At 60.3% G+C, this 66,395-nt stretch overlaps 4 protein-coding genes across 16 annotated transcripts in view; 1 reads left to right on the top strand and 3 right to left on the bottom strand.

Moving 5' to 3' along the window:
• The window catches only part of CD40 (CD40 molecule), a 5,987-nt gene extending 822 nt beyond the window's left edge, over positions 1–5,165 (bottom strand). Inside the window, exons 1-10 of one of the 2 annotated variants that reach the window (XM_054218875.1) lie at positions 5,042–5,165; positions 3,892–3,973; positions 3,578–3,745; positions 3,167–3,292; positions 2,912–3,055; positions 2,591–2,690; positions 1,547–1,608; positions 1,180–1,278; positions 728–753; positions 1–404 (exon numbers count right to left, since the gene is read on the bottom strand). The exon at positions 1–404 is cut by the window's left edge and continues 822 nt beyond it. In XM_054218875.1, the coding sequence (XP_054074850.1) occupies positions 258–404; positions 728–753; positions 1,180–1,278; positions 1,547–1,608; positions 2,591–2,690; positions 2,912–3,055; positions 3,167–3,292; positions 3,578–3,745; positions 3,892–3,973; positions 5,042–5,089 (1,002 nt within the window). In that variant the 5' untranslated portion in view covers positions 5,090–5,165 and the 3' untranslated portion in view covers positions 1–257. The remainder of the gene's footprint in view (positions 405–727; positions 754–1,179; positions 1,279–1,546; positions 1,609–2,590; positions 2,691–2,911; positions 3,056–3,166; positions 3,293–3,577; positions 3,746–3,891; positions 3,974–5,041) is intronic. The other variant, XM_054218876.1, reaches the window with a different exon arrangement.
• A 1,954-nt stretch (positions 5,166–7,119) lies between these two features.
• On the top strand, positions 7,120–28,115 carry NCOA5 (nuclear receptor coactivator 5). Of its 11 annotated transcripts, XM_054218205.1 has the most exons (11): positions 7,120–7,299; positions 11,042–11,228; positions 11,758–11,865; positions 15,815–15,881; positions 19,384–19,743; positions 20,012–20,127; positions 20,326–20,452; positions 22,258–22,457; positions 24,408–24,731; positions 24,919–25,037; positions 25,123–25,483. In XM_054218205.1, exons 2-11 carry the CDS (start codon positions 11,066–11,068, stop codon positions 25,330–25,332), a joined length of 1,794 nt encoding a protein of 597 aa, XP_054074180.1. In that variant the 5' UTR covers positions 7,120–7,299; positions 11,042–11,065; the 3' UTR covers positions 25,333–25,483. The 11 variants fall into 11 exon arrangements, with proteins under 11 accessions (XP_054074180.1, XP_054074172.1, XP_054074174.1 ...); XM_054218197.1 differs by lacking the exon at positions 24,919–25,037 and having other exon boundaries at positions 7,122–7,299; positions 25,123–28,115; XM_054218198.1 differs by lacking the exons at positions 7,120–7,299; positions 24,919–25,037 and adding an exon at positions 7,705–7,813 and having other exon boundaries at positions 25,123–27,277.
• Positions 28,116–32,201: 4,086 nt separating this feature from the next.
• Positions 32,202–60,667, bottom strand: SLC12A5 (solute carrier family 12 member 5). 2 transcript variants are annotated; one of them, XM_054218311.1, is made up of 27 exons: positions 60,537–60,667; positions 47,041–47,135; positions 46,658–46,789; positions 46,342–46,488; positions 45,679–45,733; positions 44,498–44,628; positions 44,089–44,330; positions 43,801–44,012; positions 41,305–41,472; positions 40,310–40,408; positions 40,084–40,141; positions 39,108–39,282; positions 38,250–38,368; positions 37,814–37,912; positions 37,565–37,684; positions 37,269–37,373; positions 37,012–37,180; positions 35,921–36,116; positions 35,669–35,838; positions 35,458–35,589; positions 35,132–35,239; positions 34,851–34,973; positions 34,586–34,773; positions 34,249–34,263; positions 33,522–33,655; positions 32,864–32,974; positions 32,202–32,724 (listed from the first exon to the last, which is right to left on the bottom strand). In XM_054218311.1, the coding sequence occupies exons 1-26, from the start codon at positions 60,643–60,645 to the stop codon at positions 32,883–32,885; spliced, it is 3,393 nt and encodes a 1,130-aa protein (XP_054074286.1). In that variant the 5' UTR covers positions 60,646–60,667; the 3' UTR covers positions 32,202–32,724; positions 32,864–32,882. The 2 variants fall into 2 exon arrangements, with proteins under 2 accessions (XP_054074286.1, XP_054074285.1); XM_054218310.1 differs by having other exon boundaries at positions 32,202–32,974.
• Positions 60,668–61,611: 944 nt separating this feature from the next.
• MMP9 (matrix metallopeptidase 9) lies at positions 61,612–66,187 on the bottom strand. The gene is made up of 13 exons (XM_054218821.1): positions 65,975–66,187; positions 65,514–65,752; positions 64,990–65,138; positions 64,595–64,723; positions 64,339–64,512; positions 64,089–64,262; positions 63,770–63,943; positions 63,497–63,652; positions 63,179–63,407; positions 62,934–63,073; positions 62,670–62,820; positions 62,460–62,563; positions 61,612–62,191 (listed from the first exon to the last, which is right to left on the bottom strand). Exons 1-13 carry the CDS (start codon positions 66,116–66,118, stop codon positions 62,082–62,084), a joined length of 2,073 nt encoding a protein of 690 aa, XP_054074796.1. The 5' UTR covers positions 66,119–66,187; the 3' UTR covers positions 61,612–62,081.
• Between the last annotated feature and the right edge of the window lie 208 nt (positions 66,188–66,395).

Here is a 66,395-nt window from a genome sequence, read left to right as displayed (position 1 = left end):
GCCCCCCAGGTGGGCGGTGGGACCGGCCTCTGCTCTTGCATCCCGGTGCAGGCAGCTGAGTTTTGCTCCACCGTGGCAGCCCTGGGCAGGCAGCCAGACCTATAGTATCCCCAGGGGGGTGGTCGTGCCGTGGTCCACTGCACGGTCCATCATGTTCATTTGCAGCCAGGCCAGATGCTAGATTTTCTCCCCAGTTGGAGAGGGGACGGAGGAGATGGTGCTGGCCCCAGTCTGTGCTCCTGTTGGAGGCAGTGCCCTCACAGCCTCTCCTGCTCCGAGATGCGGCTCTCCTTGCCATCCTCCTGGGCCACAGGCTGGCCCTTGAGCAGGGTCTCCTGCATATGGGGCATGTCCTCCCCATCCTCCGTGGGCTGCTGGTTCTCTACAGGCTTCCCAGCCTCTATCTGCAGAGGGACAGGGGTCAGGGGCAGGCAGCAATGTCCCCCACCTCTGCAGCACGCCTTTCCACAGCTCCTGCTACGCTCCCATGCAGGGCTGGGCCTCACCCTGTGCGGGTCCCCTCCTGGCTCAGCATTTGCCAGCAGCATCCCAGGGTTGCCCCAGCCCTTGCTGTGTCCCAGCCAGGCAGTCCTAGGACAGCCCCCACCCCTCCTGCCCTGCAGAGCCGCAGCCCCCTGCTCTGCGACTCCCTGGTGCTGGCATAGCCCAGGCTGCGCCCAGGAGGGACCCCAACCCACTGCTGGAGGAGGGCTCTGGGCAGACTCACCTGCTTCTGCACCCGTCGCCTGGGATCTGGATGGAAAGAGGGACAGAGAAGACAACAGTCAGGGGAATGCTCCTGCCCTGCCCGCAGTGAGCTCTCAGGGCTCAGAGCTGGGGCAGGTGCTCCTGCGCCGCAGGTCCTGCAGCTCCCGTTGTGCCTGCTGCTGTTTCCAGGCTGGGGGCCAAGGCGGGGGAGCCGGGCCGGACCCACAGGGCACCGGTGCTTTCCTCCAAGAGCTGGCCCAGCTTGGGCTGCGGCAGTGCAAACGTGCCTGCTCCCAGGGACAGAGCCCACTGACCCGGCAGGGCGATGGGCTCGGGGAGCCATGCCCTGGCAGTGTCCCCAGAAGGGCTGCCCCAGTCTCAGCAGAGCTGCCGCCGTCCCCCCTGCTCAGCTCCTCAGCCTTATATGGCCCCTGTGGCCAAAGCATCGCTTCTCGTGTCCCAGCCCCTTACCTGTGTGGACCAGGCAGTAGATGCAGATGCCCACGAGGCATGTGACAATCGCAGCCGTGATGGGGATCAGCACTGACAGCGAGGAGCGCCTGCCCGACTCTGCAGGGAGACAGATGGGGTCACTGAGGCACGCGCATGACACTCCCACTGCGCCGCCAAGGTCCCCGATCTGCCTCTGCTCCAGACCTGGTCTCTTAGGGATCCCTCATGGGGACAGAGAGGAGCGGGAAGGCATCATGCCAGCAGGGCAGTAGTCCTCTCTCTAAAACACCCAGGGACCAGGCCAGCTCCCCCGAGTGCTGCGAGAGCCGGAGCACCAGGAGATCTCTGCTCTGCACCAAACCAGCCCTGGACACCAGGCACTTACCACAGATCACATCCGAGGTGTTCGTCCCTTTCACCTTCACCACCAGCCCCTTTTCCTCACAGCTGCAGGAAAGAAGGAAACCATGTAACCACAGCCTGAGCACACGGAAAGCCCCCGAGGAGGAACGGCCCGGGCTGGGCAGCCATCAGAGCTGCACGAGAAAGCGACCTGTGCTGAGCTAGCCGGGCTCGGGGCGGGGGACGAGTGGCTGGGAACCCAGGGACCCAGGCTGGGGATGCAGGGACAACGGGTACCTAGCAGGGCCCCACCCTGGGGTCCTGGTCTGGAGTTGCTGAAACTGCTGAAGACAGGGGACAAGCCTGGGGACAAGGCACAGGAGGGAGCAGATATATGAGACCTGCCCAGTCAGGGAGACCCTGGGGCTTGGGCACCGCAGCTATTGCGGAACAGCTCAGAGATGATTCGATGACAGGCTACAAGTGGCTCCGTGGGGAGGTAATTTCTGGGCACAGATAAAAGCAAAGTGAAATCCAATGGCTGGCAGCTGAAGCGAGACTAATTCAACCTGGAAATAAGGCTCACGTTTCTACCAGGGAGTGCAATTAACCCTCAAGCAGCTTTCTAAAGACAAGGATGGCCTGCCAGCCCATGGCATTCTCAAAGCCAGACTCCCCATGGAGAGGGCTGGTGCCTTGACTAATGACTACATCCAAGGAGCGTGCTGGGAAGGAGAGCCTGGACAGGGCATTGAGGGGTCCCCATAGCTCTTCATCCCTTCCTCCCCAGTGCAGACAACAGCGTGAACGTCCCTGGAGGGGCCAGCACTCTGTGCACATGCTGAGGGACAGTCACAAGGGCCGGAATGTCTGCCTCTTGCTCAGCCACACCACCCTGGACCTCACCAGCCTCACAGCTCTGCTCCTCTTGCTCCTGCCCTACGCTAGCCTGATGCTCTGTCCCTCAGAGACCATCCCAGCCGCCTGGTCCCCAAGGTCCCTAAGGAAGCTGGCAGCAGAGGATGTGCTCACAGCACTGGGCACAGCTGGGGATGGGTGAAGGATGTGGTCGGCCCTCAGACAATACCTTGTCCAAGGATAGCACGGCTCGGTTTTAGAAGAGACATTGGAGAAAGTGCCTTCTGCACAGGGCTCGCAGGGGGATGACATCCGGGCCATGGCCTTGGCTGGAGAGAAGCAGAGGTTGCAGGAAGGTTGATACGGGCTGTGAGGGTCAGGTGGGCAGCCCTCCCCATGGCAATGCTGCCAGGGCACAGCGGCAGGCACAGCTCACCCGAAGCCCTGCTAGGGGCACCTTGCTGGGGGAGTCCCCCTTTCCCTGGAGGACCTGAGGTTGATGCTGCCAGGGCATCGGTCCTGCTGAGAGGGAGGAGCTGGATGGACTCACCTGCCACGAAGCCAAAGCCGCGCTGGCAGGGCTGGTTCTCCACGCAGGTCTGGCAGCTGGTGTCAGAGCAGTGCATGCCGGCCCGGCACTGGCACACCGTGTTGTGTGTTGCGTTTCCTGGCGTCTTCACGATGAGGCCAGCATCTGGGCAAAGGGAGCATGGGCGAGGTGTGGCACCAGGCAACTGAGGCTGGGGGGGACACCAGCCCCTCCAGCCCCCGCAGGCTGGGTCTGGTGGGCACAGAGAGCACTTACTGTCTTCACAGATATCGTGGGGGGTACAGTGCCTCTCCTTTGTCCAGCCCTGCTGATAGTGTCTGCTCTCACAGCGGGCGCAGACAGAGTCTTCTGTGACACTGCATTCGGAGACCAGCTTTTCCCCTGCAATAGAGGCTGGTGAGGAAGGGGCGAGGGGGCCTTCCCCCTCTCCAGGCAGCAGCTCTGTCAGCAGAACAGGGGAGCATTGTCAGCTGTGGGTGCCAAGGCCACCATCAAGCAGCATCTTGGTAGCCTGATGCCACTCAGGTGGCTACACATGCTGCATGGGGATGGGTGGGGAGGGCTGCTGGGTGCTGAGGCAGGACAGCAGGGGGGTGCGTTCACTGTCTCCAGCACTCCCAAGGACTGGGAAATGATCTGGGAGTGACAGCGGGAGCTAGCAAATACCATCACGATCCGGCAGTGCCAGTTGCAGCACTCTCCCCACAAGCTGCCCATGCCATGGGGGTCCTGAGGCTACAGGTGCACAGACAGCACCAAGAGAACTGTGGCAGATTTGGTGAGGTCCAGGGGGTCTCTCCCAGGGCACCCATGAGGTCTCCAGTTGCTCTAGCACTGAGGTGACACAGGGAAGTGAAGCTATCAGCCCTACTGGCAACGGGGCGGAGTATGGCTCAGTCACACCGAGCTGGGCTTTCTCCACTGTGGGCCCTGGCATAGCCAGGCCCTGGGACCCCAGGAAGGGGAAGGGGTCTCCGTACCTGGCTGACACCGGTTGCAGCACCTGCCCTTGTGTTCATACTGTTTATCAAAGCATCTTACGGCATCACCAGGCTCCCAGCACTGGAAGAAACAAGACCTTGTGAATTCATGCCATTCCCCAGCACTCCGCCATCACCTCACTTCTGCAAGCACGCGTGTGCTAACCTGCACGCTAACCTACGTCCCAAGGCAAGGGCTTCCTTGCACCACTTCTCCCATGCCTGCGCTAACCACAGACCACACCAGAGCCGCCTGCGCTGCCTGATGCCATCAGTGCTCACTTTGAAGTGGGGTGGCAGTGATTCTGGCAGGGTAGCCCCACATTTCCTAACAGATTATAATCTCACATCACCCCATGCCCCTGCCAACAGTGCTGCAGTCCTGGGCAGGGGGAGCCTGAGCCTCCTGTGCCCACCCAGAGCACTGCCAGCCCATCCCAAGGCTGATCCACTGGTCCTGTGGGGCAGGAAAGCCCCTGGCAAGTATATCAAGTTGCAGACCCCCGCAGGCCCCCTGGCTTGACGGGGCAGCCACGGGGCTGTAAGGCACCCCACGGTCCGACCTGGTGACTTCTGACCCAGCAGAAGGGAACTGTCCCCGCCGTCATGCACGTCTGACACAGGGCTGAAAGGGAAGTGTAAGGGCCTGTCCCTGCACCCCAACAGCCTCCCAGCACGCAAGCCGTGGCCCGGAGCGGGGGGACCCCAGCCGAGGGCCCAGGCTGCGCCCAGGGCTGCAGAGCCCCGGGGCTCAACGGTGCCCGTCCGTGCCCGCGGGGACCCGTGCCCCCCGTCCCCGGGCTGGGCTGGGCTGCGGACCCCGCCGCGCCCCGCTCCCCCGGGTGGAAAGTGAAAGCGCGATGTGGGGCTGAGGGGCCGCGGGCAGAGACCTCCCCGTCCTCTCTGCCTCCCCGCACCCACGGTCCGGGGCGCCGGGGGGAGCGGGTTGTGCCGGACCCGGCTGGCTCGGGCTGTACGGGGCGGCGGCGCTATCGGGGTTTCCGCCGCCGCCCGGCACCGCGCCGAGGGGACAGGCCAGAGCGGCCGGACCGTGCCCTTTCCCGGAAAGCCCGGCGGCTCTGTCCCGAGGGAGAGAAAGAAGGAAGGAAAGAGGAAGGGAAGGGAAGGGAAGAGCCCCAGCCCCACTCACGCCCAGCAGCACCGCGCCGAGGAGCCCCAACAGCCTGAGCCTCTTCATGTCGCCGCACCCCGCCACCGGGGCCGCCCGCCCTATAACGCCTGTGCCCGTTCCCGCCCAGGAAGGGGGCGTTGGGCCGCCCGCCACCGGCCGCCACCGCCCCCGGGACTTCCCCGAGCGGGGCCGGGCCCGGGGGGGCGAGAGCGGGCCGAGGCGGGGACGGACCGACGCCGCCGGCCATCCCTGCTGGGACACCCGCCCCCCCGGGGGTCTCGGCGCGGCCGCTGGGGCGGGGGGACCGTGCGCGGTGGCTCGGTGTGGATGTCTTGCTGCAGCTGGAGGTGGGATGGCGGCTCCTGCCCCCTCCCCGCCAGCCCCACCGAGCCACTGCCCCGTCTGCACCTTCCCGGGGTGAAGGGGGTGCAGGCAGCGGCGGGAGTCAGCTGTGGGCCACGGCGAGGAAAACGTTTGTGCCGTCCCCTGCCAGGTCATTCCTAAAGCAGAAGTTTGAGGTTTTGCGTCGTTTGCTCAACGATAACTCACGGCTGTGGCCCTGGAGAGCCCCTCACGGCTGCCCGCAGGCCCTGGCCTTGCCACGGATTCCCCACAAATGTGTTAGCCCAGAAACAGAAAGGGGGCAAATGCGCCAGAGGCCTGGCTGCGCCTCTGGTCGGCCACCCGCCTCTGCCTCGGTTCCCTCGGAGGAATCCCCCAGCAGTGCCCAGGGAAGTTCCAGGCCCCCCTGCCTGCTCTGGAGACTTTCCCCGGTTTCTCCTTTCCAGCCGGGTGTGTGGCGAGGCGGGGAGCAGCTGCTCCCTGGATGCTGAGAGGTCCCTTCTCAGCATCCCAGTCACACGCCGTGCTGCCACCATGGTGATGCCTGCGTGGCCGCGCTCCATGACAGCTGTCCCAGCCTCGGTCATGGCCTCGGTCACAGCCTCAGCCCTGGCTTGGAGGCTGCCGGCTGCACGCTGCCCGTGGCCTTGGCCCGGTGGTGGCGGCGGGAGGCGGGGGATAGCGTGCTTCCCCGAGGACTATGGCAGGGCTGGCAGCGGCGGGAGCCACGTGCTCTGGATTCCCCGTCCTGCCGTCACTTCCCAAAACTGACTTGCTTGAGAGCACGAAGTGTCCCGGGGGAGACTTGAGGGCAGAGACGGGGAGGGAAAGGTGGGGTGGGGATTTCTAGGCCCCGCTCCCATGGGACCGGCCCGGCAAGTCCCCACAGTCCCCGGGCACCGGCTGTTTGCGGCTCTGGGCTGTGAGGGCTCCCCGTTCCTGGCCCTGAGCAGCAGGGGGTTCGGTGGGACCCGGTGCTTCCCGCCTGGCGGGAGTCCCCGGCCGGACCCGGTGCCGGTGCCCACCCAGCGGGGCTGGCCAGCACTGGTGCGGCTGCTCGGGGCCGCCGCAGAGCCGGGCCCTTGCGCTGGGTGGGGGTGCCACGGCAACGGCAGGGGCCCGGACCGGGCCCGGCCGCCTCGCCCCGGTCCCGGACCCAATCCCGGTCCTGGTCCCGGTTCCGGTGTAGTCCCGGCCACGTCGCGCTGCCCCGCCCCGGTTCTCGTTCCGGTCCCGGTCCTGGGCACCTCGCCCTGCCCCGCCCCGGTCCCGGTCTCGGTCCCGGTCCCGGTCCTGGCCACCTCGCCCCGGTCCCAGTTCCGGTCCTGGTCCCGGTTACGGTGTAGTCTCGGCCACCTCGCCCTGCCCCAGTCCTGGTGCCGTTCCTGGTTCCAGACACCTCGCCCTGCCCTCCCCTGCCCCGGTCCCGGTCCCGGTCCCGGTCCCGGTCTGGTCCCGGCCACCTCGCCCTGCCCCGCCCCTCCCTGTCCCTGTCTGGTCCCGGCCACCTCGCCCTGCCCCGCCCCGGTCCTGGTCCCGGTCCCGGTCCTGGCCACCTCGCCCAGCCCCGCCCTGGTCCCGGTCCCCATCCCGGTCCCGGTCGCGGTCGCCCCGCCCCGCCTCGCCTCGCGCGGGGTCCGGTGGCGCCACCCAGCGGCTTCACTCGCCGCCCCGGGGGACTACAAGTCCCAGCGTGCCTTGCGGCGGCGGCGGCTCGCGGGTCATGCCGGGAGCCAGGCAAGTCGCTCCGCCCTGCACGCCTCGGCAGGCATGGCGGCCGGCCGTACGTCAGCGCGCCGCGCCGTAAAGCGCCGAGGCGTCGCCGTCCCGGCTGCGCTTCTCTCTCTGCTTTGCGACGGCGCCGTGCGGCAGCGGCGGTTGGCGCCTTTGTCCTGGCGGGCGGCGGCCTGAGGCGGACCGGGCCCGGCGCGGCGGTAAGTCTGCGGGCGGGTGGCCCCGCGGCGGCTTTACCGGGAGAGCGCTCGAATAAAAGATATGTCATAGCACACCTCATGGAGGGCTGAGTCCTCCCTGGCCGCTGCGCCGGGCTGGGGCCGGGCCGGGCGGGCCCCGCGGCCTGCGGGCGGGCCCCGCCTTCGTCTCAGCGCCACCGGGAAGCGGCAGCGGGCAGCGCGGGCTTGTTGGAGCTCGTTCGCTGCCCTGGTGGCCTGGGTCCGGGCGGTGCGTGGGGTTAACGCAGCTGAAAAGCGCCTTTTCCGCAGGAAAAGGATGTGCAACGGGTGATGTTGTCGCGGGGAGCACAGCCCCGGCAGTACCCGGCCTGCTGTGAGGGCTCCCGTTTTTTTCCTCACTGCTGCTTGAGAAAGCCGCGAGTAGCCACAAAGGCAAAGGTGCGGGGCGGAGCAGGTGAAGAAGGCCCTGGGCAGCTGTGCTTTGAGAATCCTGACCGGCGTTCTCCCAGCAGCAGCAGGATCCGGGGGAAGGAAGGTGAAAGCGTTCTCCATGTCAGCGTTTTACCTTGTGGGCAACTCTGTGTCTGCGTGCTGTCCTGGGTGCAGAGGACCAAGGCGGGTGGGTGCTAGTGCTGCCCCAGAACAGCCCTCCTGGCCCCAGGCCTGGCTGTTGGGGAGGCTGCCTGGTTGGGCTTGGCTCCGAGGTGCTGAGAGCCGCTAGCCGGTGCTGGGTGGGAAGCTCGCCGCTCCTCAGCAGTGTTGCTTTCTGTGGTGGCTGGCATTATTATTTCTGCCTTGCCCAGGAACTTCTTGCAGACTTCCGTGTCATGTTTCACTTGTGTCGAATTAGTTTCAACATCCCACTTCAGCTCTGTCATGCTTTGTGAAGCTGTATCCCTGCTAATAAATAACTTTGGTTTTAAATATAAGATTTTTAGGAAAGTGTGGCTTTAATTAACCTCCAGAGGATTTACTGGCACATGAGCTGGTGTGGGCTGTCCTGTTGTAGTAACCTTTCTGCATTGGGGGGGTCGGCACCTTTAAGCAGCCCAGGTGTGTAGTTAGCCTCTCCAGCTGCATTTGTAGAAAAAGACTTAATATGAAAATTAGTTGTTCACCTGGTGTAGCTTGCCTAAAGCTGGGACACTAATGAATACTGGCTTGTGATTACTAAATGGCCCGTAACTATGTAATCTACCAAGCGGAAAATGGTAAAAGACAGTAAATTCTCTTATATGAAAGTTCTGTCAGTAATTCAACCTGTCTGAGTACTTGGGATTTACTATTTTGCTTTGAAAGTGACCTGCAAGTGGAAAAATAGCTCCTTGTTTTTCTTCATACGGAAAGCTCTTGCACAGTCTTTTCTAGCCACTCCCTACTATCCACACCTTTAAGAAAAGGAAAGTTCTTACTGCTTTTTATACTGAAAGTGAAATGTCCTGCCAGCAGCAGCTGTGGGTCTTGTTGACCCATTTGCTGTGTGTATGAGTGACATCCCGTCAGCACAGGTCGTGCTACCTGAGCAGGTGCTCACAGGGGCTCTGAGTCCCCATCCCTGGTAGTGCTCAGAGCCTGGCTGGAGAAAGCTGTGACAATGGGATCCAACTTGGATGTCAGCCTGCTCCAAATGGGAACTTGGACTAGATGGGTCTTTTCATGTTTTGTAGCCACTTAATCATTTTGGGAGAATTTTGAAAACTCCTTTCCCCTCGACTGCTGAGAACTTGAGCTGCAATAGTAGAATAGAAGAGAAATCTGCTGCTTCCATACAGATAAATGGGATAAGATTTGGTACTTCTGATGGGGAAGGTAAAACTGTGCGTGTGTGGACAAACTTACAGGAGGATTGAGGCAAATATGGTAGAATAAATGACTCTTTTGTTTGATTTTTGGTTTGAGTATTGGGGTTTTTTTTCTTCCTCCCTGTTCTGGCAGTTCAGTTCATTTTAAAAAGCTTATTAGATGACTAGAAGGCATTCTCTGCCTCCTGTCCCTGCAGGGTTTCCTAAAAGAATGAGAAAAGTGACATGAGTGTAAAGTTGATTGGTCTTAAAAAAACCACCAAAATTTCATGTCTCATATCTGGAGTAGATGTATTTTTCATGCCAGTTAAGTGTTGTAGAAATATTTATGTAAATCCATTTTATATTTTTTGACATTTGACTTGTTTATTTAGAGGCTACTTTTAAATTGTAACAACTATAGGTTACTGGTACAGAGCATGTTGTTTTTAGGCATCTCATGATTAACAGTAGAAGCTTCTGTTGATATACTCAATTTCATCAGCTTGCTTTTTCCGGGTTTCTTGCATGTTATAAACAGAAAATCCCATCCTGCATTCCTGTAGATGTTTAGGAAGTATGACAACTTTATTAAATAGCTCTCAAACTTTCAAGTTCATCCTGAAAGTTTCAGTGTTTTTCACTTTTTTTTTTTTAAGCTTTATGTAATGGTGACTTTTAAACCAGAAAGTATGAATCCTGGGTGGGGTTTAGTGGGGGGTTTTTTGTGAGCTTGGTAGAGTTTGTTAGGTTATTTTTTTGTTTGGTGGGGTTTTTTGCTGTAATTCTTTGGGTAAGTTTGTGCAGTGAATGTTGCTGACTGCTTCAGCTTTGTCTGGAATAGTGTGGGTTAATGAAGTGGTGGTGGTTTAACCCCAGCCAGCAACGCAGCCGCTTGCTCGCTAGCACCACCTTCACCAGAGGGGCAGGGAGAAGAAGGAGAAAAGGAGTGTGGGGAAAAACCTTGTGGCTTGAGATAAAGGCAGTTTAATAGAACGGTAAGGAAAGAGGAAAATAATAATAATGGTAAAAGAATATACAAAATAAAGTGGTACAAACCAAGTTGCTCTCACCACCTGATGACTGATGGCCCAGCCTGTCCTGAGCAGTGATTGCAGATTCCTGCCCCCCAGCCAACCTCCATCTGTATACTGAGCATCATGTCCAACAAATAAAACAACATGTGTTATCAACATTATTCTCATACTAAATCCAAAACCCAGCAGCTACTAGGAAGAAAGTTAACTCTATCCCAGCTGAAACCAGGACAGAAGTATACTTTTGCCTTACTGGGGGAGATGAGGTAGCAGTACAGCATTCATGTGGGGGTGGTTAAATTCCCAGCTGTGGACCCGCCTTCTGTGGGAGCTGACATCTCTATGGGAACAAGGGTATGTTTAGTAGGGGTATGAATGAGAAACTGTGTTTTCTGGCATTGGAAAGCTAAGATTTCACATTTAGTGAAGTGATCCAAGCCTGGTCACTTAAGAGCGTTTAAACAGTACTTCCTGATGTCTCATTCAAAGCCTGTATTGAAATATTTGGGACCTGTTATGCAATGTTGCGATGAGTGTTTCCTTTCCGCTTATTAAAATATTGCATAAATTTCAACACTTCTTACCAGTGGACTGAAGAAATAGATATGACAACAATGGGTGTATTAAAGCTTAAAGTTAAGAGGTTTTAGTACAAAGTGAGTTCTATTTGTATCTTAGTTTAGAGTTAAACCATTAAAACTTATCTGCAAAATAATTAGGCTTACTACCTTTCAGTATTACAGAAAAGCTCGACCAAAATGCTGCGGTATACGTTTTTGCCAGACCTCTGTATCCCCTTGTTAAGATTTCTCTGGAGTGAAGTTTGCGTCAAGCAGACCCAGTTGGCTTTTAGTCTGCAAAGCTGTTAAGTTTAATCTTGTTCCAGTTTAATTTTAATGTCATGGATTGAAATTATATGCATGGCCGTTTTTCTTTTTTGCGAAGAGTTGGATTTGGAACGAAAGCAAAATGGCTCGAGGACGCAAGAGCAATAGCATCAATCAGAGCGACTTCACTAACAGCACCAATCCTCAGGATTTAGAGAGAAGACTTTTTATCGGCAATTTGCCCACAGACCACATGACTCGTGAAGAAATGCAAGAGATATTTTCAAAATATGGCAAAATCAGGGGTTAGTATATTATCTTATGCCTTTTCGTGGCTGGGAATTCAGTGAGAAATATAACTTTCATGCTTGTCAAATGCTATTTGATGATGATGAGAGGAGTGACTGATGTTCCTAAAAAGTGACCTTTTAATGATAACTTCCTCTGTCTGCATTTTCTCTGAAAAAGTGATTCCTTCAGTACAGCTGAAACGTAATGAATATATCAGCTATGTTTTAGCTTGTGGGGTTGCAGTGTGATGTTACAGTACTCTTTCAAGTGACTTCATAGTCTCTTAATCAAATCTTGGTCACTTCCTGGGCTGTATTTTGGTCACTGCCTTGTCAGAAGGAAGTTGATTTACGAAATATATTTCAGAGTCTTTGACTCTGCATTTTGATCCTGGTAGACTTGGTTTTCCCAGGAAACTTCCATAGTGGTTTCTGGGTAGAGCCCCTTTGCTCGTTCATCTGGTGGGGTTACGTTATGGCCTGGGCGTGGGTTAGTACTGTCCCTTAGTTGTAACTGGTCTTGCCCTGCTGTTAACTTTTCCAGCCCTCAGCATGTACCATGGCTATGGGTTCGTGCAGTATGACCGTCTAGAAGATGTCCAGGCCGCTCTGGACGGTGAGAAGGGTCGCCTTTATAAAGGGTATAGATTAGGTAAGGAAAACTGATCCGTGCTCTCCTCCTGACCCCAGCATGCATTCTGGTAGAAAGAGCGCTTTTGTTTTAAAGCTCTCTGGAAAGATCACTATGTGAAACTTGCCTGGCGTTAGTCTAAAATCACTTTACTAGGTATGTATTTGCTTTCTGAGTTATTTGCTGTAAGTGCTGTGTGGTTCATCTGCAGTGTTTTCTCTTGCTACCCAGGTCTCACTCTGAATTTATTTTCATGTGTTAGTATTTCAAAAGCTCTCTTACCCTGTGTAAGTAACTGTTCAACGTGTAAGCCCTGGAAAGTGGTCGTTGAAACCTCATGCACATAGTTTCAAAACATTTCTAAACTGATATTGGGCTTCATCTTGACAGGTTCAGAGGAATTGGCCACAGCACTTAGTGGCTTGTTAGATAAGGAATCTTAATTTGGGGTTTTTTTTGCACATGTGAAATCAATCTGTAAGTAGTGCTATAAATACTAGGTGCTTAAAAAAGCTGTTTTCATAAAGATGATAATTATTCTAAATATGCTGGGAGCAAACTTAAACAGAAATGAATGGTTAGAAATCTAAGAGTAATCTATTAAATGCAAGCAAAAAGTTACTTTTGAAGTAAGCCTATGCTAATTTGAAGAAAAACAGTTTGACTTAGAAAGGAATGAAAGGAGCAATAAATAATAACTTGTGGGAAATACAGTAGCAAATATGACCCTGAGGATGGAAATGGAAGCAAATAGACAAGGAGGGTAGAAGGATGCAAGAAATTAGGCCAGCATTGTTGAAATCTGGAAGCTTAAATAGGAACAAGTGTGGCTGTTTTGGAAACTAAGGTGTGCCTGTCTGGAAATGATAAAACTTCTAACTGGAAAGGACCACCTAGTTAGCGTTTCTACTGTCTATTTTTGAAAAGGCAGAAGGTATTTTTAATATAATTTCCATTTCAATAGCAAACTAAAGGTAAAAGAGCACCACAACTACACCTCTCAAAAAAAATGAAGTCTAATGTCTGTGAGGCTCAGTGAAATGACCTACCTAGGCTATTAATGTTGGTCTTCCACAGGCCTTGGAAAATTAGGGAGTTTCCAGGGATGTAGCAGAGTGTTGCAGATGTGCCAGTAGGCAGCACAAATGGGATGAGTCTGGCATCAGCCCCTGATAACAAAGGGATTCTTTCACCTGACTTTCAATGAGAAGTGAATTAATTAACGCCAATCAAAATAATCCTGTCAAACTAACTTATTACGCTGCAAGTTTTATGGCTGAAAGTAGCGGTGTTGATGTAAAAGGCTTCTGTAAGATGTTTGATTTGACTAGGAAAGTAGAACAATTAGAAACAACAGAGGGTTAAATGGATTTCAAATGAATCTCAGTGTAACATAGATGGAATTGCTCAGTGCTTTGAGTGGTGTTCTGGAAAAATTGATTCCTGGCCATACAGTGCTTTTATAAGTGACTTGGAGAGAAAACACACAATCATGTTTTAAAAAGAAAATGAAATAACGAAGACGGAGTTGCTGATGGTGAAATGACTTGGACTTCTTCCTAAGCTGGAGATGCAGGCAGACTTGAGCTTTCAGTAAAGCCAAAAGGGAAGATCTGCACCCAGCAAGAGTGGTTTTTGTCATTCTTAGCTCTACAAAATACAGACTTATAAGTAGGGAGGTTTTGGTATGCGTGGGGTTTTGCTGCTGGAATACTGTGTTCAGTTCTAGTATGCCTGGTTCAAAAAGGATAATGCTAAATTGGGGAAGCCTCAGAAAAATCTGAAGAAGGCTTAAAGAGGTGAAGAACAAGCCCTAGCAAAAGCCTAAAGATATAGGAGTGATGTGATATGTGTTACAGACAGACCTGGAGATAAAAGTGAGTTTTAATCTAGTAGGCATAGGCATGACAAGTCCATAAATGGAAATAAATAGTTTTCTTCAACAGCAAAGTAATTTGCTTCTGGGATAACTTATTGGAGCTTTGGTGGTTTCTGTGCTCTGGAGACTTTTAAATTGGAATTGGATGTTTTGCTAAAAGATAAGCTCTAATACAACGCCACTGCTGCACTTGAGATAGGAATGTGATTCAAGAAACTCCTGTCACCTGTGTTTATTCAGAAGGTTACACTGTATGATTACAGTGGCCCTGTCATCTCAAAATCCTACAGGACAGAAGACTTTTTTTCCTTGAAAGTTTTGTCAATGTTCAAATTCTTAACCTGTAAATGCTGTTGGCATTAAATAAAATGTTATTAAATCTGTTGGTTTTGCACGAGAGAAGGGTCCCTGTCAAAGGTGTTTTTTTCTTCTAGTAAAATATTTTTGTTCAGATTTAAATACAATATTTTTTTATTTGAAAGAAATGTATGGTATTGAGTGTAAAAATAATAGGTTTCTGCAATGGCATCTTAAAACAGAAAATAAAAATAATCTTAAACCAAAGAAAGCAGACAGTGTCTTGCTTAAAGATATCACTTGACTTTAAGGGGGGAAAAATTTCTCAACTGAAAAATAAATGCAAGGAGAACAGTTGCTTCAGTTATGCAATCTGAGTATTAAATATAATTGCTAATAATACAATAAGGTAAAAGGCTTTGGGAGAGTTTAGCCTCCAGCGTTGCATTAAACTAATACTTCCACAAATGCATAGAAGTGTTTTCGTATCTTTTAATGAATAAAACTGTGTAGGGAATAAATGTCCATCAAATTTACTCTGTGACAGTAGGCAATGCAGGTGTATTTGATGCTGGAAAGACTGCTTCTGTGATTAATGTTCAGATTGTGCTTGCCTTTCCCCCACCCCTCCGAAAGAGAACGTGCTGCTTCTTAATTGACAACAAGAGCAAAAATTAGAACTACTCCCTTAATTCTAATCTTAATCTTGAAAGTAATGAAGGATAGCTTGGGAAGTTTACAGAAGATGTTAAGACAGAGTTTCCTAAAGATGTTGTGGCATGTTCATTCACTTGCAAGAGCTTTGAAAGTAGTTAATGTAAATAACTAATAAGACATTTTAGTTGTCAATACATTCTCAGGGGAGCATATAGGCCCTTAGTTTGTTTTGTTCTTTTCGTTAAAAGGTTATCGGAGTAAAACATCTGAAATCATTTCTGTTTGTTCTTGCCCCCCTCCAGTACACTGTTCCATCTTCAATCAGTTGTTACGGAAGGCTTTATTTCTTCACAGTAGAACAATATGAGTCCCTGCCAGTTCTGGGCAACTTCACTTTTTCTGGTTGAGGACAAGACTCTGTTTCTTCAGCTCTTACTTCTTTGTATTTCACTTCGTGGTGTTTTTCCTGGAGATACTCAGAAGCCAACCAGTTTTCAAATTTCTGATCTGTTGCATCAGTTTGCATCATGTTAACGGTGGTGTCTTGAATGCACCACGTTGACTTCATAGGGAGCTTGTGCTTCAGGCTTCTTGGATCCCATTTCCTCACTGGTGAAGGCTGTACAACTTAACGCTGCAGCAGTCCCTTGGAAGGCAGTTGCACGTGCCACTTGAGAACCCTTGGATTACTTTCAACAAGGGTAGCGGCATACTCCATTGAACAGGACTGGCTGTGAACTTAAGACTGTGCTGGCCATCAGCTTCCTTTCTTGGAGGTTTTCAGACTCTGCTTTTTCTCCTACAGTCCATGAGTTGCTTTCTGCTCGCTCATAGACTGCAGAAGAAAGAGGTTCTGTTATGGAATGAAGAGTCTAGATGTAGGCCTGCATGTAAAGGGTTAAAACTTCACCTAAGCTGTCCACCCTATTTTCAAGTCAGAGAAATCCATGAAAATTTAATTATGTTGTACTACCTAAACTTAATAAAAAATTGTCAAAGTGACAATGTCTCTCTGCTGAATGGATTTTCTTGCACCATCTGGATGTTGTTGAGCTTAAGTTGCTTTCATTTGAATTGTGCTGATGATCTTTTTTTTGTTCCATAGCATTGAACAGATGGGTTGATTATTCTTTACAGATATTAAAAAAGCAGTGGAAAGAAGAAATATGAATAAGGCTTCATCAAGGTCCAGTCCGGCACGAAGGTAAAGTACCTGGAAGCAGTGAGTTATACTAGGAAGGTCAGGCTTTTAGGGCATGAGCCCAGTGGCCTGTGCTAAATGTCTGTGTCTCTTCCTTACCACCACCTCCCAGTCAAACGGAAATGCTCAAGCGAGACAGTTGGGACATGGCCGCTCCACCTCTAAGAGCCCTTCTGGCGCTGACACCTCAGGAGGCACGAGGGAAACCTCGTGTCTGCTGCTGTTACTACAGCTAAGTGTTATGTTTTGCAGCACAGGCTGTAAAAAAAAAAAAAAAAAAAAAAAAAAAAAAAAAACTTGTGAGGAAGAATACACTTGATGTTTTCTCCTGCCTCAAGTATCAGAGAAGCAGAGGCATACCTAGAGAACGCCGAGGGGCTGTAGCATTCCCAGTGCCATGCTGTAGAGGACTTTGGGATCTTGCTGCTTCCAGTGCTGAAATGAGACTGGAAAAGAGTGCGAGTGAAGCACAAGACAGATCAAATGTCTCTGCACTCTCCTGTCTGCATGCATGCTTGCGTTGTCAATACCTGGAACCAGTTCCCTTCCATGCAGTTAGAGTGATGTGTACCTATCAGCTTCTCCTGGTTTCCCACCTCTCGGTAGGCACAGTATGTGCAGCTCCTGCCCATCCTCTGTTTGTGAAATCACTGGCAATCGGAGAAGACACGGGCTGTCCTGTTGCAGGAAGACGACTTCAGTTTCCTTTCCATGGCATTACTAGGGAGCACACGAAGACGTGCTGCGGTTACAGTTTGGTATAAAAGGCGTGCATCTTCTATGCCTACACTGTAAAGCTATCAACACAAAGGAGTGTTGCGTTTTGGACTTGAAGGTAATCAAGCTCTCACGTGTCTGGTGTGCTCTACTAACTTGACCTGTTGAATTACCAAAAAGCGCAAATAGCAAGACACCTACCACCAAAAACCAGAGAATGAGTAGCTGCAATCCCTGGTATCACCTAGGTCTCTTGTCTGTGCTGCATTTAACCTGCACAGGGCCAAATGCGCTTGCAGAGACCAGCGTGTGGGCATCACCCAGGAAGTGCTTTGGCACAGAGCTGAGGGTTCCCGTTATGGATGCAGCAAGCCTTGGGCCTGGGCAGAGTCAGGTGTGCTCAGTGCTGCCTTGAGGACCCCAAGAATACTGCAAGTACCTGAGCAGCAGGCACTGATGGCTCATCCTTGGCCATCAGGTGTGTAACGCTGAAGGTGCTGGGCAGCACTGCGGGTGTGAGAGGCAGACGCCTGTGCCATGAGCGTTAATCCTCGGACAACATTGCAGAGGGACAAGCAGCAGGCACTGATGCCAAGGGCATCGAGACCTGTGTCATCCTGCATGTATGCAAGAGCAGATGCCCATGCAATGGGCCCTAAGGAGCACTGGAGGTGTGTGAGCCATGGGCGGTGGTGCCCTGGGCACTGGGCTGTGGACTGGACTACTGCCATGGCTGCCAAAGGCTTTGGTGCCTCTGTGATAGGCACTGGATTCCGGCTGGCGCTGCAGACAATGTGGCCAGCCCATGTCACTAGCAGCATGTCTCAAGCAGCCCATGGGCACGGGTGGCGATAAGGTCACGGGCATCGAATCCTGGGCATGGCTGCGGATGGTGGACTCTGGACCATGCTGCAGGTGTGTGAACGGCAGCGGCTGATGCTGGTGTGTGGAGTCCCACGCTGCGCCCGAGCAGATGTGACCAGCAGTGCTGACGTTGCAGGAGTTGGACCGAGGCGACAGAAGCGTGGAAGCAGAAGGTGCTCTGCCTTCATGCTGCTGCCTCTCCGCAAGCAGCAGGGCAGCGATGCAGGTGCAAGAACAGAGGGGACCCGCGTCACGTCTGTACTTCTGTTGCAGTTGTGCATTGTTCATTCTGGATCTTTTTGTCTCTGCAGATACTGAATATGGCCTGTTCTGGTCACCCCCACGCCAGCTGGAATAAATGTCGTATGCCAAACAATTACACTGCATCTGCCTCTTTTGCTATATAGTCTTACAACTACAGAAAGATCAGTTAATCAATATCCACTAGAGCAAATCAGAAGTTTCCCCTGAGCTTCTGTCATTGTTCATTGTAGGTTGGGGGGGAAGTGGGCGATGACGTGTATCTCTCATGGGATGTGGTTTCAATACAGATCACAAACAAGAAGTGGATTTGTGTGTCCAAGAGGCTGAGAGTGTTTACACTTGTGTGCAAATACAGTGTTTCTTTTACAGGAGGAGACTATATATTTTCTTAGTGGCAACACTAGTTTTTCCCAAGATCTGTTTTGTATCTGACGTAAAAATAGAGAATGCCAGCACGCCTGTGTATCCCCAGCACAGCTGTGTGTCTGTGCTCAGACTCTGCACATCCGTCTTGTACTGTCTGCTCTACCTGACACAACTTGGGCACGTCTGACTCGCTGCTCCTGCCCTTCTCTCCAGGTGACTACTACGTGAATGCACTAGAGTGGAAACAGACTTAAGTTCTGCTTACCTTTCATAAACTAGATTAGGCTGGTAGAGGACTCTAGTCTTTCAAGTTTTGGAAATAAAAAGATTCAAAAAACTGGGGTTTTTTTTCTGATGGTTGTCAGTATCTTGGGGAAAGAACATTCCAAACACGTGAAGCTCAGTAGTTACTCTGCAAGATTTTTTCATGTTTGGCTTAGACTACATTGAAGTTATGGTTTTTTTCTGGAAAACAAAATTTGACCTGGAAAAAACCCTGCTGTTTTGGGAAAAGATGAAGACTGAACGTTATTCTTCTTTGCCTCCAAAGACAACGCAGTACGAGGTCTGAATGAGATGGATCATTCAGATGGGACAGAGAAGCCTGATGCTGCTGAGGATGCCATTCTGGTTGGGCTTAGTATCCTCTTAACACGGGGCATCATAAACATAAAACTGGCTTTCTACAGACACTGTCCCTTCAAATCCAGGACACGGCGGCAGCTATCATTGCTTTCTGCTAGCAGCACAAACCCAGCCACACCATGGAACCTGCAGTGTCTTTGGTCACAACAAGCTCCTTTTTTAATCGTATGCCAATAACAAATTATTTCAGGTATTCTGCTGTCATTGACTAGCGAATTTAATGGATCCCTTGAATGCTCCTGGCAATTGCATATCTGTGGGTATTAGGCTCCAGCACCTTGAATTCTCTCAAAGAATTTGCAAAAATATGTTTGGTAGGTGATCTGTGACTGATGTTAGAGGCCGGAGGCCTTGAAACGGTGGTTTCCGAGGTCCTGTTCACTTCTTCCACAGGTGCTCTACGTTTTTAGTGATGCTTCATTAAGGAGCTTTCTGGGTCTTGTTTGGCTATGATAAACATTAGAATTAAGAAGCTTCCCTAGGCTACTTCAACAAATAGGTTTTTTGGCAATTCTTGCTGTTGTGGGATAGGAGGGAGGATTCAGCTGCTGAGAGAAAGGGTTGCTTTGGCATCTCAGGTAAGAAATATAGGGGTAACAGCACTCGTGTTGTTAGCAGTCTAATGGAATTTCCCCACTATTTTCCACAGAGACCCATATGCCTACGGGGATGGCCGAGATGCCAGACGTGACCGCTCCCCTCTTCGGGGGAGCCCACGGAGAGACCCCAGAGATGGCAGGGATGGTAGAAACGGGCGAGATTCCAGAGACGCTCGAGACATTCGAGCTAGAGACATGCGTGATGCCAGAGACCACAGGGACCGACGGGACCTGCGAGACCCACGGGATATCAGGGATCCAAGAGACTTGCGGGACCCTCGCGATGTTAGAGATCTTCGTGACCCACGGGAGCCGCTGTATGATCGATACAGGGATCCACGGGATATGAGGGACCCACGGGATATGAGAGATCCACGGGATATGAGAGACCCTCGGGACCCTTTGCACAGGTAATTGCTAAGGGATTGTATTCGCCAACATGTTTTTATGGCAATCCTTCCTCAACGGCTACACTGGTTTGAGTGGCGTCAGGCATTTAAGATAAGGAAATTGCTCTGATTGTTGGCAGTTGGGTGCCTGCTTCGTGTCTTGTGGGGAGCAGGCGGGTACTTCAGAAATTAAACTTGAGGAAGGTCTGTGTGCGATGCATTGGCCAAAGTTACTGCCTGAGATTGTGCTGGAGCATGGAAACCCTTGCTTCTTCTATAAATCTTGCAGACGAGATGACACTTATGACCGTTACCTTCACATTGAAGACTACTGTCGGCGGAAGGATGACTCTTACTATGACCGTTACAAAGAGCATTTTGATAGAGCTCCAGGGAATTCAGAAGGTGAGTACCTGTAACATTATAATAGGCAGATTCACATTCTCCCTCTGTGAGGATGTGGGAGATGCCTGCAGTGCTGAGTGCGTTGCGTGCTGTGATGCTGGGTGGTTCAGAGGTTTAGATGGACTGGCCGTGTGCACCTCATTTCTCCAAGCAGGTCCAAAGAGCATTATTTGTTCTGTACCTGTGGCTTGCTTTCAGACCGTCTGAAGCGTGAGGAGCGGCGCCGAGAGGAGCTATACCGTCAGTACTACGAGGAAATCAAGAGACGTTTTGATGCAGAGAGACCTGTGGATTGTTCTGTGATCGTGGTGAATAAACAGACAAAGTAAGAAAATAGTTACGGCCAATTTTATTATTGCATGGTAGAAGAAAACGGAATTAGACTTAGTTGTGCCTTGAGGCTGTTTGTCTTACAGGTTGCTTTTGAGGAACGTGGGTTTAGAGCCCTCAGAAAGCGAAGCTTTCTGGTGATACATGGGAATATATGTTGATATGGGAATATATGTTGATGAGATAGAGAAATGTTGTAGCTTGTGCTTTTTTTGTTTCCTTCACTATACCTTCTCCTGATACTCTTCATATCAGGCTACTGTCACGACAGGTTATAGTGGCCTGTACTTGTTATTCGTGGGTTGTGTGTCTTTTTATGGTGCTAAATGCAAGATTGTTTATCTAGAAACAAAAATGCAGGCAATCCCTCTAGAACGGTGTGCTTTCTCTTGGATTGTAAGGTCTTAAAACAATTTTACGAGTGAAAGGGACTTGTGTCAAAAATGTTAGAACGTCCTTAGTTTGGAGAGCAGGTGCTGTGTTGGGAACAGAGGGGTACACCTATGCCTGGCACAGTGGGAAGGGGGCTGTTATGATGGCACCAGTCTGATGCCTGTATCTTTACAAACAAACGCAGTGAAACTAGAAATAAAATTCTGTTATTTGCTTTTAATTGAGTTGATTGATCACCTATTGGAACAAATCTTGAAAGGAAATTTTAGATTCTTTATCCTTGGTGACTAGAAGTCTTTGGAAGATATTCTAATAGGCCACAGGTTATTGTACTTGATACAGGGAGAATTTTTTTGTGCAGTAGGATCAGCTTAATATCCTAAGAATTGTTTTGGTCTGTGACAGTTACAAACCTTAAGAGCTGGGGCACGTTAATAAATCTTGGGTACTGAAGCATTGATGTCACCTACTATAGACCTGTTGAAAGATGACTCCGGAAAAACTTAGATACACAATCAGTGTAACTTAGAAATCCTTAAAAAGACAGTTGGCGGGGGAGAACAATTTTGGTCCCCATTGCGATGTTCGCAAAGATGATAATTTGAAACTCTTTCAAAAGGTGTGGGTTGCATGCAGACTAAATTTCTCACAATGCACCTGCAGTCAGTATTGCAGTTTTGGTACTGATTAAAGTAAGCTTAAAAAAAGACTTGCAAACTTTAAGCTCAGCCGCGTGAGCTGTAGTTTGTGTTTGGAATGGGAAGCCTGCAGGACCATGGATACGGGAACAGTGGATCCATAGATGCTGCGTTGATATGGGCTAGAGCAGAAAGCAGCTAGCAGAGCAAAAGAGCAAGAGAAAATGTATTTGGAACTCAAGTGAATGTTCATGGATGGGTAGTTTTCCTCTGAAAATGAATCTTCAAGTCCAGAAGTTGGGCTGTGCTATGGTGAATTAGGATAAGGTGTATTTGAACAGTTAAGATACTGAATGTAGCACAAGCAACTGACTTCAGCAGGTTAGCTGCTCTGCTGTGTACCCCTTGGATCTCTGCAGACATAAATTACCTCACTTAATGAGTTCAGTTTAAACACATTTTTATGTAAACAAATTCATAATAGTGTAATAAATCCCTTTGCAAACACTGTTTCTCAGATAAGCTGAGGCTTGATTTGTAATCTGTTTCGGTTGCACTGAAATGACTGATTCAGATCAAAATAAGGGTAGGATATGGTCTTTTGTATTGTTGTAATGAGATTGCTTTGCTGCTGGTCTGTTAAACGTTATGAAGTTTGGCAAGCCATCAGAAAAGCAAACCTGAGATGACAGAGAGGGTGAATGTGCCAGGGTTTCTGTTTCTGTATGTGACTGACTTGTTAAATTCTGCCGGCTTTGCTTTGTGGTAGGGAGTACGCGGAGTCAGTGGGGCGGAAGGTGCGGGATCTGGGCATGGTAGTGGACCTGATCTTCCTCAACACAGAGATGTCACTGACGCAAGCCCTGGACGATGTGAGCAGAGGAGGGTCTCCTTTTGCCATTGTCATCACCCAGCAGCATCAAGTTCACCGCTCTTGCACTGTTAACATCATGTTTGGCACCCCACAAGGTACTGAGGTCTCATAGGCTGTGTAGCGTTGTGGTCACCTGAACCAAAGTGCTGCTTTAGTGGCAGCAGAATCACACAGGACAAAGTTCATCCTGGCTGTGACATAAGTAGTTATTAATGACTTGACACCATGTCATAAATGTGAATATCATTATTTGCGAGTTTCCATAATACTTTATTTGTCCCTTGTCAAAGGGATTGTCTAATTTCTGCCAAGAGAGAATCTCGGCTGTGATCTTAGTACGTAACATCACCAGCCTTTGCATCTTAGGGCAAGTCGTGAACCCCGGCTCTAGAAATGACTTGATACATTTCTGAGTAATACCAGTCCAACCTCAGTTTATCACTTGTTGCCGTCAAAGAGAGCATGTTTGGAATGTGAGAAATTACAGGGCAGATTTTAAAAGCAAATGTGATTTAAGGAAAACAGAATAAGGATAGTATATTTGGTGAAGGTAACGATCTGATTGTGAAACTGGGAAGAGTTATAAAAAGATACAACTACAAAGTGATTTGGGGTACGTGCTCCACCTTTTTAGCATTTTAGCACCATTTACACTTGTCACATCACTTTCCATGTCAGGCTGTGACTTGGTTGTTGTAAGTGTGAGGGTGGGTGTAGGCATTAAAAAACTGTCAGAATGTGATCTCAGAAAGCAGCCTTTTGCTCTGATCAGGTTATTTCTCCCTTACTGTGTTCTCAAGTAATGTTTTGTGAGGTTCGTCTGGGAGAGTAAACTTCTGAATGCACAGTCCCTGTTTTTTGTGTGCTTACGGACTGAAGAAGCCAGGTGTCCTTTAACATCTGGTGCAGATGTGAAAGGAGGGTTCTCTCATGTCCTGCACAAATACAGCTCGTGCACGCTTTCACTGGGCTTTCCACTGCCCTTGGTTTTAATTCTGACTCCTTTGATTTAACACCCATCCTCCCACCGAAGCTTCTCCTCTTCTTTATTGGACCTAATGGTGTATCAGATCTGATAAGAACCCCAGTCGTTAGCTCATCCACAGCTCTTTCTAGAGATTAAATAAGCTCACCTGAACTGCACGTGGCCACCTTTCCATTCACATTAGTTTCAGGGAATTCTTTCATAATTTGTGCAATGTTAATTATGAATGTTAAAGTGAACCCCTGTTTCCTGTTACGAGGCAAAACGTGGCGGGATTTGATTATCTGCAGGTGTGAAAAGTGCCTAGAGCTTTGGGCACTTTTTGGAAGGTAAAGGCCTTCTCTTTTCATCTTCCTGCCTAAATCTGTGTTCAGGGGAATATTTGGTGTGTGCTTTTTGAGGTGGAAATAATGACCTCAAAAATTTTAGAAGGCACAAGTGCAAAAAAAAATAATAACTTGGAATAGACTGTTACTCGTTGTATTACAGAAGAACTTGATCGCTGCTTATTGCCCCAGAGTAGTAAACATAAGCAGCAATGTGACGTTGAGCCAGTACTTCGTTCCTCCCCCTCTCCTGCGTGCGCACACACTATATTAAGGCATTGGCAATACAGAACCAAAAAGTATTCCCATCACTGTCCTGCTCTGGGAAGCTTTAGCAGCCTTCAGAAGGCAAGTTTTGGATCCGTACACGGCTTTAGCAGTAGAATGGGTAGAACTGTCTCCTCTGGGAGCATGGAGAATTTATATGAGAGGTAGAGGGAGCTACTTTCCCGTTTAATTGTGCGAGGGGCAGGAAGGACATTTCTTGGACTGATAGGAAATGATCTCGGAGCCCTCAGCTATGGAAGAAGAGGATGGCCTTGCTGGGTGATAGACTTGAGCCTTCTGTTTGCTTAGGAAATTGAACTGGGAAGCCTAGGATGCTTCCCAAATCTACACTTGCAATCCCAAAGTGGTGCCTGCCTGCTGAATGAGATGTGCTGGTACGCGTGAGGCAAGACACCTCCTCTTAACACCACTTTGGTTTACTTAAAACGTTTCTTTTCCTCGTGCAGAGCACCGCAACATGCCCCAAGCTGATGCCATGGTGCTGGTGGCAAGGAATTACGAGCGCTACAAAACAGAGTCACGGGAGAAGGAGCGCGAGGAAATCGCCCGGCAGGCTGCCAAGATGGCAGATGAAGCTGTTCTGCAGGAGCGGGAGCGCCCACCCCCCATGGAGGAGGGTGTCAGAGGAGGTCACCCTCCAGGGATTCAGACTCTCTTGAACCTGCTGGCAGACAATCGCTATCTAACTGCGGAGGAGACTGATAAAGTAATTAATTACTTGAGAGACCGGAAGGAACGGTTACTAAGGGGAAGCACTGATTCTCTGCAGGGTAAGTTTCTCAGCCCCAGACAAGGCTGTTGATCATGTGGTTTGTGGACCTCTGGGCTGGGGCCTGAAAACACTCCTGGGACCGCGGAGGAGCAGCGCCTCATTATGTTGGGATGGACGTGTCCTTGGGAGTCCTGAGACGATTCAGATCTTTCATGTGAAAGAACTTTTATATTGGATTCTCTCAGGGAAACTGCAGGACTGCCATAACTGGTTTGGCTGCTACACGAAGGGCAAGAGTTCTGCTGAATGGTTTGGGTTTCCCAGAGCTGTGCAGCTCTCCTGTTCAGAGCGTGGGTATTCATTGGTGCTTGTGTCTTTGGTGGCTGTTTCACTAGTTTTCTTTAGGTGCCCCTCTGCAGAGCTTTAACCCTCTTTCCTTTCTTTCCCAGCATCCATGTCAAGACAGTCTTTGGGGGCACCTTCAGGATCATCTCTGGGTAGTCAGTCCAGCCTTCCAAGCTCTCAGGCTCATCAGGGTTCACAGCCTCTGGTCTCTGCTCCTTCTGTTCCAGCGTCCTCTTCTAATCCCCAGCAGGAGCTTCAAGCAAAAATCCTCAGTCTCTTCAACAGTGGGGCAGCAGCAGCAGCAGCTGCTGTAGCAAACAGCAGTTCTGCAGCCTCTGCGGGCACTTCAGGTGGCACTCCGAACCAGAACTTTGCTAACATGGCCAGCGGTCAGGCCCGGTCAGCACCAATCAGCGCTGGAAATTTAAACCAGGCTCAGCAGAGATTGCAGACTCCAAGCACGCAGCTTCCTGCTCTCCAAGGCCCTTCAAGAAATGCAGGTCCAAGACCTGGAGCTCCTCCACAAGCTCAGTCGCTCTATGGTCAGCACCAGAATCGCCTCCCTGCACCTGCCAATGTACCTGCTCAAAGGCCAGTATCTTCTGGTATCAACTTTGACAACCCTAGTGTACAGAAAGCCTTGGACACCCTTATCCAGAGTGGTCCTGCACTCTCCCACCTAGTGAGCCAAACCGTGGCCCAGGGGCGAGCAGGGTCCTCAGCCCAGCAACCTATGGGTTCTTACCAGCGACACTATTAAAGCTGAGCTGTCAGGCCCTTTCCCCTTCCCTTTGCCATTCCATACTTATAGCTGTTTAAAGAGTCTCTTGTCCTTGACACGGGACAAATGCCCCTGGATATGCATGTCCTCTCCACTTTGGCGAGAGTGTACCCCCAGTGGCATTGCTGGTGACTGTTGCTAGCGCTGCCCTTCCTCACCTTGGTCTGGTTAGCAGTGTTTGGGGAAGTATGCTCTATTTTCTCAGCGGCACGATGTGCTAAGAGCCGCTTTGGATAATCGGTTGTTTTGTCCGGTCCCGGAAGCTGCTGCAATGACAGTCCTCAATTTTCCTCACTCCCAGTAGCTGGTGCATCTTCACATTGTGGTGCAGTCTGGTCTCGCCAAATGGTCTTAGTATAGTTTTGGGTCAGTGGTTTTGAGGAAATAGGGAACTGAACAGAGCGGTCCGCTGATGGGCCTTCTCGAAGACCCACCTTTTTGGAATGGGCACTATTTTTCTTTGGATTTTTTTTTTTTCTTTTAATGGCATGTAAGCCAGTTGGGAAGTAACAGTGGTAGCACTAGCAGCTGAACTCATGAAGTACATGCCTGACCACTACTCAGCAACCCAGGACCGTGCCGTTTGGTCCTTCCGTAGCTGGACTGTCGTGTCCTGGCAGAGTGAGGCAGAGAAACGCTCCTCACCTCGCCCAGCTCACGGATCCCGGCAGCTTTGGTCAGAGTCCTGTGGCAGATCTGAAACACGAGAGCTTCCAGCCAAGGCAGAGATTTCAACTGGTCTGTCAGTTTTCCTACACCAAGTAGTCACTGTTAAGATCAATCTGTTAAATTTGGTGGATAAATTTCCTTTTCTTATAATCTTGCTTTGGGACGGTTGGTTACTGTAGCCCAGCAGCTCAGCCGCCGTGATGCTGATGTGGTGCCGGCCCTCCCTTGGGAATACCTGCAGCCAGTTACCAGGTGGGGGATTTCTGCTCTCTGAAACTTCACCTCACTGTCCGTGGGTGTTTTGTCCATCTAAGGTGGAGAGGCAGTGCCAAGATGCAATACCATAATTTTATACTTTTTTTTTTTTCAACACTTTGGTAGCTGCAGCAGACAGTTGAGCGGAAAATCGGGCAGTGATTCTTCACCGTGTTTTTAACCAGTAACATACTTTGATACCAGAACACAAAACGTCTCTCAACTCTGTGGTCCTCCCCGTCACGGCCTTCTTAGAGTCTGTAGGCTTCCTGCAGAAAACCTAAAGAAACTGAGAAAGCAGTGTTCTTGGAGCAGAGGATTTTCATTGTCCCAGGTGGTTTGTGTTGTAGCATATTTTTTTTTTCTCTTTGTGCTGTTAACAAGAGGACATTACTTTTTAATAAAAAGGCAGGAAAAACGTTTTGTTGCATTTTTGACACTTGACAGCTTGAGTGCTACGGGAATACATTATTCCACTGCGTTTGCCATTACTCTCTTCTTCCCGTGTCAGACAGTGCCCTGCACTGGATGCTAAGCAGAAAGCGTGCGAACCTTACTGTGACCGCTGTGAGAATACTGCAGTCTGTCTCGGTGTGTAACACTTGGGTTTTGAAGTACCTCACAGATACTTATTCTCGCACAGTGGATTTGGACAATCTCGGGCAGAGCAGCCCACGTGCTCGTTGAGGGATGCGTGTGCTGGAGCAGCGTGTGGCGGAGGCTGGTGTGAGAGGTCCGAAGCGTCTCCGGCTGCTGGTGGTGGGAGAGGAGGGTGTGCGCTCGGGCCAGCAACGAGCTGGTCCCGGTTTCCCTGCCGCAGTTGCTGCTAATTGTACCACTGCTGCATGAAATTAGGGCTACAAGTCCCTGTGCATTGAGCACTGGCCTGCCTTGGCTTCGTGCTGCTGTTACTACACAATATGGATGGAAGTATGTCTGTCTGCCGTCTTTCCTCCTCCAGTCTCTTTTTATTAGATCCCTTTTTCCGTCTCCACAGCCCTGCAGACAGGTAAAGCATCTTTGCAGGGGTGATCAGAAATTTGCGTGAGTTTAAACATGGGAACTTAGCACTTGGGAGAGGCTTTTCCTCTCCTGATGTTTTATTTCCTCTGCAATCTGCTGCTCCCGTATTGCTCCTTATTATGGAAATGGTAGCAGCCAAGTGCAAAATAGCTGTGGAGACCCTGGAATGAGTGAAAACTTCCCGTGCAAGTAGTGAAGGGTGTAATAAAATCATTTATTGCATTTTGTGCAGACAGGAGTCTAGAAAAATGAATACAGTTAAAGCAGTAAAGCATTAACAGGGAGCATTCAACAGCCGAGGAGCCACTCCTCCATTAATACCTGCACAGAGAACACAGGGTCTGTACTGAGGCGGCCTAATGCACAATACTGAAACACTCACAGAAATTAAATGCAAGCCTAATACTCTTTTTTTTTTTTTTTTTTTTTTGGTTTGCAACCTGTTTTATTTACAAGGTTTTAAACTTAATTGCATTGCTCTGCACACAGATTCTCTAAAACACAAAGCATACTAGGTCACTACATGTCTATTGAAATATTGCACTTGAATAAAAGTCACTTGAATGAACGTAGAACATCTAGCTACAGTGAGTAAAAGATTATTGAATGAACTGACTTTGTGATAACATTCATAACAAATATATTGCACATGTAGCACAGAAAGTGTTGTAACCAGCAAATCTCAGACCTTTTGGTCTTTCTGCTAGTTTTTAGTCCTGCTACACAGAGGAGGGTCTTGACTCTTCTAGTGCAACTCTTACCCTTGTGCAGTATCTTAGTCCTTCCTCTCGTCCAGCCATGGACCGACCCCAACCCAGGCTGGACGCTGCCTGCGCCTCCTCTAAGTGCTGTCCTGTGCCTCGTTGCCTGTACCGCGCGGTGGCTGCAGCGATGTGAGCTGCCTCCTGCTGCTGCTGCTGCTGCTGCGTGCGGGGGCCTGCTCCTGCCCGGCTGATGGGGACAGGGCAGCTCCCCGCTCCCGCAGCAGGAACTGGAGGACACGCCATGGCCGGCCCGGTGCTGCGTGCTGGCCAAAGGCGGCCGTGTGCTCCCCACCTGCTGCGGGCCACGCTGCCGTCCCACTGTCTCGGCGGGTCCTGTCTGCTCAGCGCTGCTCCCGGCAGCAGCCTGCCTGTGAAACAAACTTGGGGGGGGGGGGGGTCAAGACCTTCCTGTCTGGAACAAAAACCGAAACGTGTCTGCGCATGTGCCAAGGAGGAACTTGCATGTCTACCAGAGGAGGACACTGTCTTCACCAAGGTGGAACAGCAGAAGGGTGCTCCATGGGGAAACTGAACACTCACAGAGGCCGAACGTGCAGGGCTGGGTTTGTAAACTAACATGCAGTGCTGTCTGCTAAAACTGGCCCTCTCCAGCCAACGGCGAGTGAGAACTCGCTGCAGAAACCAGCACCTCTCTTGCCACAGCCAATTTTTGCCTGGCAGGGGTGTTGAGACAGCCCTGGCTCTGTGTAGAGCTGTGCCCCTGCTCTTGCTGGAGGATGAGGAAGGGAAATGCCTTTTTTTTCAGCGGCAGTGACAGAAGGGGCTTGCCTTCCTGCTCCCTGGAGGAGCCGGCACCGCGGCTTTACCGTCGGGGGTTGAAGTGCTGAGGGGGATCCGTTGGTGATGCTGGGGAGGCGATGAAGCACGCCCCTCAGCGGAGAAGTGTGCCCTGGGCTGCTGTCTCACCGCTGCTCTGCAGACCACGCCATTCCCTGCTACCCTCTACCTGTGGCCAAAAGGAAGAGCCCTTTGCCCTGCGGCTGCCCAGGGCGGATGCTGTCTCAGCACAGGTAGGTGCTGGCGGCGGGTGCTGCTGCTGCGCGTAACCTGCCTCTGCACCGGGATCCCCGGTGATGTCCCGCTCCATGCGCCGGGGTGGGAGGGGACCAGGCGGGGACCAGGCTCGCTGCGGCAGGGCAGCACCCACCGCTGTGGGCCCAGCGGCACGGCAGGGCAACAACCGAGCTGGAATTAGAGGGTGACTGCAAGGAGCGGGTGGCATCTTTTGAAAGAAGCAGAACAGCTGGCAAGCGTTGTAGGCCCAACAAGCGTGGTGCTAGGGGATGAGATGAGTGGGCAGGTTGCTGTGCATGCCTCCCCCTTCGCTACAGAAGTGCCTCACATAATTTTTGGGAGGCTGGCAGCAGCACGTGAGGTTGCGTGTGGCGCTGTAGAACCTGCTCCAAGGGCAGAGAGCTAGACACTGGCAAATCCTGGTTCCCACGGGGCTGCCCTTCGCAAAGCGAAAGGAACTTTTCGCTTGCAGACGCCTGCCTGCTCTTTCAGCAGCTCCCGAGCGAGTGAGGCAGTGATGGGACCAGAGAGTGCTGCCCTGTGCGCCTGCACCCTTCATCAGCCTGGAGCTCCTGTGCCGAAACCAGGTCTCAGCTCACCCGGACGGTCCCCTCCTGTGAACGCTGAGCTCCCCATGCCCCTGGGACTGGCTCCCACACCAGGGTCTGCCACACAGACCGACGCAGCCGCGCAGATAGCCGAGCTACCGCAGCAGAAAGTCTGGCTGTGGCTGGGGCTGCTGCCGGAGAGAAGGGAGGCACTTTGGGAGTGATGGAAATGTAGGAGCAAGGTATGAGCAGGCACAGATGTGCAGCTGGGGCTTGGTTTTGGTTTTGGGAGTGTGCCCAAGTAGTATCTTAAACCAAAAAAATACACCTCAATATCAAAAAACACACTGCTTTTTATCCAGGCGGCCCAAAATAGCTTTGGCCTGGACCCGGAGGATAGAGAAGCTCTGCAGAGGGAGCGGGGACTGGAATCGTCCAGTGCAGAGGGAGGTTCCTGCCCTCAGTGAGGCAGGAGCCGAGGGCTGCGGCCGCTCTCAGCGGGCAGGAGGGACGGGCAGGCAGGGGGCTGGAGGTAGCCACTGCCAGGCCACCGGTGGGGACACTGTGGTGGCCACTCTGCGCCGGCCGGGAGGCTGCTGGGGTGCGGGGCGGCGTTGGGGAGCGGTCTGGGGGGGGCCGATGGGGCGAGCGCTCCAGCACAGGGGCTCAGCTCTGGCCGGGGGACAAATCGCTGCCGCTTGGGGCCAAGCTGGTAGAAAGCAGCCAGCACTGCCGGGAGAGGGCAACTCTTAGCAGGCTGCACTTCGAGTGGAAGCTCAAATCTGCTGTGAAACAAGTTCAGAAAAGTCTGTGACTTCTTTTCCCTGAAAACTCTTAAGAAGCTAAATTGAGAAGAGAATGAAGCTGTGACCTGGCCCTTTCCCAGGGGCTGCCGGTGGCCGGGGAAGGCCGTAGCCTTCACCACCGCTCCAGAGCACTCGGTGCGACGGACGGGCGCCCGTTTGGTGCGGGAGCAGCCCGTCTCGGCTCTCTGTCCCCGCGGCCTGGTGCTAGCAGAGCCCTGCATCTCTCAGAATAGATATAGATCTCTATATATAGACTTCATCTGGTTCTATTAACATAAATATGATCACTTTAAAAATACACGTACTGTATTATGTACACTATGTACATGGGGCCAGGGCGGGCGCCGGCGGGCGCCCCGGCTGCCCTCGGCACCGCTTCCTGCGTGGTTCCTGGAACCATTCACATTTGTTAAAAGCTCCTCAGTTTCTCTGGCGCGAGAGATGCTGGGGGGACGATGACGACAGGGGGTGGGGGGGGGCGGGGTGACCCTGCAGCTGCTGCCAAAGGTAAGACGTGTTTGAACTGCCCCGGTGCGCCCTGCTGCCTGTGCGTGGGGGCTGCCTGCTGAGGCCTGGGCCAGCGGGAAGGGACAGGCTTTGGGGTGCAGTGGCCACACGGCCAGTGCCTGGGCCGCCCTGGCCAGCCGGGTGAGGGAGTGCTGTGGTGATGGGGGGGCGGTGGGACCCCTACAGCCACCCCTCACTGCGGGGTCTGGCCCTGTAAGACCAAAACAGACTTTGCATATGGTAAAACTACCCACAGATCCGGACTTTCCTACAGCCCCACAGCGGCGTCTGCGACCACCTGGGGCTGGGGCCGGGTTAGCAGCGAAGCCCCGGGGAGCAGGAGGGAGCACAGCGGGGTATGGGGGGACCCAGGTGCACGTGTAGGTGCTGGGACCAGCCAGGGTGGCCGGGGCCGGGGGGCTGCGAGCCCCCAGTGTAATGTGGCTGGGGAGCAGGGGGGAACGGGAGGGGACTCCTCTGCACCCAGGCCAAGAGTAGGCGCTGGTGCCTTGGGGGTCAGCGGCACCCACGCAGCAACGGCAGCCGGAGAGCGGCCCTGGCTCGCGCTGCACACGGTGGGGCCTCTCCTCAGCCCCACATGCCGCAGCCCCACGCCGTGACCGCTGCACAAGCACCAGGAGAGCACCAAGGCAGAGAGAGCCTGGAGTCAGTGGGGAGGGGGACAGCGAGCACCCCCCACCCACCCACCCCAGGTCGGGGTTCATGCTGTTGCGGCGAGCCCCCCACCCTGCAGCTGCCCCCCACCCTCTGCCCCCTCCAAACCATCACGCTGCATCTCCGCAAGCTCGGCCCATGGCCTCCAGAGACGAGCGGCACCGAGGTGGGGCTGTCTGAGCCCATCCTGGCGAGGGGTGGCCGGGGCAGGGCGGGGGGCAACACCATGGCAGGCAACCCCAGTCACTGCCGGAGGTGGGGAGAGGAGCGTCCGGCGAGGAAAGCGTGCTGGTGGCCTCTCTCTTCTCCCAGCGCCTCGGCGGGGAGGCATGGCGCCAGCGGCGGGCGGTCACAGGGCACAGGCGCGTCCAGCCAAGCTCCGCGCAGGGGTAGCGGCACGGCGGGGCCAGGCGCCCGTCTGGGCACAGCCACCCTCCTGCCCGGCCAGGGGGCTGCAAGCAGCAGTGCTGGGGCTGACGGCGGGGCTGGCCCTGCCAGGGACGGGCGGTGGCGTCGGCGCTGGGCTCCGGTGCTCAGTCCGTGGTACAGTGTATATATTTATATATAAACAAGGACAGCAGTGCTGTGATGTTGCAATGAGGAACAGCTGCTCTGGTGCTGGATGCTCCCGGAAGATCTGGTGCTGCAGTTCGAATGGAGAGATCAGGGGCACGGCCAAAGCCAGGTGAAGTTTCTGCACACCAGCTGCCATCAGGCCTTCCCTCCTCCCCTCCAGGAGCACGGTGCAAAGGGGTGGCGGGGCTCGCAGCGTGCAGACAAACCTCTCTTGCGCGCCGTGTTTCAGGAGTAGATGGTGATGACCTCCCGGCCCCCACCGCGCACCAGGAGCACTCGGTCCAGGTGCTCCGTCAGCACCTCCAGGAACTCCATGTCTGCACGGCCGTCAAGGAGGAACCAACGCCGTGATGGAGTACGAGGACAGCCCTGTGCCGTCCCTGCCCGGCCCCGCACCCAGGGAGACAAACTGCGGCACGACACCCCCTGTCCCAGAGCCGGGAGCTGGTGGGGTCAGGCCCAAGCCAAGGGGCTGATGGAGCCCGCCCACCACTGGTGTCACACAATGGGGACCATGGCTGAGCCCTCCCCAGCACGCAGCCAAGCCCCGCGGGTCTCTGCCAGCACCCCCACGATGTGCCATCACGCTCACGCCCGCGAGTGCCATGTCATGTGGCCCCACCACCCGCCCCACGTGCATCGGCGCTGCCGGATGGGCAGGCTGGTGTCAGTGATGGCTGTCGGACCCAGCCAGGGGCAGAAGGCGAGAGGGGGGTCCAGGCTCAGGCACTGCACCTGTGCCCTGACACTCACCTGCAAGCTCCAGCAGCCTTGGGGGAGTCACAGCACCCTGGCTATTGGTCCCCCCTTGCGGAGAGGGGTCTTGGTGCCAGCCCCAAGGCAGCAGCCCTGTGGGAAGGATACAGTTCTCATCCCCTTTCCGGTTGCGGGGAGGCCCCGGCATGTTGAGCAGGACCAGCTTGGCATCCTGGGACTTCTTCACGATCACCTCGTTGAGCTTCACAGCCGTGTGCATCCTCCGCACGTTGGACTGGTTCCTGTGGGGAGGACGGCACGTGTGGGCACAGGGACAGGCACAGCCGGCCTTGGCCCCGCACCGGACTCGAGGGGCCACAGGACACTCTGGGACCTCCTGCCCCAGAGGGGTCCAGGGCTGGGCTGCGGCACGAGCTCGGGGAGCAGCAAGCTTTGCCCAGCATGGCCGCTGGTGACTCTGAGCCCGCACTGGTGGCCGTGACCTGCAGGGCCATGCATGGTGCCTGCAGGCAGCGCACACTGCGGCTGCTCGGGGCCGAGCCACCTGGGAGCGAGCAGGAGCAGACGGTGCCAGCGTCACCGCAGGTGCCCGAGCCCAGGCTTGCAGGAAGCTGCCGGCAGCGTAACGGGGCAGACGGCGAGCACGCGGCACGGGCACTGCATGGCACGCGGAGTCTGCGCAGGGGCTGGCAGCCGCAGCCCCCGCACGCCGCCCTGGTGAGCCGTCTAGCACCGCGCCGGCGGCAGCTGTCACAGCGCATGGAGCCACCCTTCTGCACGGGGGCAACCCCAATGGCTCCGGGTGCGTTGCCCCATGAGCGCGGCCCAGCTCCCCCCGCCCTGGAACCCAACACCCAGCCAAACCCGGACTTACAGGTTCTCCCACTCCCTGCCAGGAGCATCATGGGGCCAAGGGGAGAGAGAGAGAGAGAGAGAAGAGGTGAGCGCTGGGTGTGCACCCCGAGTCCCCGCAGCACATGCTGCCCAGACGCCCCATCCCTCCTCGGCTCAGGTCTGACGGGGACCCCACCTCCCACCCAGCCCCTCCGCAGGGGCGAGCGCAGGGCCCCTGGGCTGCCAGAACCCCCCTCAGAGCAAGGACCGAGCCGGTGCTGCCAGGGCCCTGCCTGCACCCGCCTGGACGGGGCAGGGAGGGACGGTGGGGGCTGCGGGGCGTGGGTGGGACGGGGTGGCTGCATGCGGGGCCGTACGGCTTCATGTTGAAGAAGTCCTTGATGCCCTCAGGGCTGACGGGGCTCTTGCTCTTGTTCTTCTCGGCGACAGACTTCTCCTTGGTCCAGGTGAGATGGACCTTCTCAGGGGCCGTCTCCACCTCGTCGCCTGGGGACTGGGAGCTGCTGGAGAAGGTGGTGGCATTTTTGTCGTGGATGAGCTGGACCTGCAGAGAGAGGGGGACCGTGGGCAGGGGCCAGGACTAGCTGACCACCCGGGCCCCGTCCTGGTGCAGCCCCTCACCTCCTCCTCCGGCTTCTCCTCGCCATCTCCCACCTGCTCCTCAGGGACGTTCAGGCGCAGGCGCGTGTTGGCTGGGTTCTTGCGCCGGATGGAGCCGCGGGACTCGTCTGTGATGCTCTGGATCTGTGCGGGAGAGGGTTAGAAGAGGGCTTGGCCGGGCAGACCCCAGCCTGCAGCCCCGGCTCCCCAGCAGGATGAGTGTGCAGAGTCACAGGGCAGCTCGGCTGGTGGCGCAGCCACCATGGGGGCAGGATCCCACCCAGGCTGTCCTGCATCCTCACCTCCCGCTCCCGCTCATTCTTGGTGAGGTGCATTTGCTTGAGGATCTGTGAGCGCTGCTCCATCACTAGAGTCTTCTCATAGGTGTAGGCGGAGATGTCGCTCTCGTGCTGCAGGGGGGGACAGGAGAAACCGTGGGGCAGGGTGAGCTGCACCCACTGCTCCCAGCCTGGCCCTGTGTGTCCCTACGTGTCCCCATGATGTTGCATGCCTCCATGGTGCTGTGTCCCCCCCTATGGTGCTGTGTCCCCCCCCGTGGCAGGGTCTGTCTGTCTCACCCATGCGCAGCATCCCAGACTACGGCATGAGCCCCCATCCCAGCACTCACCATCTCCACCACCTCCACCTCCGCAGTGATGCGCAGGTGGTACAGGAAGGTGGTCAGGTCCTTCTTCATCTGGATGCTGTTGTCATCCATCTGCGCCACCGTGAAGATACGCATCTTGCACTTGCGCCAGACCTGCGAGGGAGGGAGGCATGGGCACGGCTTTGCGGGGACAGCCCCGGCCCCCTGCCCCATGCCGCGGAGCCCAAGCTACCTTGTGGTGCCGCAGGAGGAAGGGCAGCAACATGAGCATCCCCCCATCATGGACGATCCACCAGACGTCAATGTGGCCTTCTGAGAACCGCTCCTGGTTGCCCGGGAACATGGCGACATTCTTGGCCACCAGCAAGGCCAGGTGCCCAGCCGTGGTCTCTCGCACCAGCTCTGGGAGGGGAAGGACCATGTCAGCTGGGGCGGCTCGTGGTTTCCCCCCAGCCTGGCAGCACCCACCCTCCGCGGTGCCTACCGATGAAGTTCCTCCAGGTCTGGTGGTCCTCCTTCTGGCGCCAGCTGCGGGGCCAGCCCACCAGCACCGTGTTGTGTTGCAGCCCCCCAAGCCCGCTGGACTGGATGAGGTGGGACATGCCATCCCGCAGGTTGGAGGAGATCACCACCTGGCAAAAGCCCTTCACCTTCTCTGCTTCCATCAGGCGGCGGATGGACTGGCGGCAGGAGAGGGGGGGGCGTCAAAAACTGCAAGACCTGGGGACGGGCTGCACAGCAGCCACCAGCCCCAGCAGCGGCACCGTGGCCAGGTGAGGTGCAAGGTGCAGGGCGTGGGGTGGAGGGTGTGGGGTATGGGGTGCAGGGTGTGGGGTGCAGGTCCCCACGGGGTCCCCAGGTCTCTGTGCCCCACGGCAGGTTGGCGGCTCTGGGCTGGGAGGTGGGAGGCCCGGTGGTGAGCGGAGCTGGCACACGGCTCTGCGCCGTGCCGAGCGGAGGGTGTCCCCGTGCCAGCGCTCTGATGGGCGGCAGAGCAGCAATTAGAGTTATTTACTCAGAGAAATTATAACATGTCTGCATGGGAGAGAAACTGTTTGCTTCCGAGGGCTTAATCTCATTAATGTGCTGCCTGGCTGGTGCAGAGGTGCGGGGGGAGCGGGGAGGGATCTCGCTCCGGTGGGGAAAGGCTCCCGTCCCCCATCCTGCCTGGCACCGGGGCCGCAGGGGCTGGGGGGGGGCCTGGGGGCTGTGGGGAGGGTCAGGGCAGCTGAGGGGATGCTCAGCCCAGCAGCACCTGGCCAGGCGCCGTGCCATGCCGTGCCATGCAGTGCCACACCGTGCCCTGCAGCAGCTAGCCAAGACTGGGACCAGTGCCCAGCTGGTGCTGGTGTCTCTGGTGTCTGGGGAGGGGGACAGGGGTCTGGAGGTCCCCGTGGTGCCCTGAACACCGGGGAAGTGTGCAGTCTCTGAGCTCTGCCCAGTGCTGCCCCGGTGCTCTCCTGGCCAGCTGGGGCCACCAGCCCTGGCCACAGGGCAGAAACACCATCGGGCTCCCAGGGGTGGCCGCGGGCACCCGCTGCCGGCAGAAGCCCACCTGGCACGGGCAGCTCTCACCTCCTCTGCCCTCTGTGCCTGTGGGTGGTTGTCCAGGAAGGTCCCTTCCAGCACGGAGGCCACGATGGTGAGGCCCTTGCCAGCCTTGAGCTGCGACGTGAAGGACAGGAGCTGCGGGTGCACCACGTTCTGCTCCTGATCCCCACGGACCAGGACCAGCAGCTGCGGCCTGGAAGGACGGTCCTGCAGTCAGCGCCCGCACCCCGGCTGGCCCCCGCTGCCGTCCCCCTATTGCCGGTCCCCCGTCCTGGCCTCACCTCCAGTTCTTGGTGTGGGGGGGACCCTCCTCCAGCCGCAGCAGGGCGTAGCGGGCTGCGCTCAGGGACAGCCCCCGGATCCCGTCACCCCACTCCTTCTCTGCCCTGTGGGAACCGGCAGCGTGTAAGTGATGCAGCGTGTAAGGGATGTTCCGGCCATGGAGCACCACGCTGGCACCATGGAGCACTACGCTGGCACCATGGAGCACCCCAGGAGGAGCAGCCTGGGGAAGCTGAGCAGCCCCTGAGCGGCTGTCAGTGCTGGCTGGGGTCTGCGGCACCGTGGCCGCCCTTACCCTCTGTACTCGATGTATTTGTAGATGAGGCCGGCGATCAGCATGGCGACCAGCGCGTAGTACCAGGAGCAGATGAACATCAGCGCCAGGCAGAGACTCATGCCCAGGAAGGACAGGGTCCTGTGGAGACCATGCCATGAGCGCACCCTGGCCCCCACAGCGGTGCCAGAGCCCCCCGCCCGGGGTTACCTGCAGGGGTGGCAGGGGACCCCATCCCGACCATTCCCATCCCATCCCGTCCCAGCTCACCAGTGGTAGTAGCGGAAGCGGGGCCGCCAGTTGGGCGTCCGCAGCAGCGTCTGCACCGCACACGCCAGGTTGACGAACATGTAGCACATGAGGAAAAACCTGCAGGAGAAAGCGTGAGGCTGAGCCGGGCGTTTCCGGCTGGGCCGGGACCGCAGACGGGCCCCACTGCACCTCCCAGCCCCAGGTGGCCACCACTGGAGCGGTTCTGGCCAATGGACAGGGGAGCCAGGGCTGCCAAACAACCAGGCCACAATGCCAGCCGAGGAGTGTCCCTGGGCTCCCCTCTCCTCAGGCTGGCGCTAGGGAGGTGGGGGCATCCCTGTCCCCCTGCCAGGGATCAGGGACCCACACACGCCACCCGCCTGGCCAGGATTGGGGGGGGCATGGGCCCATCCGCCGCTCGCGAAGGTGCGGGTGGACCAAGCATGCTGCCTACATGGAGAGGATGGGAGCCACCTCGTCCAGGGAGGCGATCAGGATCCCGATCTCGCAGATGCAGGCTGTGAGCAGCAGGGCCCACGTCGGCTCCCCGTTGGCTTTGCCGTGGCCGAAGACCTGGGAGCGGGTTGTGGGGGAGAGAGAGGTGGGGGAGGAATCAGGGCTCTGCGATGCCCGCACCGCACAGCCCTGGGCGAGAGTCCTCGGCACGGAGGTCCTCTGATGGAGCCGGACCCTCCCATGCACCCAGCCCCAGCAGACCCCGCAGCCCTCCCTGCACCCAGCGCAGCCCCTTGTCCCCCCGCGAGCCCCCCACCCAAGGACAATCCCCAAATCAGCCTGGCCACGGTGAGCATGGAGACGGGCACCCCGTGCCCGGGACGGACACGCTGCCGGTGGAGATCAGCTCCTCCTGCGGCTGCGGGGACACGGAGGGGGGGCGGGTCTGGGTGCGAGGGCGGGGGCCGGGGGCGCGTGTCCGGATGCATTAGAGGGTGCAGGCGGCACGAGCGAGAGAGAGCTCGGGCTGGGGCTGGCAGGGTGAAGGAGGGATGGTAAAATTAGCCCACTCTTCCCTGGGGGGAGCTGTCGGGTTGGATTTGGAGAGATGAGGTTGTGAGAACGCGTCTTCGGAGAGCAGATAAAATATGAAGCGGCACGGCGGTGGGGGGGAGGGGATCCTGACCTTTCCCGGCACTTTTCTCCCACCGACACCGCGGCCAGACCCACCACGGCCGCCCGCCGCCACGCCGGTGCCGGTGGGATGAGGACAAGGAGGAGGCAGAGCGGGTGCCCGCCAGTCTCCTACCATGGTGGGTGCTCAGGGCCGGCAGCGCCGGGCTGGGGGGACACCTACCCTGAGGAAGGGCACAATCCCATCCCTGGAGATGGCTTGCAGGAGGCGGGGGGCTCCGGTGAGGCTCTGCAGCCCGGCCCCACACGTGGAGAAGAAGGAGCCGATGACAATGACCCACGGGGACGGCCACGCCAGGGTGCCAACCACCAGGTTCCCGTTGACAGCTTCACCAAACCTGTGGGGCACCGGCACCGCCCATGGTTTCATCCCGTGGCTGAGCCCTGGGAACGCCAGCACCACACGGCGGCACAAGACAGCCCCCCCAGGCAGGTTGTCCACTGAGGGACATCGCTGGGGGGGGGACAGGACTGGAGACGGGCCCTGCCCCAGCTGCTGATGGCCCCCACCCGCCATCGGGGGTGAGCAAGAGAGTGGGGTCTCAGGTAGCTGGGGTCTGTCCCCATCCCTCCACCTGTGGCTGAGGGGGGGACAAGGGGGAGGTGGGGGGGGGGGGGGGGGGGGGGGGGGGGGGTCCCCATCCCCTGTGCCGGGAGGAGGCCGATTAAGGCTGCATGTGGTTGGAACCCGTTTGTGTTGGTGCTGGCGACCCAGAAGTGTCACCTGCCGCGTGCAGCGAGCGGGGCTGCCCCAGATAGCGCAGGCAGCGCAGGCAGCCCTGCCTGTTGACAAACAAGCTCCCTGCCTGCAGCCCTGGAGCGGGAGGAAGGACTGCGGATGTGCAGCAAAGCATGGCGGGGTGGTGGGGGGGGAGAAACAGGGCACACACGAGCCCCCAGTGCCTATTACAAGCTTCCCCCCACAACCAAGAGCCCACCCCCACCCCAGCGCTCTCACCCCGGGACCCCTGCAGACCCTCCAGTGCCACCCCATCTGCCCAGTGTATCCCAGCTGCAGCCTCCCCCCATGCCCCTGCCTCCCCCCGCGCTGCCCCTGCCCCACCATGTTCCCAGGGGCCGCTTCTGGGGAGCTGCCGGGCTCCCCCCACGCCTGCCCCACATGGCCCTGGGACACTCACTTGTCGCGCAGGACGACCCCCTCGATACATGCCCCAAAGAGGACGACGGAGCTGATATCTGCCATGAGGTCAAGGAGAACCAGGCAGGAAGATGTGGAGTCCCACTCACCTGCCCCCTGGGACCCCCATCCCAGCCCGGCGGGGCACCCAAGTGGGTCTGCCCCACACAGCAAGCCCACCCGCCCTCAGCCCCACGGCCCAGGCTCAGGTGAGCCCTGAAGGATACAGACCGCAGAGGTGGTGGCGATGGCCAGGATGGTGCCCGTGGGGATGGATTTCTGGGCGTCCCGCAGGTCTCCGGAGCGGTTGGAGCCAGCCATGATGCCTGGGGAAAGAGGGAACGGTGCCATGGCGGGCAGAGCCGCAGCCCTCATCTGTCCCAGCCAGCAGGACAGCCCGCACCGGGCACCGGCTTGGTGGCGTGCCAGGACGGGGAGCAGGCACCCATCCTGCTCCCTGCACCCCCCCAGCACTCCCCCCACCAGAGCCGCAGTCTGACGCCATTCAAGGATTAGGCTCAAAACACTCTTAAGTGACTTGTCTCATTAGCCCTTAATTAGCTCAAGCAGGGACTGTGACTAGAGCAGTGACAGAGTCCGGCCCCGGCGCTGCTGTGGGAAGGCAGGAGGTCAGGCTGGGACATGGCTGACGCCGGCAGGTCCGGCACAGCCCGAGGGACGACCTGTGCTCCTGCTGTGGCAATGGCCAGGGCGGCTGTCCCACCGGGACCCCGCAGATGGGACACGACCACCTGTAGCTCAGCCCATGTCACTGGGGGGACACACGCCACGCAAAAACCGGGATCTGACGGTAAGCGGGCACCGGGTGGGAGGGTGCCAGGCGCCGTGTTCCAAGCGGTGTCACAGGGTCTGTCTGGTGCCGGACCCCACCAGTGCTCACCGTGCCTGGGACTGCCCTTGGGGTCCCAGAGGCTCCGGGGCACCAGCAGAGCTGCGGGTGGGATCCGGCGGCTGCGGCGGCTCCGCAGCGGGACTGGGGCGGGGGGGGGGGGCTCCTCCACCCCCGGGGAGCTATAAATACCGAGCCGCGGGACGTCAGCGCGGTGCCGAGCGGCATCGTCAGATCTGGAGCGCGGGCGGCTGCGTGGGAGGCGCAGGCTGTGATCCACCCCCACACCCAGCGCGGGGGGCAGGAGCACGTGGGACACATGGGCCAGCGGTTGCCCCACGGCACGCGAATGGGGCCGGCAGCAGCTCCCACCTGTGACGGAGGGGAAGTAGATGCCGACGAGCAGGGTGAAGTAGGAGGTCATGTCGCTGAAGACGTAGGGCTGGTCCATGTCCACCGGGGTGTCAGGGGGGCTCACGGAGGGCAGCCCCCGCTTCTCCACGATCACGCCCTTGGTCAGGTACGAGCTCCAGAGGTTCTCTGCGAAGAGGCAGGAGGACAGGCAGCGCGGACGGCGTCAGGAGGTGCCGGAGAGCCGCCCGCACCCGGCACAGCACCCTCTCGCTCTGCAGCCCAAAGGGACGGAGCACGGGGGTGTCCAGCCCTGCCTCCCCCCCGGCATGGCCAGCAGCCGGGGCCACTGGCATCTGGCGGGCTAGGGACGGGACATCCCCAGCCTGTCAGGGATGTGCAGAAACACCCAGCCTGGGCACAAGCCCCGCAGTGCAGGTGGGCAACCAGAGAAGGTCCATCCTGCCACTGGCATCGTCCCCGCAAGATACTGGAGCAGCTGACATGGGATTGAAGTAGCAAATAATTAAGAGGGTAATATAATTAATGCTGATCAACACAGGTTTAAGGAAAGTGGATCGTGTCAAAGTAACTTGATAATGTTTTTGATGGGATTACAAGTGCGGAGCTGATGTAACAGACTTAGCGTCCCTCCACGTGCTGCCTTGGCCGCAGATCGCGGCGAGAAACTGGAGCAGCAAAGAGCAGCCAGCACTCGGGCTCGGCAGGGAGAGGCCGACAGCCCTCGGCATGGCATTGCAAAGGGGCTGCAGAGTGGGTCCAAAGGAGCCCCACGGGCACCAGCCCCCAGCACACGGTGCTGAGCACCCCTCTCCAGCTGTGTCACCTCCCCTGACCGCTCTCGGGTGACAGATGGGGCTGGCAGGCCCCACCAACACAGCCCTGCCTGGCTCGTCCTCCTAGAAAGGCACATTTCTCCCCAGGGGGAGACCCAGCGCCTGGGGCACAGCCAGCCCCAGCCACCTCTGTCAGGGCCGTGCAGTCACATCCCATCTCGAGACGCTGCCAGCCCAGTCACACCTCTCCAGGTGCCCCAGAGATGGGTCCTGGCTCTGCCCGTCCACCCCAGATGCAGAAGCATTTGCTGTCTCCTGCCCTGACAGAGCCTGGCAGGGCGGGGGGGGGGGGTTGGCATCCCCTCCCCGGCACGACCGTCGCCAACAGGAGAAGGCTGTACCCAACAGCCAGGGACTCCTTATCTGCCCCACGAGACCTCAGCGTGGGACGCCATCTGGAGCCTCCCAAACACCCAGAGAACACGCTCAACAACATCGCCATGACACAGCCTGGCAGCCGTAGCCCCCAGTGCCACCCACTTAGCAAAGGCGCTCCCGTGCCTGGGTCCACGCAGCCACCGCAGCAGGGACGGGCCGGAGGAGCCCCGCGGCTGCCCCGGGGAAGTCTCAGCCTCAGCACCCAGCGGAGACATGGCCGGGGCTGCCCCACAGCAAGCGCCAGACATGCCCAGGCACCCCAGCCCCTGTCCTGCTCCATGAGACCCACCGGAGATGGAGCTCACCGTGAGCACCTGGCACAGCCGGCACAGCCACCGCCAGGACACCCAGCCTGGCACTGCAGGAGCACCCGGCCCGGCTGCTGCTCCCGGGAAGGGCTGATCCTGCTTATAGCTCCACAGGCAGGGAAACCCAACAGGGTGCTGCCCCCCTGAGCCCCAACACCCGCCCCAGAGCAGGTCCTGCCAGCATGGTCCCGCAGAGCAGGGGTCTGCAAATGCCCTCCGAGCGTGGCACTGAGCATCGGCCTCCACCACCCACTGCAGAATGTAAGCACCTGGCAAATGTACCAGCAGCTCCGGAAAAACAGGTCAAAAGTGGCTCCTCCCAGCAAATTCACGAGTTTTTCTGCGGCCCTGGCCACCCTCCCGATGTGGCTGCGGCCGCAGCAGCAAAGTGTCCCTGAGGGGTGATTGCTCCTCGCGAAACCACATATCGATAACAAAGAGGAAGCAGAGGGAGGATTTATTCCTCCCCAGCCTTCAGGCATCCTTCGGAGCCATCCTGCTGTGGTCTGGCTGGCACAGACCACACATGGGTGGCCGCAGCACCCAGCTCGGTCATGCAGCGCAGGAGTCCGTCCCGCTGCCCAGCGCAGCGTGAGCACGGCTCACTGTGCCCGAGGGGCAGAGCAGCCCATGGCAGGGATCACCCACACGTCCCCTCATCTGGACCCGGCGCTGCCCGCCTGCCCCCACAACACCTGTCTGGCATGCCCGAGGGGCCAGCCACCCACACGCACAATGGCCCCCCTGTGGCACCAGCTCCTCCATCAGCCCTGCCAGCAGAGCTGCCCGGCAGGCACAGCCACGGCATCACTACAGCTCCGCTGGGACTTGTCCTGTGCCTCCATCCCCACACCCACATCCCCATGCCTCCATCCCTCCTCCTCCATCTCCATGCGTCCACCCCTGTTCCTTCATCCCCATGCCTCCATCCCCACTCGTCCAACCCCACACCTCCATCCCCATGCCATGCCCACCTTGGATGAGGCCGCTGGCGGCACCGGGGATACCCTCAATCTCGGTGACGTTGTTCATGGTGAAGTACTCGTCACAGGTGGCATTGAGGAACCGGGAGGTGCAGAAGAGCTCCCAGAGCTTAGAGCCCACTGTCTCGTTCCCCTCCACCACCATCTTGGTGCAGAGGTCGAAGCCGTGGCGCGAGAGGGTCCTGTTGCCCAGGAGGCAGATCCTGGGTGGGGACAAGCACTCAGCCATGCGCCTGCGCACCCCAGACCCATCGCAGCCCCATGGGACACTGTACTCACGGGAAGCTTGGCGGGTCGAAGGCCGACTTGATGACACCGGCGTAGATGGCGAGGATGGAGAGGATGACACAGCCCAGGAAGACCAGGGCAAACTTGTTGACGTACTTGACCCCCACGAACACCACGGTGGCCATGCAGGTCAGCACGCAGGTGCCATACACACGCATGTTGTTGAGCATCGCCGCTGCCTCCCCACTGGCATCCTCTGCCTTGAAGATGGCCATAGCTGGGAAGATGTAGGCCTGGGAGAGAGTCATGGCATCACCGCCCAGTTAATGGCCCCGTGGAGGGGTCCCCAGGGAAGCCTCAGCTCCCTGATGGGCCAGGCAGAGCAGGCAGGCAAAGGCAGAGCTGCCCTGCCAGGACCTGAGCCCTTGGCACTGCTCAGGGAGAAGGACCAGGCACGTACCAGCAGGATTTCGATGGTGCCCAGGATGTACATGGCACCGGCAAAGGTGGTGCCCAGGTAGAAGCAGAGCCCCACAGCCCCTCCAAACTCGGGTCCCAGGGAGCGTGAGATCATGTAGTAGGAGCCACCCGCTGCCGGAGAGAGCAAAACTGGGTCCCAGCCAGATCCCAACAGCACCCGTACCCTGCCAGGTGTCCCGGACGGGCAGGATGGAGCCAGGGCAGCCCTGGACCCCACTCTAGCACAGAGCAGGACGCAGTCCACAGGGCCCTGGAGCAGCGGGAGCGACCGCGCTGGCAGCCATTCCCCAGGAGCCCAGCAGCCAGGTGTGATGGCCACGGGGACACATGTCCCCTGGGACGCCAGACAGGCTCTGGAGCCCCAGGGACATGGTCCGTGCCCTGCTCCATCCTCCCAGAGGAGCCCTTAGAACCGGGCTGCCGGGATCGATGGTCCCGCCGCGGCAACAGGATGATAAATAGCTTTAATTACACCCTGCGCTGGGGCTGCCAGTGCTGTGCCCGGCCTGGCGGACCAGCTGGGCCAGGACAGCCCACCTGATTGTGGCTCCCTGGGGCTCTGCGGGGCTGGGAATCTCTGGGGGATGCAGCGCAGGGGCATCCACATGGCCAGACCCCACCGGTGCCTCTCCGGGGGTACAGACTGCATGCAGCAGCATCCTCGCTCCTGGCACAGCTCAGGGTGGCCGGCAGGAGAAGCCACCCCAACGCCCAGCCTGCGGTGCCCGGCATGCCCGGCTCCCCATCCTCCTGCCAGCATGTCTCCCTGGCTCCCCCCGCGGCCTCACCAGTCTGGCGGAGGGAGGAGCCGTGGCTGGCGGCTCTCGCTGCCATCTGCACCTTGCGGCTCTGGGGACGGGTGATGGCTCCAGCTCCAAGCTCCCCCCGCGGCCATGGGGAACCCGCGCGGGCTGGTGGCAGAAGGCTGGGGAGCAGCTGGTGGTGACGTCCACCCTCCCGTGCGCAGCCCAGGGCAGCCCCAGAGCTCAGCCAGCACGGCCCAGGGAGTGGGATGGCCTCGGGGGATGCTCTCTGGGAAAAGCCCTTTGCCACCCTCGGCCCAGCTCTTCTGGGGCACAGGGGCCCCCGCAGGCACCCAACCCGGCAGGGAGCCAGCTCCCCTCGCCCCTGGCACACACACGGACACGGGCTCGGCTCTACCTGGCACCACGCCGTTGGTGGCGATCGCGCTCATGGAAATGGCCGTCAGCATTGTCTGCAGGGAGAAACACAGCGTCAGCACCCACCAGAGCTCCCTCCTCACTGGGACAGAGGGACAGGGGAGCAGGAAGGGAGAGCTGGGGCCATGCTGGGACATGGGACTCCCTGGGGACACGTTGAGATGTGCCAACTAGGCTGGTATGCCCGGGACAGAGCCGGATGGATGGACGGATGGGCAGCCTGAACTGCTGGTTGGCAGCGCAGCTGGGGGGCTGAGCCCCTTGGAGGGACTGGCAGTGCCGCGAGGGTCGGGGGGTCCCCAGACTACCCAGGACGCTGCTCATGTTCAGCCCCCCAGTCTCTGCCCTGGGGTCACCGTCCTGGCTGGGTGGCTCACTGCAGCACGGTGTGCAGGACTGGGGCAAGGGACCCCCCGCCACATCCCCCCCACATGGCAGCTATGATCTGGGTCACCATTTCTGCTGTCGATTCCTTTGGGAATCCTTTGGGAAGCTGGAGGCTTCTCCTTGCTGTAAGTGGGGCAGGGGCAGGGGCAGGGTGGGCTGGCAGCTAACGCACCTCTCCATAGCCCGGCCAGCCCAGCTGGTGACCCCCAGACCCCGCGTGAGGCCAGGAGGGACCCAGCCAGCCTCCCTCACTTACACAGGAGCAGCAGAGGAAGACCATGCAGAAGGACTCCATGATGCCAGCAATCCCCACCACCCAGGTGAGGCGCAGGAAGAGAATGACCCCAAAGATGTTCTGGAGGCAGGGCAGGTAGACGCCCATGAAGGTGCCCATCCGCGGGGCCTGCCAAGAGAGCGGGCAGCCGTCAGGGCTCCCGGGGCTGGCTGGCAGAGGAGCGAGGGGTCCCCGCTCCTCCCGCAATGCAGCCAGGGACCCCGGGTGAAATCGCCCTCCCGGGCACTGCACAAGCAGTGGCCAGGAGAAGGGTCTGCATCCCCCCTGCATCCCTCACCTGCACCGGCTTCTTCTTGCCCCCATCATTGTTCTCAGCCTCCTCGTGCTCCCGGCTGCCCTGTGGCAGGTTGGTGTAGTTGGCCAGCCCGCTCAGCAGGGACGAGACCATGGGGCTGGTGTCCATCTCCTCCTGCGGAGAGCAGAGCCCCGAGCCGTGAGGACATTCCCTCAGGAACTTGGCCAGCCCTGGGACCCAGGGACTTGGCCAAATGCTATCCCACCGCCTGTCGCACTGGGCATGGCTGTGGCAGCCTGGGGACCCTGGCCCAGAGCTCTGGCACGTGCCGGTGCCCAGGGTGCAGGTTGGGGTGCTGTGGGACAGCTGCCCGGCTCAACCCCCTCCCCAGGGACCCTCCCTGCCCCGCCGCCTGTGTGCCCTACCTCAAAGAGGGCCATGTTCTTGCCATCATACTCTTTGCCCTTCTCCAGGTCCGTGCTGTTGATGAAGGGGCTGCTCTCCTTGGGATTGCCATCGCCTGCAGAGATGCCACCATGTCAGCCAGGCAGCCCCAGCCCCAGCCCGCGCCGGGAGAGCACCCGTCCCACGGGGCTGCCGCTGTGAGGGGTCCCCAGCACCCCAGCTCCCATGGGAGGGCTGCTGGGGCCATGGGCACCATGCCCACACCGGATCCTAGGACAGGCGATGGTAGCATCCCAGCTGCCATCAGCACCTCCCATGCCACGCATGGGCAGGGGCCGCCCGTCCCCAGGAGCCACGTGCTGCCCTGCCCGGCCGGGGCGGCACACGGACCCGCCGGAGCGCATCCACGCAGTGAGGTGAGCGGTGTGGATCCAGGGGGAACCCTCCCGGCGGGACGGCTGGCAGCAATAACTCACGGCACAGGGCGCCCGCGGGTGAGCGCGCCAGGGGCTGCCCGCAGCGCTGCGTCTGCAGGGGCAGGATCCGGCCGGATGCTCAGTGTGACACCACGGAGGGGGACAGTCCCAGCGTGGTACCTGGGAGCAGGGTGAGTGGCTGGATGGCTGCTCCTGCTCCCCAACAGGCACCACAGAAGCAGGGTCTGCGGCCTCACCGGCCGCACCGCAAGGTGGGGATGCATCCAGCGGTGCCACCACCGCGGGCAGAGCTGCTGGGACAGGGCCACGGCTGCTCGCTGCATTAACAACCTCATGCAGAAGAAACCCGGAGTCGGCTTAATAGCAAGGAAAACAGCCGAGCTGCAGAGCAGCAGAAATAAATCAGGCTGGAAATGGAGCGGCAGCGAGGACGGTGCTGCCGGAGCGGCGCATCCCTGAGCGGAGGCCCAGAAGGGAGGGTGGACAGGGGCCACGCAGGGACAGGGAGCCAAAGGACATGGTGCTGGGCAGAGCAGCTCGGCGGGTGACAGCCCCCGCGGCACAGAGAAACCCGGGCAGCTGGGCCTGGTCTCCAGCCCTGAGTGGGAGGAGAGGGGCTCCCCGCCACGCACCCATCCTCCCCACTATGGCCGCGCAGCCAGGGCGATCATGCTGCCGGTGGCAGCAGCACCACCGGGCAGGGTGCCCACATGGGCAGGGTTACAGACCCGCTCCGCACCCCGGAGCCCAGAGCTAGAGCCGTCCCCTCCACTGACCATGAGCATGGTGCCCAAGAGCACCCAGGGGCACATGGATGGCGCAGGGGCCACCTGTGGGCCAGGGTGGTGCAGCCACCCATGCACCGCGGCAGCCCTGGGACAGACCCCGTGACCGTTTGGAGCGGTCCGGTCCATTCAAGAACGCCTGCCTCCTGCCAGTTGACTCATATTCGGGATCCTGGGAGCCGGTTTGCCTGTGTGCGGTGGTGATTCACCATCCGCAATTTCCCTGGCATACGCGGCGCTCCTGGCTGACCGGGAGGTGAAGCCCCAAGCGCCACAGGTGATGCCAACCCACGGGCTGGCCACCCACCTCCCGCCAGTCCCCAGGCTCTCCGGGCGTGGGGCAGTGGGGCAGCAGCGTCCTTGTCGGCACAGCCAAACTGCGGGGCAGAGCCCGCTGGCTCCTCCTGCGCAAGAACGGCCACGGCAGCAGGACCGGGACACCTCAGCCCATGGGTCTGGCCTCACTCCGGACCCCCTCAGGTGCAGGACCGGGGGGCTCCATAGCCGACCTTCCCCCCCTGGGACCGAGCGGTGCCGCGCGGTGCCTCAGGGGCACGGGGAGACGTGCTGGCAGCCTGGCGAGGCCCTGGGACCCCATCGGGAGAGCTGAGCCCGCGGGGGCCTCGCCTCACCGCCTGGTACCCGGCCGACGACATCACCGTGCTGGTTTCCATGGCAACGGCGAGCCACGGCCGCCTCGGCTCCCGCTCTTATGTAACGGCGCAGGCGACCGGACTCCGGCCCCGCACGGCACCCGCGCCCTGGCCCCCCAGCACCCGCCGGTGTCCCCCAGCCCCAGCCCACCCCACCCCGACCCCACAGGACCAACACCGCCCGGCACCGCACGACAGATGCCAGCAGCACCCCGGGGTGCCTATGCTGCAACCCGCCAGCACCATAACAGCACCCACGGACCTGGCAGTCCCTCCACCCCCTGGCCCGGGGCACAGCAGGGACTGTAGTCCAGTGCTGGCGTTGACCATGTTGCCAGGGCCAGCACCGGAGCCCCTCGCCTGGTGGTATCGCCGGGAAAACCGGCACCAGGAGAAACCCTGGGCTGGCAGGAGGTGGGGACATGGGGACATGCACGCAGCACAGCTCCGGTGTCCCTGGGGGACCCCCAACCACCCGCCTCGCCCCTGGCCCCACAGGCTGGAAGGAGTTAAGGCCCGCGGGGTCCCAGGTGACGCTCCCCACTCCTGCCGGAGACCATTTTGCCGCAGAGGGGCTGGTGCAGCCTCTCCCCGGCAGCTGCCACAGGATTTGTGGTCTGTGCAGGCAGAAGCAGGCAGGGCCCACCCCATCCCCAACCCCTGCCCGGTGGCATGGAGGGGATGACACCTCCCGGCCGTGGGGACACACAGAAATGCTGCCAGGTCCCCCCAGCACCTGCCAGGCCTGCCTGGGCCCGGCTCCCCCAGCACAACCTGGGGACAAGCGGCACCAGGGCAGGAGCACAGGACGGGGCTGGGCAGCCCGAGAGGCAGCGCGAGCGGAGCAGAGCCGAGCCGTGCCAGGCTTCGATCCCGGCGCTCAGCCGCCCCCCTCCCCAGGGATCACTCAACATGAATCGGCCTTTTAATTTGCTGCGGCGGCTGGAAGGGCTGGCAGCGGGATTGCTGGCAGGAACCCACGGCCCCGCTGTGGGCACTGCGCAGTCCCGCGCGCGGCAGGGGTTACCACCGACCCTGCCTACCCGGGGCACCCCAAACCCAACCCCACCCTGGCAGCCCGGAGCCCCCTGACCCAAGGCGCCATCCCTGCGCCCCAGGGAGCTCACCCACCCCATGGGGCAGCACTCGGGCTGCAGCACCAGCCACAATGTGATCTCCTAACGGCTTTTTACTCATCCCTAAATTGGGTTGGGAAGCGTCATGTCCCTTATCCCAAATCCTCCCTAATCGCTTTACATGGTACAGGGAGCCGAGCACTGCCTGGGGGGAGCCCAGGCAGCCAAACCCTACAGGCTAATTAACCAGAGCTGCCGCCGGGGCTGCTGCCTGCTCCTTGCCCAGCCACAGCCAGCCCGTCCCCTCCACGGCACACGGCGAGGGCACGGCAAGCCCTGGCCGGGGACACCGAGTGCTGGGGCTGCAGCGCTGGATGGGAGGAGCAATGGGCAAGGGGGGACGCAGCGCCCCAGGGCCCACCGGGTGCTGGCACAGGGGTCCTGACAGCTCAGGGACCCCCTGCGCAGGCCTGGCCACTGGCCCCTCCTGTGCTGCACCTCCGCACCAGTCCCGCCAGCCCCAGGGGCAGCAGCAGTGCGGTGGCTGCTCACGGCGCCCAGGGACGCCCCGGGGCTCCCCTGGAGGTGCACAGGGCACCTTGACTTCTGCCAGAGCATCTGACAGCACCGGTTGGCGAGCAGCCTCCTCCCGCTCCTTGGGGCTCTGCCCACAGCCAGCAGCAAGGGGCACCCCAGGGTGACCCCAGCAGCCCGGTGAGCACACGGGTAAGCACGTGGCCCTGGCTGATGTCCCCAGCTCCTGCCGTTTTGCAGGAGCTGCTGGCTGTGAAGGCCACGGTGCTGTTCTGTCACCCCCAGCCATGAAGGGGATTTGGCCGCATGTCCACGGGCCTGGCCCTGGGCTGCTGGCCTGGGGGTGCCTCAGGTGGATGGGGATGGCCAAGGGGACCTTATGGTAGCTGGTACCTCTGCTCCCACCCAGGCTTCCGTCTCCCCTGTGCAAGGTTATCTGCCAGCTGCCCTGGGTAGGGTAACCCTCAGAAAAGCCATGGAGCCACCGTGGCCCCCGCCAAGGCAGAGACCACCGGTGGCCGGAGCAGCGCTGGCCCGTGCTGGCAGCATGCACAGCAGTACCGGCTCCCGGCTGCAGCGTGGCAGTGGGGTGGTGTGTGGGGGTGCTCCCCCCACACCCGGGCTGCACTTTGCCCCTCCAGCCATCAGGCACACCAAGTGGCCTTTTGGGCTGGATTCTTTCACTGCCTGACCCAAATTGGACCAACTGCTACTTCAGACCCATCCTCTTCCTTCCTAAACCCAGGATTATCCTCCCTTTGATCAGCCGGCCCTGCAGGCGCAGGATTTCCAGCACAGGCGCTTTGGCTGGCTGCATTTAAACAGCTTCCCAGATTCTCTGACAGCCCGAGCCCTGCCTTGGAAATGGCCATGGACACAAGCTCCAGAAAAACTCCCAGCCTCGGGTCTCCCCTCCTCGGACAGCCCGGTGCTTCCTGGCTGGAGCACCAGCACGGAAGCCTGCAGCAGGGCTGTGTCTGACATTTCCACAGCCCAAACAGAGCAGTGCAAGCTGCCAGCCTGGACACTGCAGGCAGCAGCCTTGCCTGCTCCCCTGCTCCCCCCCACCTCCCCAGAGGGTCTGCCACCAGCCCAGCCCTTGCTGGGCTGCCAGGGCTGGAGCCCTTCCAGCCCTTGTCATGGGGCTCTCACAGGCTGTCCAGAGCAGGGACACTGCTTGGCCTTTCCAACAGAAATGGCCTAAGTGGTACCCAGGGCTTCAGCAGCTCCTCTGGGCTCAGCAAGTCACCGGCCAGCTAGCACCAGAGCAGCCGGGATGCATGGGGGGAGCTCCACTGGCATGCAATAGCTTTGCCACCCCCCAGGGTCATCCACAGTCCCCACAGACAGACCCAGCACAGGGAGCTCAGTGCGACCCTCGGCAGAGGGGTAGGCAGTCTCACCCCACCACAGCAGCCACCCTCGGCACAGGTGTGGAGGGCCCTGCCGTGACCCCTCCTGCAGATGCTCCCCTGCTCTCTCAAGCCCCCCAGGGTCCCCGCCGCCTCCAGCTCTGTGCCCACTGGCCCACAGGACACCATCTTGCCAGGCCCGGCTCCAGGGACAGTCTGCCTGGTCCATCTGTAGTGGCACCATGTCCAGCCCTCCCGCCAGACCCCAGCAAGGCAGAAATGCCTGCCACCATGCCACCGGCACTGCTGCGATGGAAACACAGCAAGTGGGATAGATCCTGGTGCTGCAGAGGGCAACGGGAGGGCAAGAGCCCAGGGAAGGGCAGGGCTGGGGGCCAGCATGGTTCCCCCCAGCCCGGCAAGGTGCCCCCAGAAGACTCCTGCCAGCCCTGACCTTGAGTAGAGCCATGAATAAACACACAAATAAACAGGCTCAGGTTGGTAGGGCAGAGCGAACATCAAAAGCCTCATCGCAGCTGTGCCCAGAACCTCACTGCAGGCAGCTGGGGACTTCTGCAGCGACTGCCAGAGCCGGCTGTCCGCTCCTGGCTGGGGCTTCCAGCAGACCCTGCGAGGGGACCAGGCAAGGGGACCTGGTGGAGGGCTGTGGGGAGTCAAAGAGGTACTGCGGGTCCCCTCAGGCACATCACTGCATTTCCCTGGCTCCAACCCATCCCTATCCCCGACAGAAACACCTGCAGGAGAGGGTGCTGCACCGGCCCAGCTGCCTGGGGCTAGACATGGCCCCGCAGGGGCCTGAGGACCCTCCACAGCAGCTCGGCTGTTGGCAACTGCCCCGGGGAGAGCTCAGGCCAAAGTGCCAGCAGATGTGTGGCCAATACCAGGCCCTGGCGTCCCCCACCGCCTGCGGGGCTGCAGCCCCGTCCCCTCGCCCGCAGCGGCCCTGCCCGCCTGCAGTGCGCCGGGGCTGCAGCATGCCCGGCATGGCACGGGTTGGTGGGGAACGGCACAGCTTGGACCGGACTGGCAGGGCACAGCACGGGCTAGACCGAGCGGACCGGCTCGGTACGGCACGACCAAGGCTCGGCACGACTCAGCACGGCTTGGCTTGGTTTGGCACAGCCCGGCACAGCTCGGCACAGCCCGGCACAGCCCGGCACAGCCCGGCACTGCGGAGCGCGGCGGCCCCGGGCCGAGCGGCTCTCGCCGGCCCCGGCGCAGGGCCCGGGCGGACGCTTCAGCACCGCGGACAGCGGCGGCGGCACGGGGCGGACTGAGCCCCCGCGAGGCCCCGGGGGGCGGCGGATGCGGGGGGGCAGCGGGGAGGTACGGGGGGGGATGGCTGATAGGGATCGGGGGGGCGGCAGCGGGGAGGAATCGGGGGGGGAGGGGGGAGCAGCGGGGATGAGGAAAGCGGTAGGGCGGGATGGGGGGGCGGCAGCCGGAGATGGGGGGCGGCGGTAGGGAGGGCTGGGGGGGCGGCAGCGGGGATGGGGGAGGCGGTAGGAAGGGCTGGGGAGGAGGTAGGCAGGGATGGGTGGGCGGCAGCTGGAGGGGGGAGGCGGTAGGGAGGGATGGGTAGGAGGTATCCGGGATAGTGGGGGCGGCAGCCGGGCGCGGGGTTCCCTGCGGGGGTCCCAGGTAGGCAGGAGCGGGCCGGTGCAGCGGCCGCCGGGGGCTGCCCGGGAGAGGGCAGGGGCCGGAGTCCAGCGGGATCGCCCGGAGCTCAGCCCGCATCCCCCGCCCGGGAGGAGGCTCTCCGGCAAGCCCCGGGCACTGCTCGGCCCCGCCGCGGCCGCTGCTCCAGCCGCGCCGCGGTTTCCCGGGGCTGCCGCAGCGGCGGTAGCAGGGCCGGGGCTGCGCGGAGGCGCCCGCCGCGGGAAGCCGCAGCCGCGGGCCGGCAGCGGGAGCGGCCCCGCACCTCCCGCCGCAGCCCCGCGGGGCCGCGGACCAAGAGCCGCCGTCGCAGCCGGTGCCGGTGCCGTCCGCCTGCCCCGTGACGGGGTCCGGCGGCCGCGGCACCCCCGGCTCCGCGCTGCCTCTGCCACCCGCTCGGCGCCGAGACCCGGACCCCAGCCCGGCAGAGGCGGCCGCCCCGGGCTCCCCCGGTTCCCGGTCCCCCGGCTCCGGTCCCGGCCCCTCACCTTGGCTGGCGCCGCCGTCGCCGTCCTCGCAGTCGGCCAGGTTGTTCAGCATGGCGCCGGCTGCCCGCGGCCGCACGCTGCTGCCCGGGAGCTGCGAGCGCCGCGCTCCGCAGCCAGCCGCGTCCCCGCGCCGCCCCCCGCCGCCGCCGGTGGGAGGGGGCTGCAGTGCGGAGGCGCCCGGGCTCTCGGCTCTCTGCTGCCGGCGGAGCCCAGCCCGGTCGCTCTCACTTCATCACGTATGCAGGAGGCATTGCCCCCGCCGCTGTGGGGAGGGGAGCAGCGGCAAGGCAGGGGCGAGGCGGGGGAGGGCGCGGAGCGGAGCACACGCCGCCTCCCGGCTGAGCCAGGCGGGGGGAGGAACTAGGGCACGGCAGCGCTGCGGGACCCGGCTGGCGCGGGCGGGACGGCCCCGCACCCCGCATCGGCCCCCGCACCCCGCCGTCAGCCTCCGCACCCCACACCGGCATCCGCATCCCACACCGGCCCCCGCACCCGGCCGCCGGTGCAGCCCCGGGACCGGGCACACGGCTCGGGGTGTGCAGTGGTGCAGATCCTGCACCTGCGGGGCTGACACATCCCCAAGGGATGCTGAGGCCTGGGGTCAGGGCAGCCCCCCATGCCCGGGCAGCCCCTGCCCGCAGCAAGGCCAGCGGGGGGCAGCTCCTGGGGGGGGCAGCTCTCGGGTCGGGCAGTGCCAGCCATGCCAAGGACCCCTCTGCAGGCAGCAGGGCCCTGGCCGGAGATGAAGCCCCCCCGCCCCAGCAGCAGGACTGGCCTGCAGCCACCATCATCCAAGCCCACCTCAGGGAGGAGGGGGACAGCCAGACCATCCTGCAGTGGTGCCAGGGGTCCTGCAGAGGATGCAGAGCAGGAAACGCTACCCGCAGATGGGAGATGGCTTGGCCTGACCCCCCTGGGTCTCCAGGGAGGCTGGGGATCACACTGCACCCAGGAACACCCCAGCACGGCTCCCCCCAGACCCACAGCGCGGCAGGTCCGGGGCTGACTCTGGAGAACGGCCATGGGGCTCAAGGCTGGGGCTGCTGACAGGACCCTGTGCTGACCCCGCAGGGCTGCTCGCAGCCCCCCCTTCTCTCCTCCACTTAATCCGGGAGGATCCCAGAGCCGGAGCTGGCTGCAGCTCCAGGCATCTCCTCCGGAGCAGGCTGAGATCATGACAGCCCGCTGGCGTTAGTTACTTCTTGACGGCTGTAATTAATTGTTTACTTTCTCCTGGTACGGGGCCAGCTGCTCTGCAGCGCGGAGGCTCCCTGGCCCTCACCTTGCGAGGCAGGAGGGCTCGGACCCCTCACACCCACCACACTGCCAGCCCCAGCCCCTGCCCTGACAGGACCCTCCTGGGCCCGTTGTCCCCTGGGAGCCACACCGGCACAGCCCCAGCTCTGCAGAAAAAACGGTGCAGGACGGCCTGCAGGCAGGGTGGGCAGCTCAGGGGCTGCCCCAGCGTGGGCAGAGTGCTGCCACCCCCATATTGCCCCCCCTCCCTGCCCAGACCGCGCATGCTGGCCGCAGCAGCTCCGTCCCCTCACCCCCACGTCTCTTGGCCTTGAGCAGGTGCCAGCGTTGGAGCAAGGGGCTGGCCCGCTCCCAAGGGATGGGACAAGCCCCCGCACGCTGCCTGCACAGCCAGGGCTGCAGGCAGGACGCAGTGGGCAGAGCTGCTCTCCCTGACGAGTCCTGGGGGATTTGCAGAGCCCCCCCCCGCCCCGGAGGCCATGGCCAGGCAGAGGGGCAGCGGGCTGGGGGCCGCGCGGGGGCCAGCCAGCCACGGCAAGTGCCGAGATGATAGTTTTGCGCATGAGGCCGCAGCGCGTGGGCTCGGCACAAGAGGGATTTTCCTGCTAAAACAGATGGGGGGGAGGGAGCACGTGAAAAAACACTAATCCCCTAATCCCTGGATTATGGCTCCATTTCAGGGGCTGGGATTTGCCAGCAGCGGAGGGGGGCTATGCTACCAACTGCATTCGCTTAGGCTACACATGGGGTCCCACCGGCATGGGGTGGGGCACATTGGGGGTGTCCCTGGGGCAGAGCCAGACCAAGGGAGCTCAATCCCCCAGCACAGCACATGAGCGTGATGCCCTGGGGCTGGGGTACGTGGCCCCAGCATGCCGGGAGTGGAGAGGCTTGGCATGGCTTGGGCAGCACCCATGCCCTTGCGCTGCAGGCAAGCACAAGGGCATGGGCAGAGGAGCTGGGGCTGGAGAGAGGCAGACGGCTTTCCCCGAGCATGGTGCGGGGGGATCAGCTGCAAGTGGTCCCCAGGCACAGGCAGGATCCTGGCATGGAGCCAGGCATGGCATCAGTGCCCCACTTAACTGCAAGAGCTGCCCAGGAATGATGAGGGAGAGCTGCACAGCTCCTCTGCCAGGCCAAGGGGTTGGCACAGCACAGCTGGACCATTCCCCTGGACCATCCCCCCACGTCGTCTCTGCCATGCTCCCTGGGATGGAAACTGCTGAGCAGTGGGAAACCCCCAAGAGCCAGAGCCAGCCCAGGACACACAGCATCCCTGCAAACCATCCTGTGCCACTGCAGACCCCACAGAGCCCCCTGAGCACGGCCCCAGTCCCAGATCCCCTGCACCCACCATGCCACGCAGACTCTGGGTGGGGGGAACTGTCCCCACAGCCCTTCCCAGGGCAGGTGTCCCAACAGCCAGCTGCATAGCCCTTGCCTGTCCTGTCACCAGCAGCGGTCAAACCTCCCAGGAGCAAGACACGTGCTGGAGGTGCTGGGAAACCTCCTGAGGGTACAGAGAGGGCAGCCTGGCAGCAGCCCGCCCTGGAGGCAAGGGTGGTCATGCTGCGGAGATGCCGGTGACCATGCTGCACCACCTGCAGCAATCCCCGGGCACCATCGGCAGCCTGCCTCAGCCCACACAGAGGGACTGGGGGGAGTAACAGTGGGGTGCAGAGGGCAGCGTTACACACAGAGCCGGGGGCTGTGCCAGAGGATTTGCATCATGGTGTGCCCCACACCGCTCTGTCCTGCTGCCCCCATAAGCCCAGGGGCAGCATATCCCGCAGCATTTCAGTGGGACGGAGGGGTCTTGCTCATCCCTATCCAGACAGGTCAGGACCCTGCCACCAGCACCAGGGCAAAAACAGAGCCTGGAGGTGGCACGGGTGCCAGCTCAGACCTGCCACCAGCTCCACTGGCGTGGAGGGAGGGATGATGTCCCATGGGGCTGCAAGTGGAGCCACAGGGAGTTGGGAGCCGGTGCAGCTGCCCGAGGCCAAGAGCAGAAGGGCGGCAGTGGGGCAGGGCAGGAGGCAGTGGGACAGGGCAGGAGGATGTGAACTCCTGTGTCATGGCAGCCCTGCATCACACGCAGCTGCCGCGGCGTCCCTGGCTGCCCTGCCCAGATGTCTTGCCGGCAGCAGGGCCATGGCATTGGGCAGCCGGGCAGCCCAGCATAGGGATAAGCCGCCGAATCAACCTCCTCCCGCTGGGCCCCGCTCCTGGGCAGAGTGGCCGAGGAGCCCCGGAACAGCCCCATGCCGGCTGCAGCGCCTCGAGGACGCCGGGCTGCCGCAGCTGAGCGAGGGCCAGAGGGCACGGTGACGGCCGAGGAGCGGCTGCACAGCCATCGCCGGCTGCTCCCAAAAGGGTTTGGCACAGCAGCAAGATTAGCCAAGGCTCTGGGGTGTCCTGTGTCCCACATAGCACCCCCTGCTCAGCCCTGGGCTGGGGGAGCTGGGGGAGAGCTGGGGGTCCGCAGCAATGGGGGTGGAGGGCAGGGGAGGCTGGGCTTCTGTGCCCCACGCATGGTGCCTTCAGCACGGGCTGTGGGACCCCTGCCCCGGCACAGCACGGGGGTCCTGCCCCACCTTTGCACCCTGGGCCCCCCACGGTCGCGGCCCCACAGCAGGCTGCTGTTGTGGGCAGCAGCCGCAGGGCCGGGACGCAGCCAGGACTGGTGGAGTCCCCCACCCCTGGGTGCCCACGCCCCGCCCGGGGCCGACCCCCAGCACGGCTGCCCCACACAGCCCCGGCGGGTCTGGGCGAGCGGCTGAACACCCCCCCCCCCCCAGCATCGGGAGCCGCCGGCAGGGATGACATCGGGTCCGGTTTCCATGGCAACGAGAGAGGCTCCTTAACCAGTTGGTTGTCATGGTGACTGCCGCCGAGACCGGCTGCCTCGGGACACGGGGGGGGCTCCGCTCCAGGGTTGCCCCGGTGCCGCCCCCGAGCCAGGGCAGCTGCCCCACGGCCATCGCCCCGAGGGGTGGGGGGAGCCCAGCCCCACGGCCAGCGCTCCGTGGGGTCCAGCCCCTCACGGCCGGGTCCCAGGGGAGACCCACCCGATCCCCGGCCCCCCACGCCGCGGGTGCTGGGGGAGACCCCCGTGGGGGCGGCGGGAGCGGCCGGGTCCCCCACCCTGCGGGGCGGGGCCGGACACACCCCCCCGTCGGAGACCGTCCCGTCCCGTCCCGGCGGCGCCCCCTGGCGGCGGCGAGGCCCCGCGCAGCCCCGGCCGCCCCCCGGGGCCCCGCACAGACCCCGCACCGGCGGCGACCGTCCGTCTCCATCCAGCCCCGGGCCCAGCCCCGGCTCCGGCCGCGCACCTGCGCCCGGTCCCCGCTGCGGTGGTCTCCCCGCCCCCTGCCCGGCACCGGGAAGGCCCATTCCCGGGACTGCAGAGCCGGCAGGGAGGGGCGGCAGCGAGGCGGCCCCACGGCCCCGGTACGGCGCTGGGAGAGCAGCGTTAGCCCGCCGGGCAGGCTGTCCCCGGGCCCGGCCAGCTGGGAGCGAGGCCCCACCGGGGTCTGTGTCGGGACAGACGGTCCCCACGCTGCCCCGGCACCGAGCAGCACAGCCGGCTGCAGCCCCCACCTGCTCCTGCCCCAGGACCCGCTCCAAGATCCCCAGGGCCTCCATCACTCCTGCACCGCTGCCGGCCCTGCGTGTGACGCTGTGAAGGGCCAGGCATCACAGAGCCCCCGACTGGGACCCCATCCCTCCCCGGTGCCACACGGGCAGCTCTGCCATCCGCAGCCCCACGTCACCCCTGTGGGCAACCAGCCCCACGGCACCCCCTCTCATCCATCACCCCAGGAGGCTGTATCCACAGCCCCAGGGCCACAGAGCAACACTGGACATGAACTGGGGCAGCTCGGGGGTCTCCAGCACGCTGCCCTGACCCCTCTGCATGCACCCCGCCATGGCTGCGGCTGACCCACGGTGCAGGGTCGGTCCTGGGGCGCCCGCCGGCAGGGCCGCAACGCTGTCTGTCCTCTGCGAGGGCGCAAGGTCACAGCTCAGCTGGGAAGGGACACCGTCCCTGCGCCTCCCCTGCCGCGGCCCCTGCGGCATGCCCACCCCAGCTCCCCCTCGGCCAGGCCCGCTCCTTGCCTGGCCCCCTGTGAGTAGATCAGCCGCCAAGCTGATAAGCCATTCCTGGAGGGCCACGGGCTCCAGCCATGGCTCCGGCACAGGACTGGCTTCTCTGCCCCTGGCGCAGCCCATGGGCCAGGCCCCCGCCGCCCCGGAATGCTGTGGGGTGACAAGTGGCCCAGCACTCGCCTGCTGCCGGGTCCAGCCCAGCACCAGCCCACCACAGACGGGATCCCGGGCAGAGGGACCCGGGGGCCAGAGCCCACTCGTGGGGGCACAGCCCGGCCTGGCCATCGCGGCGCCCGTCCGGCTGCTCACCGCCTCCCACCAGCGCCCTTCGCTGAGGGTGCAAGGTCACAGCTCCACGCAGCACGGTGCTGCCATCGGCCGGGTTTCTGGGATCGATACGGCTCCGGTGACAGCGCAGCCCCGCCACCACGTCCCCTGGGCACCGCAAGGCAACGGGGCCTGCCAGCCCGAGCACCTGCACCTACCGCAGCCCAGTGGGCCACCACTGCTGTGGGCCAGCCACAGCCTGCCCTCCCCATGCCCTCGCATGCCCACAGCCCACCCTCCTCCGTGGCTCCCTGAGGAGCAGCGTGCAGCCTTGCACCCCACAGCCGGCCACGATCCCAGCTCCATCCCACTGCTGGTCCCGCACGAACAAGGCCGTGCTCCCACAGACCCTGTGATGGGGATAGGGCAGGGGACCTCCCCGGGGAGTGGGGGCAACCCTGGGCGACAGCGGGGGATGAAGGGCCCTGCCCTGGCAGCCAAGCCCCACTCCCTGCTCCGCACCCCCCGTGCCCTGAGCCCCACACCAGCCCCGCTCCGGGGGTCCTCTCCGTCTCCGAGGGGCCCGGCCGAACAACCCCCGTCCCGAAGTGACTCCACACACCTGCCCGGTGCCCCGACGGCCCTGCCCTGCCCCACGGACCCTGCCCTGGGAACTCTGCCCCCCCTGCCCCTGCCCCGCGGACCCTCTCCACGGACTGCTCCACCGGTTCTGCCCCACACACCCCTCCCCACGGACCCTGCCCCGCCGGACCCTGTCCACGGACTTTGCCCGAGGGACCCTGCCCCACGGAGCCTCCCACGGACCCTGCCCCACGGAACCCCCCCCCCGCCCCGCCGGCCGTGCCCCGGCGCTCACCTCTGCCGTCGCGGCCGGGCAGGCTGCCGCCCCCCGCGTCGCGGTCGGGTCGGCGGGTGGCCGCGGGGCCGTGGCGGGGCAGCGCGGTGACGGTGAACCGCCGGCTCATGGCCCCGCCGCCTCCACAAGTGTCTCCGGGCCCCGGCGGCCGCCGAGCGCGGCCCCGCCGGGCGCTGACCGGGGTCCTAGTGCCCGCGGCACCGCCCGCCGCGCCGCCCCCGCGGCTGCAGGGCTGGCACGGCTCGGCTCGGCTCGGCGGGCACGGCCGGCACGGCTCGGCTGGGCACGGTAAAGCTCGGCTCAGCTCGGATCGGCACAGCGCGGAACGGAACGAAACGGCTCGACGGGACGGATCGCGGGTCGCTCCGCCCCGCCCGACTCCACGCCGCCCCGCAGCCGCCGCCGCACGGGGGGTGCTGGAACGGGACCCCGGCGGGACGGGACGGGGCTGTGCTCTGCCTCCGCCCTGCGCGGAGCCGCGGCCGCTAATTACAGCTAATTACAGCCCCGGGGCTGCGGCCGCCCCACCCTGCCACGGCCCCGGGCAGCCCCCGGAGACGGCCCAGGCCCCGCCGCTGGGCTCCGCGGGCCGGGCCGGGCCAGGGCGGCTTTGCGGGGCCAGCACGCTGCAGGAGGGGTGTGGGTCCGGCCTGCAGGCCGGACCCCGGCCACAAGCCGTGTCCCAGCATGTGACAGACACGTGTCCCTCACCACCGGTGGAGAGCTGGGGACACAGGGGAGGGACGGGGGCTGGCAGGGTACTGGGAAGCCAGGGCCTGGGGGGGCTCAGGGGGGCAGGAGGGGCTCTGGAGGGTGAAGGGGCACGGGGGCCTGCAGGTGGTATGGGGCTGGGGATGTTGGGACCAAGGAACATCCTCCTCGGTGGGATCTGATGTCCCTTAGGGATAGAAGAGCCCTCAGCAGAAGGGGGGACTTGGCAGCAGGCCCCCTGCCCACCGTCCCCTTCCCTACCAATGCTGGCACCCCAAACCCTGTGGGAGAACGATGTCTCCGGCCCAGCACCTTGGGGGTTCACCACGCCACGGCCCCAGCCGGCTGATGGAGCACTCGGAGGCTGTGTCCAAAGGATTGTCTTTATTAAAAACGGGCAGATGGAGGTTGGCAGAGCGGGCAGTGGGCAGGAACGAGGCAGAGCCCCGCGTCCCTGCCCCGGCCGAGTCCCCAGGCACCAGCTCCCAGCGGAGCCCGGCTCGACCCAGCCCGGGTGGCTCAGCAGAAAGACAAAGTCGTTATAAATCCATGTGTGGTTTGCACCAGGCAAACGCCTCTGCACGGCAGAGCCGGTGCTGGCAGGGTGAGAGTCCTGCTCCCCAGCTGGGGCTCCCTGGGCCAGGCAGCTCCCGAGGGGTGACCCCAGGACTCCCTGCCCCTTCCTGCCGGGGAGACAGCAAAGCCCCCACCTCGGTGGGGGCTGCCCCACGGCCGCGAGGCTGTGCGGCCCCTGGTGTCCCAGGGGATCAGGCTGTGAGACAGGAGCCTGGGGGTTGGCAGCGATGGGCAGGGAGCAGCACGCCAGTTGGGTCCTCAGTGCTGGGGACACTGCAGGATGTCATACTTGACGTAGCCTACCCGGTCCACCTGGTAGCGTGGCGTCATTCTCCAGTAGAAGCTGCCCTGGCAGAAGTGGTACTTGTCTGTGAGAGGAGGGAGGTGGAAGGAGGGTCAGCAGGGAGGAGGACCTGTCCCAGTGGCCTCCCAAGCAATGCAGGCACACAGAAATGTGGCCCCAGCACACAGCCCTCACCAGGTCCTGGCCAGCCCCCCACCACAGGGACCTGCCAGCGCTGATGGCTTGCCCTGCAATGGGGCCATTCCCCACAGTGCAGCCCCTGCCCTGTGCCAGGTGCAGAGGGGCAGCCTGGGGGTGACAGCATGGCCCCCACCCACCAGGTCCACGCTCACCTTGGTAGAGGAAGACATTGCGCGCATCAAGGGGGACACCAGTAAAGACGTCGTCGGTAGCGCGGGGGTAGCCCTTGTCCACCCTCTGGACCTTCACGTCCAACCTGCGGTGAGAGCAGAGCCGTGCTGAGGGCTGCCGGGAACCCTCCGTCCCAGCCCCTCGTCAGGGGAGCTGGCAGGCCACCCCCACAGCCGCCCGGACCCGCTCACCTCCAGTAGCTCTCCCCACTGAAGAGCAGCACTTTGCCACGGCCCCGCTGTAGGGCCCCCGAGATGCGGCCAGCTTCCTTCCCGATGCCCAGCTTCTCGATCCCCCGGGGACCCAGCATGTTCTTGCCAGAAAACACCCAGAACTGCCGACCTGCAGCCAGGAGAGAGCATGGGCGTCAGCCAGCCCTGAGGGTGCCAAGGCAGGAGCGGGCTCCTCGTGATGCCGGTGGCACCAGGGCTGAGAGCGGCAGGGGCAGAGCTCACCTGCAAAGAAGAAGACCCTCTTGGTGAGCACGTCCTGGAAAGCAGCATCGATGACAGCTGGGAGGCCAGGCCAGGTGTCTGCGATGGAGAAGGCGCCCTGGATGCCTGACTTCCAGAAGGACGAGTGGGTCCAATATTTCCTGTTGGGGAAGGTCAGCCGTCCTGGTAACTTCAGCCTGGCACAGCCCCATGTCCCCCCAGACCCCCTCACCACCAGGAGAGGAAGTGCCGGGTGCCGCTCTCACCCATCCTTGAAGAAATGCAGCTCCCCGTTGATCTCTGTGATGGCGTCGAAGTTCTTCTCCATGCAGGCATCCCAGCTGGGGTCCACGGGAATGGGCTCAGTTGTGGGCTCTGGCGTCTCCTCCTCCTCCTCCTCAGTGGTGGAGGTGCTGCCAGCCTCGGTGGGCATGGGCTGGGGCTCCTCAGTGGGCATGGGCACAGGGGCGGTGGGCTCCGGGCCAGAGCCACGACCTGGGTGAATACAGGGGAGGGCATGAGGCTGGGGGCTGGCCCACCACCACTGGACCCCTGGCTTGCCTGGCCATGGCACAGCTGCTCACCGTAGAGGTACTGGATGCCTCGGACATCATCCGGGTCCAGCTGGAAGTCCTGGACGTAGCTGTACATGGGGTACATCAGGGCCTCGCGCACGCTGGAGTGGTCCAGCCCCAGCGAGTGCCCGAACTCGTGGGCAGCCACCAGGAAGATGCTGTAACCTGGGGGAAAGCACTGGCCTCAGTGCCTGGTGGGACGGGACACACTGGCCAGGGACCGTGACCCCCATGGGGACCACAGCAGCATGGGCCAGAGGGTGCGTGCAGGGGGTCTGGTACCTCTGTCCGGGCAGAAGCCCCACTTCTTGTCAGTGTCGTAGTTGCTGGTGGTGGCACACCAGAGCTTGCCATCCTGCCGGCCCTGGCTAGTGCAGGTGCTGTAGGACTGCCCCAGGAAGGTGAAGGGGAAAACGCACGGGTCTCCCTGGGAGTTGCCGCCAATCACTGCCGTGTCTGCAACACAAGCGTCAGTGGGGCTGGCCCCAGTCCCTAGCCTGGGACAGCCCCGAGACCCCTCGGGTGCCCACCCCTGAGCACTACGGCTGGGGACCAGCCAGCCCACACACCCCCTCCCTACATGCCCTCTCCCCAGTCGCACCTCGGTTGGGGCAGAAGCCGTATTTCTTGTCCTGGTCAAAGTTGGCAGTGGTGGCACACCAGCGGTAGCCATCGGAGCGCCCGTCCGTGGTGCAGGTGTCATAGGAGGTGCCGTCAAAGATGAAGGGGAAGACACAGGGGGATCCATCACTGTTGCCACCATTGGTGTAGAGGACTGTGGAGTGAGGAGGGGTGAGGATGGCCCCGGGCACCCACAGGGTCATGCAGAGGCTGCAGGTGCCGCTACTCACGCTCGCTGGGGCAGAAGCCATATTTCTTGTCCCGGTCGTAGCTGGCGGTGGTGGCACACCAGGGCAGCCCGTCCGTGCGCCCCTCCGTGATGCACCGGGAGTATGACTGGCCCTCGAAGACGAAGGGGAAGTGGCAGTCGGCCCCGTTGGCGTTCCCATGGCGGGTCTTCACCACTGCTCAGGAGAGGGACAGGTCAGCAACGGGGCTAGGGTGGGTGCTGTTGGTCCCCCCTGACCTGCCGGACCTTGCCCTTACCTATGCCGGTTCCCAGTGTCCAGAGCTCGTCATCATCGAAGTGGGCATCGCCCTGGATCCCCCGGCCTGGGGGAAAGGCATGGGCCAAGAGCCCGTCCTTGCCGTCGAAGGGGTATCCATCCCCGTGCTCTGCGGGTAAAAGCACCCTCAGTGCCAGCCCCAGCGGAGGAGCCCCCGGCATGCACACGGACCCCAGGCACACGAGCCCAGCGCACCCCCTGCGTGCCCACATGCACATGTGCCTCTGGGCACATGCAGGAGCAGAGGGACCCCTGGCACAGGGGGACACAGCCTGGGGAGATGCGGGGTGATGGTCCCACGGGCAGGACACATTGACAGCCCTCTCCCCGTGGCTGAGCCGGCTCCCAGCTCCCTGCCTGCCCGCGGGATTTCACCTTGGCTGCCGAACATGATCATGATGTCTGCCTCGCCGCTGTATATCTGGGTGAAGGTGAGGGGGGTCACATCGCTCCACACTTTGAATGCCCGCTTGAAGGCGTCATCGATCACAGCACGGTCCAGGTCAGGGGAGTAGTTCATCACCCTGTCGGGGGGAGGCGTGGGGTCAGCACTGCCATGTCCCAGCTCAGGCTGCAGGAGTGACCCTGCTCCAGGTGCACGGTGGGGACATGCCCCCACCCCATGAGTGGACAGCAGGACTGGCACGGCCAGGCAGAGCAGCCGGCCACCACCCTGAGGCCAGGGCTCAGATGCTCTCCCGGGCGCCAAGGAGCAGATGCTGCCGCTGTGCTGGCTTGGCTCTGGCCGTGCCAAGACCCAGCTGTGCCAGCAGCATTGGGGAATGGCCGGCGGGCTGGGCTGAGACTGCTGCCCCACCTGAGCCCTCGCACCCATCTCCATCCCCTGGGGACCATCACCCTGTGGGCACGAGGCTCGGTCTCCTGGGGCAGAGACTCACCGGTATGTCAGGTCCATGTGGTCCCACTTGAGGTCCCCCTCGAAGGTGAGGAAGGGTCCCACATCGGGGACGCCGCAGCGGGGGGCTCGCATGGCCTCCAGCGTGCCGGCATCCAGCTCCCCTGTCTCCTGCAGGCCCAGCTGCTTCTGCATCTTGCGCAGCGCCTTGGCCAGGGACACATGCTTGCTGCCCGTCCTCGCCTCCGCCTCCGTGGTGTAGCCGAACCGCAGCAGGTAGCTCTGGGGAGGAAAGGCAGCCGGAGGGGATGAGTGAGGCGGGAGGGGGCTCGGGCAGTCCTGGGCACCACAGACCCCCAAGTGCCAGACCCCATCCTGGGCAGCTCCCAGGGCTCAGGGAGACAGGCAGCCCCCGAGCTCAGCCCGCAGCCCCACGCTGCTGCCCTGGGAGCCCCTCGGGGTGCTGGGTGCCGGGAGGGGGCCGTGGGGCGGTGCTCCCCTCACCTCTGCCAGCTCCAGGTCGGACAGGGTGCTGACCAGCTCCCCCGGGAAGGTGACAACCGCCCGCGGCTTGCTCTGGAGAGGTGCCGCACAGCAGGAGAGGGCCAGCAGCCCCACGGCAAGCGGGGCCAGGAGGATGAGTGCCATGGTGCGGCGGTGGCAGGAAAGCTGTGGCTGTGCCAGGTCCCCGCTGCTCTGCTCTAGGTGCCGCCGGGCTCCTGCTCCTATTTATGGCGTGGGGAGGGCAGTGAGTCACCCTCAGACCCCTCAGCCGCCGACTCACGCTCCCTTCCCCTTCCCACGGTGACGAAACGCACACTCAGGCTCCTCCGTTCCCTGCCTTAACTGTTTCATCACCTTGTTTACTAAACACGCTCGGTCCCGCAGCCATGCAAGGCGTGAGGACGGGTGCGAGGGAGAGCGG

The sequence above is a fragment of the Rissa tridactyla genome, chromosome 12 (assembly GCF_028500815.1).
Source record: "Rissa tridactyla isolate bRisTri1 chromosome 12, bRisTri1.patW.cur.20221130, whole genome shotgun sequence".
In the NCBI taxonomy this organism is placed as follows: Eukaryota; Metazoa; Chordata; class Aves; order Charadriiformes; family Laridae; genus Rissa; species Rissa tridactyla.
This window is presented reverse-complemented; position numbering and strand designations above follow the sequence as displayed.

Bases quoted from the DNA above. Each gene is read 5' to 3' on its own strand.
- NCOA5 (XM_054218197.1), top strand. From the start codon at position 11,066: ATGGCTCGAGGACGCAAGAGCAATAGCATCAATCAGAGCGACTTCACT. The intron at 15,882-19,383 runs GTAAAGTACCTG...TATTTTCCACAG, and splicing joins AGGTCCAGTCCGGCACGAAG to AGACCCATATGCCTACGGGG. The intron at 19,744-20,011 runs GTAATTGCTAAG...TAAATCTTGCAG, and splicing joins CCTCGGGACCCTTTGCACAG to ACGAGATGACACTTATGACC.
- SLC12A5 (XM_054218310.1), bottom strand. From the start codon at position 60,645: ATGAGCCGGCGGTTCACCGTCACCGCGCTGCCCCGCCACGGCCCCGCG. The intron at 35,839-35,920 runs GTAGGCACCGCG...TTCCCCTCCCAG, and splicing joins GACCTGGAGGAACTTCATCG to AGCTGGTGCGAGAGACCACG. The intron at 35,590-35,668 runs GTAGCTTGGGCT...CCTCCCTCGCAG, and splicing joins TCCTCCTGCGGCACCACAAG to GTCTGGCGCAAGTGCAAGAT.
- MMP9 (XM_054218821.1), bottom strand. From the start codon at position 66,118: ATGGCACTCATCCTCCTGGCCCCGCTTGCCGTGGGGCTGCTGGCCCTC. The intron at 63,408-63,496 runs GTGAGCAGCTGT...GTATTCACCCAG, and splicing joins AGGCATCCAGTACCTCTACG to GTCGTGGCTCTGGCCCGGAG. The intron at 63,074-63,178 runs GTGAGAGCGGCA...CTTCCCCAACAG, and splicing joins CTGCATTTCTTCAAGGATGG to GAAATATTGGACCCACTCGT.